General features: G+C 43.5%; 3 protein-coding genes and 1 pseudogene across 7 annotated transcripts; 1 reads left to right on the forward strand and 3 right to left on the reverse strand.

Moving 5' to 3' along the window:
• Nucleotides 1–17,024: 17,024 nt before the first annotated feature.
• PCYT2 (phosphate cytidylyltransferase 2, ethanolamine) lies at nt 17,025–29,820 on the reverse strand. Of its 2 annotated transcripts, XM_072645362.1 has the most exons (14): nt 29,582–29,820; nt 26,087–26,175; nt 25,405–25,566; nt 25,045–25,111; nt 22,952–23,036; nt 22,528–22,572; nt 21,914–21,967; nt 21,055–21,193; nt 20,591–20,673; nt 20,255–20,332; nt 19,176–19,241; nt 18,797–18,862; nt 18,341–18,429; nt 17,025–18,152 (listed from the first exon to the last, which is right to left on the reverse strand). In XM_072645362.1, exons 1-14 carry the CDS (start codon nt 29,668–29,670, stop codon nt 18,026–18,028), a joined length of 1,239 nt encoding a protein of 412 aa, XP_072501463.1. In that variant the 5' UTR covers nt 29,671–29,820; the 3' UTR covers nt 17,025–18,025. The 2 variants fall into 2 exon arrangements, with proteins under 2 accessions (XP_072501463.1, XP_072501464.1); XM_072645363.1 differs by lacking the exon at nt 21,914–21,967.
• A 656-nt stretch (nt 29,821–30,476) lies between these two features.
• On the reverse strand, nt 30,477–39,730 carry SIRT7 (sirtuin 7). The gene is made up of 10 exons (XM_072645361.1): nt 39,579–39,730; nt 39,350–39,487; nt 38,791–38,895; nt 36,597–36,667; nt 36,365–36,437; nt 35,355–35,453; nt 35,036–35,272; nt 34,832–34,912; nt 33,999–34,105; nt 30,477–31,254 (listed from the first exon to the last, which is right to left on the reverse strand). The coding sequence occupies exons 1-10, from the start codon at nt 39,669–39,671 to the stop codon at nt 31,044–31,046; spliced, it is 1,215 nt and encodes a 404-aa protein (XP_072501462.1). The 5' UTR covers nt 39,672–39,730; the 3' UTR covers nt 30,477–31,043.
• Nucleotides 39,731–44,176: 4,446 nt separating this feature from the next.
• Nucleotides 44,177–52,444, reverse strand: MAFG (MAF bZIP transcription factor G). Of its 4 annotated transcripts, XM_072645367.1 has the most exons (4): nt 52,298–52,444; nt 51,772–52,124; nt 45,802–45,863; nt 44,177–45,682 (listed from the first exon to the last, which is right to left on the reverse strand). In XM_072645367.1, exons 3-4 carry the CDS (start codon nt 45,835–45,837, stop codon nt 45,230–45,232), a joined length of 489 nt encoding a protein of 162 aa, XP_072501468.1. In that variant the 5' UTR covers nt 45,838–45,863; nt 51,772–52,124; nt 52,298–52,444; the 3' UTR covers nt 44,177–45,229. The 4 variants fall into 4 exon arrangements, with proteins under 4 accessions (XP_072501468.1, XP_072501465.1, XP_072501467.1 ...); XM_072645364.1 differs by lacking the exons at nt 51,772–52,124; nt 52,298–52,444 and adding an exon at nt 50,965–51,617; XM_072645366.1 differs by lacking the exons at nt 51,772–52,124; nt 52,298–52,444 and adding an exon at nt 51,518–51,536.
• Nucleotides 52,445–52,877: 433 nt separating this feature from the next.
• Nucleotides 52,878–57,534, forward strand: LOC140523026 (ATP synthase subunit ATP5MJ, mitochondrial pseudogene; annotated as a pseudogene).
• The last annotated feature ends 13,153 nt before the right edge of the window (nt 57,535–70,687 follow it).

A 70,687-nucleotide genomic window follows, 5' to 3' on the forward strand; every position in this document is an offset into this window, starting at 1 on the left:
ATCCTTTTTGAGCTCTTCCATGGCCTGAGACCAATTCATATTTTTCTTGGAGGCTTTGGATGGAGGAGCTTTGACTTTGTTGTTTCCTTCTGGTTGTATGTTTTGATCTTCCTTGTCACCAAAGTAAGATTCTATAGTCTGATTCTTTTTCTGGCTTTTGCTCGTTTCCTGGCCATTTACTTGTCTTTTGAGCTCTTTGTCAAGGTAGATCTTTGCTTCTAGTGGGGGTGGGGAGTGTACTATCAGCCACTCAATTCCCATAGTCTATGGGCCTAGAGTTCCAGAAACAGTCACTGTCTCTGCCCCTGCTGCTGCTGTGGCTGCTGCAGGTTCCTCTGCCCCTCCTCCTCCGCCACCCTGGAGCTAGGACCAGACCACTCTACTCTCCTGCACTGCTCCCACAGGCTTTTTCCACTGACCTTCCAATTTGTCCTCAGCATTTTGGGATCCTGAAATCTGGAAACTAGGTGTGAGAGATTCAGTACCCTCTGTACTGGCACTACCCACACTGGATTGTGCTCTGCTCCCAGTGTGGCACAATACATACTTCCCAGCAACCTTCCAGGCTGTCTTGGGCTGGAGATTTTCTTCACTCTGTCATTTTGTGGGTTCTACAGCTCCAGAATTTGTTTAGAGACATTTTTTACAGGTATTTGACTAGGCTTGGGGGCAGTGCTCTAGAAAGTGCATGCTGTTACTCTGCCATCTTGGCTCCACCCCCTCTGGACAGTATTTTTCATCAAGGAATTGTCTTGGATCACTGTATTGATCAGAATGGCTAAGTGCACAGTTGATCATCCTAACAAGGTAGCAGGTAGAAATAAAGTAGAGGAGTCAGGAGGAATAGGAAATAAGAGATACACACAAACATAAAATAAAGATCAGGAGTAGAATTTGTTAGGGAAAAAGGAGCAGGGGTGGTAATCATGATCTTGGGAAAAGTTAAGGCTAAAATATATTTTAAGCAAAAAGGAGAAATAGAGAAACTCCTCTATGTGTCAGCCATATTCATCAATGATGTTTTGGACTATTTAAAATTACTAGACAGTATAAGGTTAGAATATTGCTGTGGTGTAGAAAATGATGAGTTGGTGGACTTGGAAAAATATAGAGAAACTCGAACTTATGAAGGAAGAGGTTATCCACTCTTAGAGAAACAGAAGACAAATAAGCATAGTACAGTCTTGCACAGATGCATATGAATGTATATGTCTTTATAGGGGTTTGAGTATAGATACTGTATTTTACCACGTGATTGTTCCCATTGCATAATTGTCACACCCTGCTTTGTTTTTATTTTCTGTCTAAAAATTGTTTTAGAATCTTTTATCGCATAATCATCACATAGTATAGTTCTGTTCCACCCTTAAAAGGTAAATAGAGCAGTAATGTGTTCACCAGTGCCATATGGATATACATTTATCTCTCACTCATTGCAAGTCTAGAATTCTTAAAACACTCACATTTTCAGTATGTGTCTGAAAACCAACTTTCATGATTTTTTTAGAGCACTGCAGTACTAATGATATTGTCCCTCAACCCAGTGAAGAGCTGTAGGCGCAAGGGGAGTGGGTAAGCAGGGGAAGCTGCCTTTAATAGGTCACTTGATATAGTAAAACTTGCATCTTCCTGCACTAGCTAAACTGTACACTTCATCTGTCAGAGACACACTAACCTGTGAAGCATTTCTTTCTGAGTATGGGTCAATATAAAAACTATTCTGTGGACTTCAAGCTGAAAAGGATCATGTTTGCTGAACAGCATGGAAACAGGTAGGAAAGAGTTTTCAGTGAGTGAAAAGTTGGTGTGAGACTGGCAGAAACTAAAAGATGAGTACTAAAAGCACAATTTTTTTTAAAGCTTCATATAATGGTTGCACCCCACTTTTTTTGCAAAAAATTTGGCCTAAAATCTGTGATGATTATGTGGTGAGATAAAGTATCTGCGTATATGTATGTGTATGTAACTGTATATATGCATGTATATGTATGTGTATATAGTTTTGTGTGTATATATGTATGATTGTACTGTTAACCTGAAAACTTTGTTAAGAAAAGGCAACAGGCTAATGCATACATTTTATGATTTAATTAATTAATTGATCAATTCCCTATTAAAGACAACGGTAACATAATGCATTATGGAGCCAGAAATGTTCTGGCTACCCAGTGCAGAAATCTTCTGGCTTATATACATTTTGCCATGAGAAAGGAACTCTCCTAGTTGAACAAATCATAAATTTAGTAAGACAAGACAATTAACAAAGTAATGTTGGTCAGGCCTTGGGATTCCAGCTGGGTAAACACATGTCTCGGTGATAAAGAAGGAAATCCCACCACTAGTAAGTGGCAGGCTTCCTGCCCTAAGCAGATAACTGACACAGGAAAGGGTAAACAAAGTTCAATAGAAATTACGACCTAAGATGTCTGTGTTTTTCTTTACCATTAACATGCCATAACATAGTACGTGTCTATAGATAACAAGATATAAGGAAAGTCCCATTATTCAAGATAGTGTCTTAGGTTAAAGGTCTCCTAAGGAGCGCAGAGTCAGCCTTGGCTGGCTTTTGCTGACATAGGAAGAGGTATTCTCTGAGTTTGCTTCAGAGAGAACAAAGAGATTATTCCAAAATTTTATATTAAACATTATCAGTACATATACACGTGTGTATGTATATGTGTAATGTCAACTTGAAAGATAGGTTAAAGGAGGCAAACAATCTATGTAAATCTATATTGTTTAGTAAGGAGCCAAAACACAAATTCTAACTATCTGATGGAAGAATGACAAAATTTTTATATGTTTCAGGACAATCCCAGGATGTCTATATCCCTCAGATCTTTGGTTTCCATATGTGTTTAACCATACCATCAAAAGGAAGTTTCTTAATTGAATAAGTTGTAAATACAAATTGACAAGACAATTGACAAAGTAGTGTCAGTTGGAAATTACCATACTAGAATATCTGAGTTTTCCCATGTAGCATATGCCTGTGGGATACCAAGGTAAGACAAGTCCCACTGATGAGGTTCAGACTCTAGGAACTTCCTTGAGCTCCCCTGGAATTTCCTCACTTAACCTAGAAGAATAAAGAAAAAGTGCACAGCAGAGGAGAAAAAGAAAAGGGTAGAAAGGCATTGGAAAGAATCAGTCCCACTTTTTCCCATTGGGGAGTTCCTTCAGGAATCACCATTTTGAGACAAGACCCAGAGGAGCCATTATTCTCCCAACTTCACCACACAATTCATTTTCCCCTCACCCCACTTTTCACCCTGCAATTGTCTTCCTTCATTGAGTGAGGGATTAATTCCCTTCTGGAGGGCAGAAGTCTTTCTACTTGTACTTCCCCTAGTTTAGCACTGGGCCTGGCTGTTGTTTGTTAATTAGCATTTTTTAGCACTGATTATGTGCCAGGTACTGTGCTAAATGCTGGGAATACAAAGAAAGGCCAAAAAAAAAAAAAGAGTCTCTATTCTCAAATAGCTCACAGTTAAATGGGGTAGGGGGAGAGGGAGGACAACATGCAAACAGTTATGTACAAACGAGATCTATGCATGATACATTGAGGGTATTCTCAGAGAGCTTACGAGGTATTGGAAAATGCTTCTGCAAAAGGTAGGACTTTAGCTGAGAGTTGAAGGAAGCCACATGGCCTAGATGAGAAGGGAGAATGTCCCAAATACAGAATAAGAGCTTAATAAATGTTTGTTTTTGTTAAATTTGTATAAAAAACCAAAAGGGATAAAAATTATTTTGTTCAGTTGATCCCGTTTGGGATTTTCTTGGCAAATATACTGGAGTAGTTTGCCATTTCCTTCTCCAGTCCATTTTACAGAAGAGGAAATTGAGGCAAACAGGGTGAAGTGACTTGCCCAGGGTCACACAGTTAGTAAGTGTCTGAAGCCAGATTTGAACTCAGGAAGAGTTAATGTGGAAGTACTGGGACACAGACAAAGAGACCATTCAGAGCACAAAAGGAGTTACATAAAGACTCATTCAGTCACTTAGAGGGAAATCTACAACTGTGCAGATTGAGATTTTTTTTTGTCTTTTCTTTTTTTATTGGATTTGTTATTTGCTCTGGGTAGGGCATTGCTGGTGAAGAAATTCCATCTAATAAGTCACTCTGCCCCATGTCCCTCCTTGTTTAAATACCACAAATGAATTGACAAATCCATGTTCTTCGTTTTATCATTCTTTTGTACATGAACCCTCCATTTTGGACAAATGAACCAATTTTCTGTCCCTAGAAATACTTCTTGACCTCTCCTACTTCTATGTCTTTACTTTTTCCTCCCTTTCCCCCATTTCTACCAATCCTTCTAATCCTTGCTCAATGAAATGACTTCCTGTTCCAATAGTAGTAATATGCTGCCTTTTATTATTGGTTATTTTGCAAAATTTGGACATAATGTTTCTCTGGAGGAAGTGTAGTATAATAGCTAGAAAGCCCACTTCAGAGTCATGAAGAAGTTGGTTCAAGTACACCAGTAATACATTTTGACTGTTAGCATAGTAGGAAAAAAGGATTGGATGGAAATCAGGTTATTAATTAGCAGCGGAAGCAAGATTACTCCCCATAATTCTTTTTGGCTAACGTTGGTGCTGCCATCAATATGTGACATTGGAAACGTCTCTTTCCTTCTCTGGGCTTTAGTAAAAAGAAAGGGTTAGACAAGGAAAGACCTTAGATCCCATCTAACTCTTAATAGTTTATGATTGCTAGGACTCTCCAGTGGACCAGAATGCCCCTGACCTGTAAATATGGGGCAAAATGGATAGAGTGCTGGAGTCAGGAAGACCTGACTTCAAATCTGGTCTCAGTGACCTAGCTCTGTGATCCTGGGCAAGTCACTTAACCCTGTTTGCCTCAGTTTCTTCATTTGTAAATAAGCTGGAGAAGGAAATGGAAAACTATTCCAGTATCTTTGCAAAGAAAATGCCAGATGGGGTCATGGAGACTTGGACACAACTGAACAACATGGGGGAGATGGGAAGACACAGTCCTACTGAATCATCAGTCTTGGGAGATTTCTGAGCCTAATACTGAAAATCTCACACATAAAACATATGTAACCACTCACCAAATAAATACTCAGCACTTATGTGAGAGGGCTTAGTGCTGGAGACTGCAGAGGATGCACAGAGAAATAAGGCATAGTCTTTGCCTTTCAAGAATTTATGATTTATTCATTTTAATATTAAATATTATTATTATTGTTTAGAACTGTGATTTCATTGATGTAAGGCAGAGGTGTCAAACTCCCGAGGGCAGCGCCAACTGAATTAAAATATGATTGGGAAATGTTTAACAAAATAAAAAAAAATACAATGCATCATAAATACTGCCAATTTATGGGGCAGCTAGGTGGTACAGTGGATAGAGTGCCAGGCCTGGAATCATGAAGACTCACCTTCCTGAGTTCAAATCTAGCCTCAGATATTTGCTAGCTGTGTGACCCTGGTCAGGTCACTTAGCCCTGTTTGCCTCAGTTCCCTCATCTGTAAAATGAACTGGAGAAGGAAATGGAAAATCACTCCAAGTATCTTTGCCAAGAAAACCCCAAAAATGGGGTCATGAAGAGTCAGACACAACTGAAAATGACTAACCTATTAACTTATGGTTTTCTAAGCCAACCTGTGGCCCATAGGGATTGGTTTCCATTTGACTTTGACACCACTGGAGAAGGGAAATCCCAGTGAGGAAACTCATTCTATCCATGCAGATCAGAATGTCCCTATTACCCTAATGTCCTGGAGGCTGGACCAGAATCTATGCCCCCTGGTGGCTTTCTCTTTCATAGCAGGATCCTCCACCCTGGGCCCCTCCTTCCCTTCTCCGATTGGTCTACCACTTCAGGCAGACCCCATTCACTTTGTCTCTCTAGGGTTGATCCCTAGAGCAGCACTCCTATCCCCTCACCTCCGGTTCTGGAATCATGATGAAATCAATTCTGCTATTGTTTTGCTCAACCTATCATCTTGAGATCTATAATGTCCAGGAAAGCACCGGCCAGAGCTAGATAACTTACCAATAATTCTGGATAAAGAGATGGAGGGAGAGAATAGGAAGGAGTGGCAAGACTCTGTCCCTGGATCTTCCATAAGGAGACAGAGCAAGGAAAGAGACAGTGGGGAGACCAAGAAGGGGGAGTCAGGGGTTTAAGTCAAGTCAGTAAGCACTTATTAAGTACCTAGTGTGTCTTGGAAGGGTTCTGTTAATCTATTTCCCTACAGCCCCACTACCTATCCTCTATGGCCCTCATGGTGAACTAGATGGTGCAGTGAATAGAGAGCCAGGTCTGAAGTTATCTTTCTGCATTCAAATCCAACCTCAGACACTTATTAGCTGTGTGGCCCTTGGGCAAGTGACTTAACCCTTTTTGCCTCAGTTTCCTCATCTGTAAAATGAGTTGGAGAAGGAAATGGCAAACCACTCCAGTATCTTTGCCAAGAAAACCCCACTGGAACTGAAAAATGACTGAACACACACACACTCACACACACACACACACACACACACACACACACACTCACACAAACTGCCCTCATACTAGAGAACATCAAGACACAGATTAATATTCTCTTAAATCCTATAATCTCCCAGTCATTCATTGCCCACAACTTACTCCTCCACCTCAACACAACACATACAGCCATGGTCATATCCTTGACCTTCCCTACATCCACAAGTGTTCTACTTCTATGATCATGAAATCTGAAATTTCTTTATCTGATCACAATCCATTGACATTCTACCTCTCCCTGTGATTTGTAACCCCAAACAAACCCTCTTCTTCCCTATTCCCTTCTTAAACTCAACACATCCAAAACTTGAACTTATCTTTCCCTCAAACCCTCCTCTCTTCCTAACTTTCCCTATTACTGTTGGGGGGACCACTACCCCCACAATTACCCAGGCTCATAACCTCGGGGTCATCCTTGGGTCCTTACTTTCTCATACCTCTCCCCATCCCTGCCCCCCACATCCATTCTGTTGCTAAGGCCTGTGGTTTCTGCTTTTATAATATCTGTAGTATATGTTCTTTCTCTCCTTGGATACCCTTACAACCTTTGTGCAGGCCCTATCATCTCAACCTAGACTATTACTACAGTCTTCTTGTTGGTCTCAGGTCTCTCTCTCCATTCCATTCTCTGCTTAACTTGCAAAGTGATATTCCTAAAGCACAGGACCAGCCATATCACGTTGACTTGACCTTCCCCACCCATTTTTAAAAAACATATAATTTATTTATTTTCAGTTTACAACATTCATTTCTACAAGATTTTGAATTCCTAATTTTCTCCCCATCAATCCCCACTCCTCACCCAAGGACAGTATATATTCCATCCATTCCTTCCCCCAATCTGTCCTCCCTTCTATCACCCCACCCCCTTCTCCCATCCTTCTCCCCTCTATTTTCCTGTAGGGCAAGATAGATTTCTGTACCCCATTGCCAGTACATCTTATTTCCCAGTTGCATGCAAAAACAATTTTTAGCAATCATTTTTAAAGCTTTGAGTTTTACATTTTCTCCTTTCTTCCCTCCCCACTCACCCTCATTGAGAAAACAAGCAATTCCATGTAGGTTATACATGTGTAGCCATGCAAAATACTTCCATAAAAGTCATATTATGAAAGACTAACCACATTTCCCTCAATCCTATCCTGCCCTCCATTTATTCTATTCACTCCCTTGACCTGTCCCCCCATAATAGTGTTTATGATTACCCCTTCCCCCAGTCTGTGGTCCCTTCTATTACCCTATAGGGTAAGATAGATTTCTATACCCAATTGAGTGTGTGTTATTCCTTCCTTAAGCCAGATCTGATGAGAGTAAGACTCGCTTATACCCTTTCACCTCCCCCCTCTTTCCCTCCACTGTAAAAGCTATTTCTTGCCTCTTTTATGTGAGATGCCTTGCTACATTCTCTCTCTCCCTTTCTCTCTCTCCCAGTACATTCCTCTCAACAGTTAATTTTATTTTTTAGATATTCTCCTTTCATATTCAGCTGACCTTGTGCCCTCTGTCTATATGTGTATGTGTATGTGTAATATATATACACACACATACATACACATAAATATACATACCTACACAAACACATACACATATATAATACACACACACACACACACACACACACACACACATATTCCTTCCAACTACCCTAATACTGGGAAAGGTCTCATGAGTTACAAATAACATCTTTCCATGTAGGAATATAAACAGTTCAACTTTAATGAGTCCCTTATAGCTTCTCTTTCCTGTTTACCTTTTCATATTTCTCTTGATTCTTATATTTAAAAGTAAAATGTTCTATTTAGCTCTGACCTTTTCAACAAGAATTCCTGAAAGTCATCTATTTCGGCGGAGCCAAGATGGCGGAGTAGAAACACACAAATACGCTAGTTCCGAACCCACAGCCCATGAAATATCTGGAGTAAAGAGCTGCCAATAAATTCAGGAGCAGGAGAAGCCACATAACAGCGGAGCAGATAAGATTTCTGTTCCAGAGAGCCTGAAAACCTCTCACAAAAGGTTCTTTGCGCAGCGGACTGGGAGCCAAGCACAGCCCTGCCGTGGCCACCTGGGCCCAAGAGGAGCAGATCCGAGTGGGGAGCAGATCTGAGGAGGCTTCAGGGACAGAATCTCCAGCAGCCACACGGGTCCCTCCACCCACAGGTGACAAGGGTCGGTGAGAGGATCTCTTTGGCGGGTTGAGAGGGGAGTGGGGAGCGGGGAGCCCCCATGACTCAGGCCCCCTCGGGAGGCACCAGCAGAGGTGGGAGCAGACCCGGGCTCCCCAAGCAGGCAGGAGCCCGGATCCATTGTTGAAGGTCTCTGCATAAACCCCCTGAGGGAACTGAGCCCGTGAGGTGGCCCTGCCCCCACCTGGGCAGCTGAACTTGATCTCACACTGAATAGCAGCCCTGCCGCCACCCAAAGCCCTGAGGCTGGGAAGCTGCATTTGAGTCTCAGACCCCAAGTGCTGGCTGGGAGGATCTGGAGGCGAGGTGGGTGTGAGGAGAATATTCAGAGGTCAAGTCAGTGGCTGGGAAAATGCCCAGAAAAGGGAAAAAACCCAAGACTATAGAGGGTTACTTTCTTGGTGAGCAGGTTTCTCCTCCCCTCCTTTCTGATGAGGAAGAGCGGTAGGCACCATCAGGGAAAGACACGGAAGTCAGTGCTTCTACATCCCAGCCCACTCAATGGGATCAGACCTGGGAAAAGCTCATAATGAGCGCAAAAAATTTTCAAAATTATGTTAGAGAGGTGGAGGAAAAACTGGGAAGAGCAATAAAAGACTTGCAAGCAAAGTATGAACAACAGATCAGCACCCTGCTAAAGGAGACCCCAAAAAATGCTGAATACAATAACACCCTGAAAAATAGGCTAACTCAATTGGCAAAGGAGGTTCAAGAAGCCAACGAGGAGAAGAATGCTTTCAAAAGCAGAATTAGCCAAATGGAAAAGGAGATTCAAAAGTTCACTGAAGAAAATAGTTCTTTCAAAATTAGAATGGAACAGATGGAGGCTAATGACTTTATGAGAAACCAAGAAATCACAAAACAAAACCAAAAGAATGAAAAAATGGAAGATAATGTGAAATATCTCATTGGAAAAACAACTGACCTGGAAAATAGATCCAGGAGAGACAATTTAAAAATTATGGGCCTACCTGAAAGCCATGATCAAAAAAAGAGCCTAGACATCATCTTTCATGAAATTATCAAGGAAAACTGCCCTGATATTCTAGAACCAGAGGGCAAAATAAATATTGAAAGAATCCACCAATCACCACCTGAAAAAGATCCAAAAAGAGAAACTCCTAGGAACATTGTGGCCAAATTCCAGAATTCCCAGGTCAAGGAGAAAATATTGCAAGCAGCTAGAAAGAAACAATTCAAGTACTGTGGAAATACAATCAGGATAACACAAGATCTAGCAGCTTCTACATTAAGGGATTGAAGGGCATGGAATAGGATATTCCAGAAGTCAAAGGAACTAGGACTAAAACCAATATTCACCTACCCAGCAAAACTGAGTATAATACTTCAGGGGAAAAATTGGTCTTTCAATGAAATAGAGGACTTTCAAGCATTCTTGATGAAAAGACCAGAGCTGAAAAGAAAATTTGACTTTCAAACACAAGAATGAAGAGAAGCATGAAAAGATAAACAGCAAAGAGAAGTCATAAGGGACTTCTAAAAGCTGAACTGTTTACATCCCTACATGGAAAGACAATATTTGTAACTCTTGAAACTATTCAGTATCTGGGTACTTGGTGGGATTACACACACACACATGCACACGCACACACTCATAGAGACAGAGTGTGCAGAGTGAATTGAATAGGATGGGATCATATCTTAAAAAAAAATGAAATCAAGCAGTGAGAGAGAAATATATGGGAGAGAAAGGGAGAAATGGAATGGGGCAAATTATCTCTCATAAAAGAGGCAAGCAAAAGATTTTTTTAGTTTGGGGAAAAAGAGGGGAGGTGAGAGAAAAACATGAAGTTTACTCTCATCACATTCCACTAAAGAAAGGAATAAAATGCACACTCATTTTGGTATGAAAACCTATCTTACAATACAGGAAGTTGGGGGACAAGGGGATAAACAGGGTTGGGGAGACGATGGAAGGGAGGGCATGGGGAGGAGGGTGCAATTTGAGGTCGACACTCACGGGGAGGGACAGGATCAAAAGAGAGAATAGAAGTAATTGGAGGCAGGATAGGATGGAGAGAAATATAGTTAGTCTTATACAACACGACTATTATGGAAGTCATTTGCAAAACTACACAGATTTGGCCTATATTGAATTGCTTGCCTTCCAAAGGGAGGGAGTGGGGAGGGAGGGAGGAAAAGAAGTTGGAACTCAAAGTTTTAGGAATAACTGTCAAGTACTGTTCTTGCCACTAGGAAATAAGAAATACAGGTAAAGGGGTATAGAAAGTTATTTGGCCCAACAGGACAGAGGAGAGGATGGAGACAAGGGCAGAGAGGAATGATGGAGGAGAGAGTGGAGTGGTGATGGGGGCAATTGGAATGCTCGGTGTTTTGGGGTGGGGGGAGGGGACAAGGGGGGAGAAAATTTGGAGCCCAAAAATTCTGTGAAAATGAATGTTAAAAGTGAAATAAATAAATAAATTTTTTAAAAAAAGAAAGTCATCTATTTCATTGAAATTCAACTTTTTCCCCTGAAGTATTTTATTCACTTTTGCTGGATAAGTGATTCTTGGTTTTAATCCTATCTTCTTTGACCTCTGGAATATCATATTCCAAGCCCTCTGATCCCTTAGTGTAGAAGTTGTTAAATCCCATGTTATCCTGATTGTATTTCCACAATACTTGAATTGTTTCTTTCTGGCTGCTTGTAATATTTCCTCCTTGACCTGGGAACTCTGGAATTTGGCTACAATATTCTTAGGAGTTTTCCTTTTGGCATCTCATTCAGAAGTGATTGGTGGATTCTTTCCAGTTCTATTTTACCCTCTGGTTCTAGAATATTAGGGCAATTTTCCCTGATAATTTCTTGGAAGATGATGTTTAGGCTTTTTTTAATCTTGATTCTCAGATAAACCAATAATTTTTAAATTATCTCTCCTGGATCTGTTTTCAAGGTCAGTTGTTTTTCCAATGACATATTTCACATTGTCTTCTATTTTTTCAAAGTCATTAGCTTCCAACTGCTTCATTCTAATATTTAAAGAACTATTTTCTTCAGTGAGCTTTTGGACCTCCTTTTCCATTTGGCCCATTCTGTTTTTTAAGGTATTCTCCTCGTTGGCTTTTTGGAACTGTTTTGACATTTGAGTTAGTCTCTTTTCAAAGGTCTTGTTTTCTTCAGCATTTTTTTGGATCTCCTTTAGCAAGCTGTTGACTTCTTTTTCATGATTTTCTTGCATTGCTCTCATTTCTCTTCCAAATTTTTCCTCTACTTCTCTTACTTGCTTTTAAAAATCTTTTTTGAGCTCTTCCATGGCCTGAGACCATTTCATATTTTTTTTTGTAGGCTTTGGATGTAGGAACCTTGACCTTGCTATTTTCCTTCGGTTGTATCCTTTGATCGTCCTCTAGTTATATGCTTTGATCTTCTTCGTCTGAAAGGAGGGAATACCTTTTCACCAAGAAAGTAACCTTTTATGGTCTTATTTTTCCCCCCTTTATGGACATTTTCCCAGCCAATTACTTGACTTTTGAGTTCTTTGTTAACTGGAGCGTGTACTACCCTAAGTTTCAGAGGTTTTGTGTAGCTGTTTACAGAGATAACCTGTAAGTTCTCAGTTCTTCCAAAGTGGTATAATCAAGGGAGAGGTATTTACTCCTCTCCTGGTCTGTGCTCTGGTCTGTAAACAACCATAAGCAGTCTTTTCTGCCCTGGAACTGCAAGTAGGATTCCCTCTCCACAGCCACCACCAGCTCTGTCACACCAGTGCTCCTCCTCTCCCCCAGACCACCACTCAGGACTGTGACCCAGATCAGCTGCTAGATTCTCCCACCATCTGTAGGCCAGCCTGTGAGCTGCAGAAGCAACTGCTGTTGAAGGAGTGGCAGCCACCACCCTGGGGCTGGGGATGAGGCTGGGGCTAGACCATACTCCCCTCTCACCCAGGTAAGAGAGCTTACTGACCTTTGTGGGTTGAGAAGTCTCCTTCCCCACCCATTTAATGCACTCCTGTAACTCCCTAGCACCTCCAAGATTAAATAGAAAATCCTCTTTTAGGCATTCAAATGTTTGCAGAAACTGGACCCTTCCTACCTTTTCAGTCTTCTTACATAAGAAGCTGAGCAGAGAGACATGGCCTACCTGTGTCCCTGGGCTAAGTTTGGAATGCAAAAATGTTAAATATAAATTTTTTGAGGTCAGAGATTGTCTTGTTTTTATTTTATACATTCCAGGTACCTTGCATAATTTTTGTTATTGTGTTCAGTTATTTCAGTTGCATCTAACTCTTCATGACTCCCATTTGGGGTTTTCATGGCAAAGGTACTGAAGTGATTTGCCATTTTCTTCTCCAGCTCATTTTACAGATGAGGAAACTGAGGCAAACAGGGTGAAATGACTTGCCCAGGGTCACACAGTTAGTATCTAAGGCTGGTTTTGAACACAGGAAGAGGAGTCTCTCTTACTCCAAACCCAATGCTCTATCTCTATTATACCCTCCTCCAACCACCACAAATTCTGTAAGTTATCTAGTGACACTGGTCTCCTTACAGGTCTTCAAAATAAGTGTCTGTCTTCCAACTTCATGAATTTTCATTGGCCTAGAATTTTCTCCCTCTTCTTCTCCATCTCTTGATCTCCCTGGGATTCCTTCAAGTCCCAGCTGTAGTGGACAGAGTGGAGTTGGGAAGACCTGAGTTCAAACAATGCCTTACAGCATCTGCTTCCTGTGTCACTCAGATATTCCCATAAACCAGGATTGGCTCAGATGTCATCTCCTACAATGGTGACTTCTCTAACAGCTGGGAATGATCTTACCCTCCTTAAATACCTCCCAGAACTTTTATTAGGACTTCCAACACCTGTTATGATCTGCCCTGTGTCATAGCATGGGCATAGATTGTTATGAGAGGCAACAAGGTCTTGCAGTCAGAAAAACCTGGATTCAAATCTGGCTTCTGATGCATTTGGGCTATTTGACCCTGGGCAAGTCATATATTCCCCCAGGCAGCTCTCTAAGATTATAAATTACAGAGGAATTGATAATAATAACCAGAATTTACATACTACTTCAAGGTTTGCAAAGTGCTTTTCACATATTATCTCATCTGCATTGATGGAGGGAGTTTCCTCACTGAGAATACTTTGTACTAATGTTATTGTTAGGTCTAGACCAAAGTGAATGGGAGTGCATAAATAATTCCTATCTTATCTCCTGTAATAATCTGCAAATTCTTTGAGGAAAGGATTGTTTTACTTATCCTTATAATCCTCCCAGTGCCCACTCACTATGTTTGCTGAATGAATAAATGAATGTAAAGCTGGTATACTTGAGGCGGTGGGAGTCCAGTACCCAAGCTCAGCCAGCATACCTGGCTGAGAAAGCCTCATACCCAGCTCTAGAAGATCTATATTCAAGAGTTTTGCCACAACAAAAGTAGATTTTGTCACAGTTCTTGAGTGACTAGTATTCTTGGTTGAAAAGGCAGGCATTAACTGGGATGAAAATGCTAAGGCATGTGATCTTGCTACAGGCACAAGAACAGCCTCGTCGTCAAATCTGATCCTAATCAATTCAGTTATTTCAAATGACTGAGTTTTGCTTCCCTTGAATACATTCAACCAGACCTTGGAATTAAGATCCCCTCTCCAGGTGAACTGGGGGGTTTCATTCATTCTTCTGGTTCTTCCAATAAGCCCAGATCATGTTCCCTTTCTCTGTGGCTTCTGGCCAACTGGGTCTTCAATTCAGGTTTTTCTGCCCCCTCTCTCAGAAGTCTCTCCCATGGTCCATAGATGCCAAGAAAAAGTTGGGAAACACAGCTGGTAAATAGGACTCCAGCTAGAGTTTAGGCTGTGAATTTTTTTTTCTGGGAATGGGACAGGAAGTTGGCCATCATACACTGACAAAGGGATTGAAGAGTGGAGCTTTGGTCTTTGAAAGACCTGGATTCTGGTGTCAACTTTGGTGCATTATATGAACTATGTATGTCGTACTTTGAGCTTAAGTTGCCCCATCTGGTAGAGTACAATAACCCTTGCACTCACTGATACTCCCAGACTAGATGTTGGAGCTGGGATTTCATCATTTCAAGAGATAATTGATGGGTGGAAAGCTTGGAGGCACTTTGGAAAATAGGATATTAGTTTTGTATGTGGGGGAGGGAGTGTTGAGAACACTCTGCCTGTGGCAAGAGCTGTTAAGTCATTTAGCGTGTTTGATTTATGTACAGAAATTTCCATCTCTACCAATTTGCACAGCCCTGGAGTCTCCCACCCGCATCTTTGTTTTATTGCTTCTCTGCCATGGGGCATGAGGGCACAGGATGTCCCTGGTTTACTTAATGAATTGGTCTTGGCTGGATTTCAGGGGGAGAGAGACTTCCAATTCTAAGCTTGTCACTTCTGGGAAATGCAACTCTGAATTCCTTAACTCTTTCCAGACCAGATACAACTTGATAAGCAAATGCACTATATAGACACACATACACTTAAATATATACACCTCTTCCCTGTCCTTTCTTTCCTTCAGCAAACCTTCTTTCCATCATGCCAATAACAGTATATAGAATAGGGGTTCTTAAGCTTTTCAGTGTCCTGGGCCCCTTTGCCAACAATCTGGTGGAGTCTATGGACCCTGCTTTAGAATGTTTTCAAATACATAAAATATAGAACATTATAAGGAAAAAAAATCATAGTGAATTACGTCTAATTTTCCCCAAGTTTACAAACTCTCTGAAATCTATCCATGGATCTCCCCAGGTTAAGAATCCCTGGTATATTGATGCAGCTAGACAGGGGGGATTAGTTTTGGATCATGGGGGTGGTGGTGGCAGGATTAGAGCCTAGGCCTCCCTTTGTAGTTTTGAGTCCAACCTTCTTGGTACTGTGTGGAGGTTGGCTTCTCCCACAGCACTAAGGTCCTAGGTATATCATTGTTTAGGGAGGCAGAGTCAAACTCACAAACTGCCTACATGTCCCTGATTGATCCCTTCTGACTCTCCAACTCAGAGGGGTAGCTCAATACCTCTCCTTACCCACACTGCTAGTCTCTAGGGATACTTGTCTTGAGATCCCTGTTCCTGGGGGAATAGACTTTATAGCTTAAACTTGGTCAAGGATTGGGGTAGGCATACAATTGCTTGAACAATGCCAAGTCCTCATCCAGAGACTGATTAGTCCTGGAAGCTAGGATGAATATCCTAGTGGGACTTGCAAATGGGTGAGAATGGCAACTTTAGAACCAGACGTGCCAGTCTCTTTGGCAACAGCCACAGAAGCCTCTCTGCTAGAGAATATACTTCTGGTTCCCACTTCCTTGTCCCACTGTGCCTTATACAGCATGACAGTTCACTGCACAAGGTCATAGATATACATAAACATTCCACACCCTTGACTCACTACAGCTGGTCTACAGACACCGGAAGACCCTGTGAAAGGTTAAGTAGATGATGGTATACCCCGGGGCCTCCTTCTTTGTGGGAAAATGGGAACAGCTCTGAGATGTAACATAGTCTAAACCCTTAAGACCTGAATCATCAGGATGAAAAAGCTGCAGCAAAATGGAACATAGATATAAGGGCCAATGCTCAGTTTTAGAAAGAGGAAAGAAAATAGCTGCCCATCTGGGAAGTAAATAGGTTCTAAGTCATACGACTGCTGGGATCACAATACTGAAAGTATGGGGGTGTCTGAGGCTTCAGAAGGAGGCACAGAAAACCAAGGGTTGGTCATGGTAGACAAAAGAGAATGGTCTAGTGCTAAAATAGCTGGGATATCCAACAGGCAGGACTAGTTCCTTGCCAAGGAAACCCAAATCCAATCTGATCTCAGGTCCACAAGCCCCAGAGCTTTCTTTCAGGAAGGGGCTAGAGAGCTGGAAACAGTTAAACACAAGAAGAGATATCCTGGGAAGATGAACAGGTGCCTAAAGGGACCCCAGGACTCTGCGTTGATATCTGTGGAGAATGAGGTTTTAATCTTCCATTTAATAGACAGCCAGAGAGATGAGAGGAACTGGTTTTCTCATTCCCCTGGTTCTGTGAAGTGGAGGTGGCAAGTTCAGTGCTTTGAGATGAATCAGGTTTGATGTCTGGAGAGCACACTCTTACTTGCTCTCCCTGCTCCCATTTATTAATCAGATGATGCTGGGGGAGTGACACAGAGTCCTGGAGGAATATTGGTATTTCTGTGTGGTTAATTAGAGAGTTGTCATCAAGGGTACATACATACCTGGCAACCCAGGATAAAGAGCACTAGACCAGCAGATAAACAAGCAAAAAACAAGACCCATCTGTCATCTCCAGCACCATATTTTCCCCTTGTTTCTACTCAAGAGGGACTAATAACTGAGAGGGGATGCTGGGTGGATCACGTATCCCCACCACATTTTATTAGGTTCCACTGACAAAGAAATTTACAACCGTCAGTTCCCATACAAAAATCAGCGTACAAAGTCTGTACAGGGAGCCACAGGACTGGGAGGACGATGGGGCCAGGCAGCAAAGTCACAGGTGACGGAGAAAGGTCCTGGAGCTCGCTGCACACACGAAGTTTTTGGAATAGAACTCATACCATAAGGAGAATGAGGGGGTGAGGCAAGGAGGAAGTTCTGGGAGATGTGATTCCCCCTCCTAAGGAGGTGAGGGGGATCTGGATCATTTCCCTTCCTGGACAGCTGACCCTCTTTCCGCCCCCCAGGCAGCAAGCAAGGTTAGATGGAGGCGAGGCAGAGGCAGCCCAGTCTCTCAGGGGACAGTGAAGGACAGTGCTTCATAAGCCCGCTAGGATTGTGCTTAAGGTCAGGAGAGCCACAAGGAAGCAGTGACTCATCTTCTCTCATTCCACATGTGTTTCATCTAGCTTCACCAGAGGTGGGTGGTGCCAAGGAAAGGGAAGCTGGAATTAAAAGTGGCCAGAACCTGCTTGTGGCTCAGCCACAAACCTGATGCCCCTCCCAGAGGCAGAGTCCATGTGCTCACAGTGTTAGCTGGGTCTTCCTGTTTTCCTATAGAGCCTAGGCAGAAAAGCGTTATTAGGGAATACAAGCTCTTCAAAAACATCAAGGGATACCCAGCACCAAGTGTTCATTTCCACCAACAACAGGCAGCTCCATGCTGGCCTAGCTGTTTGAGGTTCCAGTAGTTACTCCAAAGACAGGGTCAGTTAAAAAGGGGCCTCAGCTTCATTAAATGGTAGGTGTGCCAAATTCTAAAATTGGAGGGGCCAGAGAAGGTGAGGAGAGCCAAAGGAGAGCAGGCCCTTGGGCCGTCCCCCAGCTCAGGATGAAGGCAGGGTGGGGCTGGGGAAGGAGGGGGTGGGCGTGCTCCTTGTGCTGGTATGGTCTATGATTAGGCCTCACAGGGACCCTCCACCTGCATTGCTGCCCCTTCAGGCATTGCCTCTCGCTTTTTTATGGCCTCCAGGACAGCTAGCTCTCGGGCTTCTTTCTTTTGATTTCTTGCTTCATACTCTAATCTGTTTGGGGAAAAAAAAGCAGTATTGAGGTCACAAAGTCCAGCCCTACAACCCAAATTCCCTGGGACAGATTGCCTTACCAAGTTCTCCTTTTGCTAAACTTTCATTCCATCTCTGAGGCCTAAAGTAACTAAGAAGAGAGGTTCCTGTGAACCACTTCCTGAAGCCTTGTCATAGAGGATGCTCACCTATTTTTAATAATTCTCTGTACAATGAGGTCTGTGGTGAGGTCATTGCCACTATTGATTTGACGAAAGATACCCCGTCTCTTGGGTTCCTGTGGGTAGAGAGGGATGCCACCATGGGGTCACAGGCTGCTGAGGCCTAAATTCTTCCCCTCCCTTCTTGCACTAAGAGTATGTTCAAAAGGAGTAAAGAGGTGGGAGGTGAGGGGTGGGAAGGAGGAAGTGAAGGAAATCCAATAATTATTCCCCTTGAGGAAGGAGATAAAGTTTGTCATTCCCCCAGTAAGAGACAGAAATGTGTGCCCATGAAGCCCCACCTATCCAAGCACAGGGGAAGTGATTCATGGGAGTGGTCAAAGGACAAGGAAATGAGCAGAGGAGGAAACATATCTGGGAGGTGGAGGTTGGTGTGGGGAAAAGATAAAGGTGGAGAACTAGCAGGCACTCTGGAGCACTTACCTTATATGGATCTGAACCGTCCTTATCAGGCACCACTTCGGTCTTCCCATGACACACTAGGTCTACCTGAGAAGAGGAGCTGTGGGAGTCAGGAGTACTACTCCTGCCTAGAAACTCCAGGGGCCCTTAGGGTAGAGGGTGGTCCTTGACACAAAGGTGTTCATACCATCCCACTGGGCCTTGGTCAGCCAGTTTGTTATTTGCCCCGAGCTACTGAGGGTGGGCTGCTGCTTTTGTGCAGGCAGAGATGAGGATGACATGATGGATACTCGGAGTGAACTCAGTAATCCTCAGACACTTATCTCCTTCAACTCAAATGAAGACTGGCAACCCTCTACTTTGCAGCACTTGGTGCTCTTGAGTCACCAGGCTAACTCACCTTGAAGTGATCTAGAAGGTTTGCTGTGACAGCATATGGAGCTCCAATCACCACCTCAGCCACATACTGGGGAGACAAGAGAGAGCACTGAGCTAGTTTTCCCCTACCTAACCCAAGCCCAGGCTAAGTGGCCAGGGTGGGAATCTTGAAATTTGGTTCTGAAGACCAGAAAAAAGTCCCACATTAACCACTTTACAGAGCAGAAAAGGAGCTCAGATATTCTGTTCCATTGACAGCTCCTCTCTTCAAGGTTATTAAAGCTAGGAGTCCTAGAGGTCACTGAATACCTCCCCTTCTCCCCTGTCACACTGATGAGGGTCAGAGGAATTAAATGACTTTCCCAAGATTTCAAAGTTAGCAAATGGCAAGACTGGAACCTGAACCCAGATCTTCAGAATCTAAGTCCAAAGTTCTCAGACAGTTTACAAAGAGCTGCTGATAAAGCTGATTAAGGATTGCAGTTGGGACAGCCAACCTAACCTTCCTCTCAAACCCTCTAGAAAAGAACAGAGCTTTGTTTAGGGGCCAGGACAGAAGAAAAAAGATGGTTCATAGGAGGCACCACTGGAGAAAGATGCTGAGAGCTTCTGGGGGCAGCCAAATGTTACCCCCAACTTCCTGAAGGCAGAGGATGCCTTCTTCCTCTGAATTCTTCTCATCACAGCCCCTAAAACAGTCTCTGTAAAACCTAGGGATGCCAATGATTGAGGACCAGCATGAGGAACTAAGGTGGAACAGGTGGGGAAGAATTCTAGATTGCTGGAATTAAGTGTTGGAAGGTACTATAGAAACAGTCTTACACAGTTAACACAGTAGCTAACACCTGCATTTGACAGATGAGAAAACAGGCTGGTGAAGTGAAGAGGCTTTCTGGGCTAGTGAGCAAGTGCCAGAACTGATCCTGGAGTGCAAGTGATTTGTTCTAGAGAGCAGTGGTGACTTTCAGAGATTAAACATTTCTTCCTCACCGAAGAGCCAACACCTCTCAATGGGCCTGAGTTTGGAGGTGACTCAAAAGGCAAGGGAGAGGCCCCTCACTCTACCTCTGGCCCCTGAAGCCCGACTTAGTCCCAGCTCACCCTGCAGGCCAGCACACTTAGCGTTCTCTCATGCACATTCATGATGGGGTAGTTCTTTCCCTTGTAGTGATTCACTTCCTAGAATCAGACAGAGGTGCATTCAGTCAGAGTCACACTGTCCCTCAGAGGGTGGAGTTTAAGTCAACTAGTTCCTCACAGCTACTTCCCTGTGGAAGGCCCACCCCCTCCCAACTCTTGCTGCTTGGCTGAAAAAGGACATTTTTGGTAATAGCATCCTCCTGGAAGAGAACAGCACGCACTGAGATGCAGGTAAAGAAGGGGAAAGAGGACACAGATCTTGCTACTTTTTGTATCCTATCACTTAGTGGTTCATACCTGGTCAAAATGTAAGCCTGCAATGATGTAGGGTCGCTCTGCAAGCTGGTAAACTTTCTCCAGGAAACATACATGCCCAATATCTGCGTCCAGGTTAAGAGAACAACAGGGAGAGAACGGGGTGTCGCTCTCCACAGGTGGGGCCTCAAGCACCCTTTGTGGAAGACTGGGGAAGAGAACTGTGCTAAGTAACCCCATGACCTGCAGGAGAAAGGGGCTCCTTTACTCCTTTTTCCATGGTCCATTCTAACCAACCAGTTCGTTCTAGCCCACTTTTGATACAAACTTTCCCCCATTCTTTCCCACAGCCTGAAAGGATCTTGGCAAGAGTGACAACCTAGTCCCTTGGGCCCTAATGTTTTCTACAACTTTTTCAAGAACTGTGAATAGTGTTTCTAGGACAGACATCCTCCACTCTTCCCCAGCAAGGCAAAGAGCAGGAGTGGCACCAGAAAGAAAGATACGGAACAGGTCAAAGGCCCCTGCCACATAGATGATGGTATCTCCTGGCTCTGGCTCCTTCCCAGAAGCAAACTGGATGATCTTTTGGGATGTCTGCAAAAACTGTGATACTCCAGTCCAGGGGCTGTGGCTCCTTGGGCACTGGGGACCAAGCAGGGAAAACTGGTTAGAAATGTCCAATATTATACACCCAGAGAGCACACCCTTCTACCCAACCCCAGGAGTCCCCAGGGCTGTAGATATTGCCTGTCCCTTCTTCCCAGCCCTTTGGAGTTGCTGGCTTCCTACGGACTCCCTCTTCCACATCCCTCATCTGTGAGCAAGTCCTTGCTTCTTTTGGCATGGGAGATCTACAAGCCAATGCAGGGAATGTTCTGTGATCTGGGCAAGGGTGAAGGGGAAGCTGCCAAATTTATAGCTCTCTTTCTAGCCTGAAGAGACTAGTGGTTACTGATCTTGAGGGCTATTCTCTCAGTCCTTGAGGGAAGGGGACAAAGGGGGAAGGAATGGGTTGGGACAGGGGGAAGTCTGAGAGAAACCAAGAAACAATTAAAACGCTTTCTTTGCACCAGTTTCTAGATGGGCTGGTTGGAACGTTTGGGGAGAAGAGGGGACGGGGGAGCAGTGACACCTGACGGAAGGGGACTATGTGCAAGGAACAAAACCTAGCTTTAGCTCTGGAAAGCTTTAATTTGGTAAGAAAGGATGAGCAGATGACAAAAGTCAGAAGTGTTTTCAACATGGCCACTGAATGAAACACCAGCATCCTGGCTGCCACCAAAGGGCCACAGATGGACAGAGAAGAAGCAGACAGCAAATCCCGACACATTCAATAGGACCCAGAGGCCACTGTCTTGTCACCTGGGAGAAGCCTTCTGGGCAAATACCTGCCCCAGCAGGTACTAGGTGAAGGGGCTACAAAGGGAGAGAGGGGCCAAACCACTGTTAGAAACTTCAAATAGTGATGGTCCCAAATGGAAGTGTCTACTAACGCCCAGGGATCAGCATGATCAGGCCCAAATAGGAAGCATATGCTGGATGAAGGTACCTAGCTCCTGTCTGGCCCTCTCAGCACTTGCTGTGAACACTAAATTGAGTCTGAGAACTCACTGGGGGAAATTCTAGAAATTGTGCCTGATAACATCACGCTCCTATGAGGGCAGGTATTTCCTTTAGCTCAGCCCTGATAGGAGGGCCTGAGGAATGCAAGGAAGCCCCAAACAAGTTGGCAGAGTGAAATCAAATTAGGATAAACGCTGGGGTGGGGGAGAAGTCTGCTGGGGTGCAGAAAACAAAAGGACAGAGCTAACAGGGGCCAGGGACTGCGTCTTTCCCTAACCTCACTCCATCAATGGAAGAAATATCAACTCCTGCACGCTGGTGCTATCATGAAGCCTCTTATACATGTGAGTTCCTAAGTTTTTGTTAGACTGTGTGATTAGGTGCTGCATACGCAGCCCTTCCCAAACGCTCACCTTGCCAAAGCTGTCAGTGTACTCCTGGTACTCTGAAGGCAATTCCTGCACAGAAAAGTGGAGTCAGGCCCCAGGGCCAGCAGGGCACCAGAATTCCAGCCAGCATTCCTTTCCATGGCCACTGAGGGGGCTTTCCTCACTGATTTGGAGATGTCCCTGTTGAGAAGCAGGAAGCCTGCTGCTCCCCACATGCTGACCAGTCTCAGGAAAGGAGAGTGAGAGATTTATTTCTCGTGGCCTACAAATATCCCAACAAATTTCCCAATGGAAAGAAATATTCATTCCCTTTCCAACCAGGACCTGGCTTTCAGGCAGCAGCTGTATCCTAAATCCCAGGTCCTAGTGGCAAGGAAGAGGAAAGGCCAGGAGAGGTACTCATCGAATTCCCAGAAGACTACTGCCTTCTAGGTCACTGTGAACTTACCCGGCTGCTGTGATGAGCCTTGGTCATGAGCAGCATCCGGCCAACTAAGTCGGTGGTAGAGACTCCTTGGGTACGTTTACATTCTCTGTAGGGGACAGGTAGGAACAGGATCAGTGCGTAAATGGCTCAGTTCTTCTGGTGAGCAGTACCACTACTGAAGGCCTCCATCACCCAAGATAAGGTTATTGTGGGAAGGTCTACATAACCACCCCTCCTCTAGTTAGGTAGGAAAACAAAGAGCAGTTTGTTCTGCAGTAGTTTTTTTTCTGATTTCCCCTGAAAGATGGGAGCAGTGAGGTGCCATTTACTCTGCGATAACAACAGACATCTAGCTCTACATTCTGTAAGAATTGTCCAAACTGGAATTTTCCAAGGGCATGACTACCCCAGGTGCAGAGTAGCCTCATCTAAAGCTATCAATGCTGAGGCCTTCAACTTTTCCCTTCCACTCAATACCATTTAAGGCAAGAACATCCAGTTCCTATTATTGGCTGAAAAGTCAACAATTTCAACATCCTGTCTGAAAGGTAGAACGGATAAACAGTTAGTTAGCTAGGATCCTGATTTAGATCCTATTTTGTTGAGTGACCACTAGATGCCTGCTTCCTGCTCTGTATCTCAACTGAACACCAGTTCCTAAGAAAGAGGTTAAGACTTAGGAGATAGAGAAGTAGCTCCTGGTTTCTGAAAGTTGCTGCATATCCTTATGGGGCAACAAGTATTTTGGTTTGGTCTTTATTTTTTTGCTCCAGTGCAATCTATATGTCACTGTTTTTCAAATGCATGTAGATTCTGATGCAGTTAATAAAATACAAAAAAAATCTACTGAAACCACAGTAACTTTTTAATCACTATATGTTTTCTTGGTCAATAACAACAATTTACATTTAAACAGCATTTTAAAGTTTCCAAAGAAATTCACATATTTTATCTCATTTGAGCTTCATAACAACTCAGTGAGGAATTGTTGCCATTTTATAGATGAAGAACTATTACTAATACTAACAGTACAGCACTAATAGTATAGTATTACTGTGCTAATAGTATAAGTACTATCATGTAGAGTCTGCTAAATGTTTAACATTGGAAAGAAGTCCCTCCCAAGCTCAACCATGGAAAAGAGTTGAGAAAATACCCCTCTCTTCCCTCTCTGCTGGTGGAGGTTTATGGGTGTGGAACACTGCACATGCTGCCAGATGAAGGTGATATGTCATTGATTAGTTTTCATGTGTCTTTCCAACTTTTTTAACCTTTGTTACAAGAGATGGCACAACAGGGAGAGAAAAGTGACTAGGGATATGCCTGGAATCGAGGCTACATAAGAACAAAAATAAGACTTAAAAACCAGAAGCTCGCTCTCCAAAAGGCTGAGGATCATTCGGAGAGTGGATCAGACAGCACGGGCTCTGGTCTTGGCTTTGTGTGTCCTTGGGCAAGCTGCCTGACCTCCGTGAGCACTGATTTCCTTGTCTGTAAAATGAGGCAGTTAAACTGAATGGTTAAGTGGAGAAGGCAGGGTGGTGCAGTAGGATAGGTGTTGGACCTGAAGTCAGAAGACCTGGTTGAAAGCCTGGCTTTGTCACTTGCTGCCTATGTGAACTTGGGCAATCTCTCTGGGCCTTAGTTTTTGCATGTGTAAAATGAAGAGGTTGGATGACGTGGCCCATAAAGTCCTTTCCATTTCTAACTCTGTGATCCTCTGTGATTCTTTTCCTACTAAAAAATTCCTCAAATCTGTGTTAACTAGTGTTAGTGTGAAGCCTGCAGCACAACCTAGTGGTCACTCCTAGAAAACCTTTCCCCAGGTTATCCTCTGTAGCTGGGGCAAATTCTAGCCTGTCAGAGAAAAAGGGTCGCAGAACCATGCCCTTATGAGCCCGATTTCAGAAGCCTCTCTCAGTGGCTACCAGGAATCAGAGAACACACCATGAAATCATACATAAAACACCATACACACAGGAAAGCATTACCTATGGAAATGTCTACTCCCTTGATTTAATTCAGCAAACAGGTATTTCAGTATTCACTCTGGGCAAGGCATTTCTCCTTACAACCTACCCCCTTTCTCCCTCCCACCTTAGGAAGGGTCTCACCTGTATCTCCCAGCCTTCTTCACTTCTTCATAGGTGTCCCGTCCATCCACAGTTAAGGTGATATCATCTAGGAAACAGCACACACACACACCAATATTAGAGGATCAGCTCTGCCAAGACACTTCAGGACAGCCTTGGCCAAGAGCCTGAGCCTCAGAGAGTCTAAACCTTTATATCCTAAAACTCCAGGGTCAAGGAAAATGCTTCCAGAGTCCCTAAGACTTCTGGGGTCTGTTTGACACACAATTTTTCTGCATTTCTGTCATCTGTGCAGTCATGTGGGCCCTGCCCCCCCTCCCTCTAGTTGCCACATTGCCACCTTAGGACTTCCAGGATAGGGTGTGCAGCCAGGCCACTTACTGCCATGAACACAGAAATCACAGTTGTATTTGTCCAGGGTCTCCAGGGCAGTGACGTAAGGAGCACCAGCCACAATCTCATCCACCCACTTGATGGCCTGGACCATTTTGTATCTCTCCTCCTGAGTGAAGACAGGAGGGCCCTTGTGCTTGGCAATCTCCTCTAGGGCAAGGCAAAGAGGAAGAAAGAGTAATGATAAACACTACTAATGGTCTCCTGAAGAATCCACAGCAAGGACTCGTTTCCAGCCCTTATCCAACAACCCAATTTGCTAAGGTACTCCAATACTAAACATCTTAGTTCTCTGAGGTCTTGGGTTCAGTTCTTAAGACAACGTCAAATCTCGAAATGGATTTGGTATTTCTCTTGGGGAAGCAGTTGTCATTTAGTAAATTCTACCTATCAGCAGAATAACTCCTCCCGCGTATGTCTTTAGCCTTGCACCCACCTATGCCACTAGATCCAAGTAGGGAAAGGGTCTGGGATACAGCCTTAGTTATCATACTTTGCTTTCCATATCTCCACTGCCTGCCAAGGATTGTAATTTGTGAGGAAAGGCATCATGTCTGTTTGAAACTTCCTTATATCACCTGACTGGCTGAGAACAGCTAGCATTGCAGTCCTGTGCTATGGGATGGGGAGGCAAGAGCTAGGAGAGGATCTGGGGCACATAGCCTCTTACCATCAGTGTGGACCCCTACGACAAGGTAATCTCCCATGGCCCGTGCCTGACGCAGCTGGTTTGAATGCCCATAATGTACCATGTCATAGCTGTGGAAATAAATGGAGGTATCAAGCCTTGTACCTGGTTGACAGGGAGGGACAGATTTGAGTTAGGGAAGCAGAGTTCCCCTTTTGTAGCCTCTTTGGGGTAACCTTCCATGGAGCCTGGAGCTATTAAAAATAACTGAAGATGAGTAGTGAGGGCAGATCAGGGTGAAATGAAAGTTCAGGAAAAAGCCAGGCTGTTCAACATTTAGACATAGATGGTTTTTGGAGTCATGACAAAGTCATGTGAAGCCAGAGAAACTCAAGTGTAACAAAGGGCAGGATCCTTATAGCCAAACCAAATATCAATGTAAGTTTGGGTATGTGACCAAGTCAGGCCTATAAAGAGTTTCAGGATGATCCCCTAAGGAGTAGTACTGTGACTCATAATCTTTCTTAGCTGCTAGATTTCCAAGAGGAACTACATAGCATGTTTATTTCTAGAATTTAAACCTCAATTAATTTTGCAGTACACCTTGAGGAGGCTAGGAATCTCGGGGGGTAGGTGTTTATTATTTTGGAGTCTGATCTTGGCATAATTGGGGTATACCATGCCCTTCCTTTCTTCACCAAGAAAGCTTACCCATGGCCTTGGCTAAGGTTCACAATCAAAGACCTAGCCCCAGGGAAGGCTGCATCAAACCCCAAAGAAAGACAGTTAAAATGTCTCCATGAAAGCAAAGAAGACTGAACAGGAGGAGTGGGAGTGGGAAGAAAGGGGTAGAAAGGTGAGATTAGAAGGAAAGCTGAAGTGGGGTGAGCTTGGGGAGTATTAAATACACCCAGAGGAGCAAAGCCCAGTCCCACTGCAAGCCTGGGAAGTTTGATCAAACAGAGGCCTTTTCATAAGTAAAGTCCACAGGGTCTGTTCCAGAGTCTACTTAATAACAGAGGCAAAATGGTAGCCTATGGAAAGACCCATTTCTTACTTTCCCTAACCCAATATGAACGAATGGAACCACTGGTTTTGCTTAAAAAACTGAATTTAGAGTGTGAGAGGGCATAGTAAAGGAATATGAAGTACTGACTTGGTTTTGTTCCCAGGGTCTCTAAATTTTTATTAGATATAGAATTTTTTTCAGTTCTTTATTACTGCCATCCACTGACCAGAAACCCCAAATTCTCTACTTACTAAAACACTAGAAAGGTAACTATGGGAAACAAAAAAATGTATCAGTTTCCCTATAGGACAGAGCACCTATTATTTGGGTTGTTTTCATACAGCTTAGTTTGGGGCCCTGGCAGCGTTTCCAGAAAATACTGGGAAGAACAGTGTTAGGACATGAATGTGGTTCTGATAATTCAGCCATTCTGGACAAAGGTCAAATACTCACTGTTCACCTCAGAATACGTCGTAGGACGAGAGGCAGCATACCTGGGTGATAACCTAGCTATCCTGTTGTCAACAGTATCTTGTTTCAGCATTTCTCTCTATGTACAAAACACTCACTTCTCTTTAACTGAGACGTGGGTGTACTGAATTACAGAAAGGAAAAATGTAATGCAGGTACATCTCACGTTGAGCAAGCCTAATACATACTAAGTGAAATTTATACAGTTTATTACAATTTATGAAACATTTCATACAATCTCATTTGATCCTCACTAAACCCATGTGAGATGGGTGGTAGCACAAGGGTTATCTCCATTTTGGAAATGAGGAAAGTAAGACAGGTGACTTTTCCAAAGTTACATAGCTGGCAGAGCTGAGATTACAGCCCAGGTCTTGATTCCAAATCCAGGGCTCTTTCTACTACCCCAAAGTTGCCTCTGCCTATGAAAATCCAGATTTGTAAAACTGATAAGGGGTGGATTAATTCTTTAACTGGAGGATGTGATTTCATATAATCTACATACTGGAGCATAGGACCTGAACAGCATTTTAAATGGTTAAAATGACAAGAATTGGACTCACCCAACTTTTCAGAAACATACGCAACTGCACAATATTAAACATACCAACAGATACATAATAATTTTAGCTATTATACTATCTAAGACAAATGTTGTTTTATATTAGAACAAAAGCAAATAGAGATTGGTTGGACCTTTCTGGGGGGAAGAATACAAAAACCTGAATGTCTGAGGGAAACCTTTTGGAATCCTGAAAAGCCCCTGACAATTTTAAATATTCTTAATCTTAATAAATATTAGTATGATGTTTTTTCTTGTGGTCATCTGATAACAGAGTGCTTAGTGTACTCATAATAGACTACCAAGTCTAGGACTAAAAGCCAAGAATTCTCAGCTTCCCCAATCACTTTACCACTATCTCCCTTTGAGAGAATGGAAGTCAATCTCCTTATTTGAAATGATTTTCTGTATTCACCTGAATCTGAGCAAGTGTGAGGAGCAAAAATTTTATGCACCTCTTGGAAATGCTTCAGAAACAGTAAAGTATCCCATTCGTCCATGTCACTAGGGATCTGTGGAACCATAGGGGTCAAATTCCTCAAAAAACCACACGCAAGAAACATTCCTTCCTCCCCCGCCTAAACCTCAAGTTCAAAGGCCTACAACAAGAAACAACCTCCCCCCTCCCCCATTAGAATATCAAAAACCCAGTTTATTTTATTTTTAAGTAAAGAGCTGCTCCCAAAGTGCACCTAATCCTAGGACGATTAGCTCACAAGCGAAGGAAGAAACAGCTAATCTTGAGTTTCTCCACAGAAATCCAGTCCCTTACAACCGCCTCTTTGTAAAAGCCTTTTCTCTTTTCAAAGTCCGGGGTCCTGGCTTACAACCCTGCTTCCTTCTCGCGGTCCAGCTCTCAAGTTCTCCAGGGCAGACGCTGCGGACCTTTTCCTGGCTCTCCCACCCAGCTCCAGCGGCCCAGGGCTCCAGGGCTCCAGGGCTCCGACTGCCCCGGGCCCGGAGGGTCCCTTACTGAGCGGTTATTGCTACGGAGCCGCGAGAGAACGGGCCCAATACGTGCGGTTAGCCCCGACTTCTCTCGCCCAGCTCCGGCGCACGTTTCCAGGAAGGGCAGCCCTAAGGGGCCCGGACGCTCGAACCGAACCTGTCCCGGGCAGCCCGGCACCCCGGCTCCCAAGCGCCCTCGAGTTGGCCGGCCCCTGCCGGCGGAGAGGTCCGGAGTTGGCCGGCTGTCCGCACCAATCGTCCGGGCTCCCCCAGGTCCGGGTCTCGCCGGGGCTGGGGGCTGCGGGTTGCTACGGGTGCCCCGGGCAGCACCTGGGGCACGTCTCCCGGGGGGCCGGTGGCACAGGGCGAGGCGGGGCCGGCCGCGGGCCGCAGGGCCCCGGGGAGACGGTGAGGAAGGACAGGCGGAGGGAGGGGAAGGGAGCGGGCGGGAGGAGGCTAGCACCGGCGGGCAGCCGGCCCGGCCGGGGGGCGGCCAGGGAGGGGACTCGGGCCGCCCCGCTCTGCCCTCGCTGCCCCACGCTCTCACCAGCCGTCGCACCAGACCCGCACGGTGCGCTTGGTCCCCGGGCCGAGCTTCTCGGAGGAGTCCGCGGTACCGTGTCCGTTTCGGATCATGTCCCGGCGGCGGCAACGGCTCCAGCCCTTTAGCGCCCGGCGTTGCGATCGTCCGACAGACTGACCACCGACACAGCGGCCACCGCCGGGGCTGCCACGGCTCTAGAGCCGCTGCCCCCGCCCCCGCGCACGCGCCCACAACCGTCACGTGGGGCTCACCCCGCCGCGCCGGACCAATCGCGAAGCGAGGAGCTCCTGGCCCGACCGCCCCGCCCTCACTCCCCGCAGCAGGCCGCGCCCCTCGGCGGGCTGTCACTCCCTTCCCTTCCACCTATGCCGCAGCCGGTCCCGCCCCGAGGCCCGCCACCAAGTGTACCTGCGGCCCGGGAGCGCCGCCGTGGTCAGGTAGCCAGAGCACCCTAGTCCTGGGCTCTGGTGGCCCCCGCCCGCAGTCCCCCGCAGTGGGAAGCCTCCAGGAGGATGGCCGCTCCAGCGCACTCGTCTCCACCTCTCCGAACTTTGGGGCAAGCGAGGAAGGGAAGGGCTCCCCTGAGCCAAGCAGGCCCGTGGAGGTCACACAGCTAGCGGTCCGGATGGCTAGGCTAGCACGCTGACCATCGGAACATTCCAGGCTCGGGCGTGCAGCTTCTCTTGTGAGCCTTACTAAAAGGAGTATTCCTTTTTTAGGACTTTTACAGGCCTAGTCGAGGTCACAAGGCTTTTTATTCCACCTAGTTGGGGTTTTTCCCCCCATATTATGCTTAGCAAGAGTCTTAAGGTATTGAAAAGGATGCAACACGTACAGGTTAAGGCAGTATCTTTACCTAGCTAATGATGAAAAAATAACCACACACACCCCAAAATAATCAAGGTACTGCAGAGGACTTTAATTGAAAAAATGAAAGGATCTGCTTAGAGATTTTAGAGAGGTCAAAGCCACCCTATTACTGTATACTCAAATACAGAAAAAGATACTTATAGTTAGCAACATTTTTAGTAACAAGTGGTAGAAATACAGTTCAGGGCCCTAGGAGCAGTCTGGTGAATTGAGGTAAAGGCAGCTGTGTATTTCCTCATGGCCAGCCAGATGCGAAATATCACCAAGTATTTTATCTTGCAGAAAATTATTAGTCTGCCACTTCCTCATTCAGGGACTAGATGAGCTAGAGATGTCATCTATAGACCCTAATTCATGATTGGGTGCAGTCTGTAGCACAAAAAGTTGTACAAAGAGCTAGGAGATAGGCTTTCAAGGGGAAAAAAACCCCCAGATAAATTACTAAAAATCCCAGTACAAAAATTTCATCCATTATTCCCCTTACCAGTCAACATGGAGGTTAACTTCACCTTTCATGGTGACTTTTGACCCCTGAATAAGGTTTCCTGAAGTTATTTGAAAAGTGCCAACTGTCTATTTCCCTGTAGGCATGGGGTTACACTTTTTTTCTCTTTGTGCCTTTGGTGCAACCCCTGCCAAACCAGCCACCTGAGAATGGCACTGAGCTGAGTGGAGCCCCTTGCTCCTTACTATCCCTGGACTGAGTCTCTCCTGCACTCTGTGGGGGCACCAATGGCTTTCGGCTGTGGCTGCCTTCTTCATCAGCACGGAGGGGAGTTGCCAGAGAGAATATGGGATCTTGCCACCTACGAAAAGGGATAAAGATATATTAGGTACCACTCAAGGCAACCACTTGAATCTGACTCAGAAACATACTTTATTAAAATGTACGGCTGAAATGGGTTCCTCTTCTGTTACTAAATGATAAACCAGTGTCAGAAGTAGTAATTCACTCTTGCTACTTGGAGACAATCACTTTTTTATCTGCCTCCCTCACCTACCAAAACCAAAACCTCATTAATTTATCATAATGGGAGGGAAAACCAGTCTGGAAAGTACAGCCTGTTAAATATATTCTAAAGAAATTAATTCACTCAAACATTAAGCACCTGATGTTAAAGTGTTGAAGGAGTTACTAAGTTTAGATATGATCCCATGCCTTACAATATAAGAAGGGTATAAAATAACTGTATTATACAACACACAAAAATGCATTAGAGTTGTAAAACAAAATGTCATGTCAAGTTCAAAGATGGAAAGAGCTTCAAAGAGTAAGTTACATTTGAGATCAGCTTTAAAGGATGGTCCCACATTATGTCTGTGTTGTAAACTTAGTTCACACAGAATATCTTTGTGTATGACACTGTGGTGATTGCAACAAGTTCCAGAACATTATGAGAGCTGCAGAGCAAGATACTCCACATGCTGGGTAGATCACCAGATTATAAGATCTGTAATCACCAAAAATGTTTCAGCCTAATGCCTACAGTTAAGGCTATGATATGTAGTTGAATGACCAGTCTATAAAACTCATTTGTACATACTGATTAGTGTGTTACTGAATGGCACAAATTACATAATGTACTAATCAGTATGACTAACGTACAGTATATATGCACAGTATATATGCACTGATTAGTGCATTCTGTAATAACTACCAATCAGTAATGGATTAATCAGTATGTATTGTACTATACACTGTACATATCAATCATACTAGTACATTACCGATTAGCACATACTGCTAATACATGAGTTCTAATGGCCAGTTGCTCACATCTGAATGCATGTCTGAAGTCTTAATAGGCATTCTTCATCCATTTACTTTTTCCTCTGTGGATAGTTAGACTGAACTGTTGAGTGGTTATAATAGATCTTATTTATGAGGCTCTCCTATATCAGCTCTGCTTATGCTCCCTACAATAGGAGCATCTGGAGTTAAGTTTATATATGTTATAAAATATATTTTATAATTCATTTACAGACTAGTCTTCTCTCCCACTACTGTATATTAATAAGGTTTTGCTTTATTCAGTAATTTCTACTTTGTGAGGATATTTATGAGGAAAATGTCAAAAATAACTGCCTTACAGTAATCCAATGGTTTATTACTTCTACTTCTCTGGTAGCAGTTTAGTCTGTCTTTGACTGAGGATTGACACTAAAAGATGAACCATGAACTGGGCTCAGAACTGACAAAAAGAAGGGCTTAGACTGCCTTTGGGAAATAGGACAGTTTTTTAAAAAAGCAATATTCTTTCGTTAATACTATATGTCTTTGAACCATGGGATATCAGTCTCCAAAGTATTAAAGTTACAAGTTACCCAAAAGGCACTGGTGGATGTCAGTGGGCAATAGCACATTAACAAGGCACAACTGCATAATAATAAAGAAGATATTGTCAGAGAATGTACTACTGGAAAAGAAGATGGGTTGGATTACAGGAAGAGGGATAACTAATAAGTAGCTTGTGTACTCCAGTGATGCCTACACTACGTGAAGGGAGCCAGAGGAAGGCTCTCAGCATGCTAGGCAGACCAAGAACAGGACAGTATAGAGAAAAAAGCATAGGATGAATTTGTGATCTGCACCAATGGAGGTCCTGCATCGATGTGATCATATATCCAATGAAGTACTAAAGTTTATAAACTAAGATCTAAATAGATATTAATAAAATACGTTGTTTTTTAAAATGCAATTCATATTACATAATACCTAACATTACATAACACCAACAACAAATGTCCTTTAAACACAAAAATTACCAGGTTCAGAGGTTGAAGAATCATTTATAACTAAAATTTTTTACTTAAAAAAGCTACTGATTTGGAAATGTTCTCCTCTTGATTAAAAGAAAAAAAAATTAACAGAAATAATGTTTTTATAATAAAACGGGGCTATTTGATTAAAGGTGTGCAGAACTACAAACATAATAGCCCTTTTAAACCAACTTTTTTGTTTTTACTTCCCCAAAATAAAACTCTTGTTTCTACTAGCAGAAGACATGGAGAATACTGGTACGTAAAAATTAACCAGAGGACAAATTATCCAAAATTTATCTAAAACTTCAAGCTAAATTTCAGTCAACTGCAACTAGCCTTAGAAACCAGAGGACAAATTATCCAAAATTTATCTAAAACTTCAAGCTAAATTTCAGTCAACTGCAACTAGCCTTAGAAACAATTCCATCAGATGCTCTTATACCTCAGCCACTTCCTTAGGTTTAAACTAGCCTTATCACTTCATTAATAACTAGGCTGCAAGGAGAGAACAGCAGGAGTATTGCAGAGGTACAGAAACAGACAGTTTTTAAACTAACATGATGAATTTATTATATGCAAGTTATTCATAGTAAAGATTTGGTATTTTATATACAATTCTCTTCTTCTGTTCTTTGTATGAGGAAATGCTTATGTTAATTAGTGTTTAAGTATAGAATAAAAAATTCAGTCTGCAAAGGGAGGCAACCACGTCCATCTGGACACATAAAACAGGCAAGGGAACTAGAGGCTGCCTAGCTCAGACCAGAGATCTAATCACACCACTCACCTACTGTAGGGGGGGATCTCAAGACCTAGTTCATCCATTAGCAGTTGCATGACATCATCACATTTCCCATGAAGTTTTAAGGCAGCCAGGTCATCTTTTGGTGTCCACTAGAACAAAGGGGGAATAAAAACACGAATGCATTTTCTAAAAGCATATAGGTATTGATATCTGCTGGCTCAGAGCTGATGAGTGACATCTGTTGATTTCTCACAATGGGCTAAGTTTAGTACTAGGTACTATGTGGGAGAGGTGAGGTGGAACTTGAAGGAGTTACTAAAATTGAGACCCATTAGTGGTTCCAGCTTAGGGTCACACTTTTCCAATGCCTAGAATGCTGGAATCCTCTCTCCCTCCTTTCCTACCACCCCCACCCTAATCTCTGGCTTCTGATAGCTTATTTAGCATTTGAAACCCAACTCAAAAGCTACTTCCTGCATTAAGCCTGATGCTAGCCCCAAACTCTAAGCTGGAAATGATTCCTCTGTCATCTGATCTTATAGTACTTTATCTTTTTCTTGTGCATTTATATTCTAATTTGTATTCTTAGGAACATTTATCTTCCATACCACCATGTAAACTCTAAGAATAGACTATGTTCTTTATCTTTGTATTTCTTCCTGTGCCTGGCACATACTCATAGTGCATTAAACATATTAGATGCTTAGTAAGTGATTTTTTGGAGTAAATGAATGGCTACATCCTTCCTTCTCCCGTATCTACTACTAACCTCACCACCATCACTCCACATTCCTATTTAATTCAGTATTCTCATTCCCCCAAACCTGATATACGAGGTAGATACTTCCAGACACTTTTCAATTTTCTCTAATTACCTGTAAGTTTACAATGTAGAGTTTAGGCCGCCGGCTAGGGGGTTTAGTCATACACCAGAGACGTGGATATTTCTTCAGTACCTATTGGGATCCAAACAAACAACACTATAGAAAGTTGAGATATGATTGAGCCTAAATGCTGGGAAGGAAAGGAATAACAAATTACTGAAATCGAATCTGCTCATTACTTTTCTCATCCAGTACCTTTAAGCTGGATCCCAAACACAGAATTGTGTCTGCTTTGCTTGCTGCCTCAGTTGCTGCTTCCCAGTTCAGAGGCTGCCCCAAAATCCCCCTCTCACCAAAGTGCACAATGGTATCTCGAAGCTGTGCCCCACACTTATGACAGGTCCGGCCTGTCTGGTGTCTGTGCAAGGCTGTTCGCTCTGTCACATCAAATACCCTCAAGTATTCTCGGTTGGGAGTGCAGGAGGTGCAGACCTGAGGAGAGAGGAGGCCCCATGAGCCAGAGTTCAGTGTGCTCTTCCTCAACGCCTCCCAAATCCCAACTATGGCTGCTCACCTCAATGTACATGTTCCCATGAAGTTCCGAAATTGCTGAGCGGGGCAATCCACTCCGTAAATGGAGTCCATCACAGTTCTGGGATACTACATGCTGCACCTTTAGGGGAAAAACATGAGTGGAAAGACACCAGGATGTGCTGAGGAATCTTCCCACCTCGGCTTAAGGTCGGCACAGCAAAGATCTCCCAACACCAGGTCCTAGGGCAATATCAATCTTGCCGAAAGCCTCAGGATGTGAAGGGAAGTGTAGTCAAACTATAAGCAGGATTGAGTCCAAGCAGGAATTGGATAAGATACCTAAGAAAGTCTTCAGTAAGGTTTAGGCGAATTGTTTTAGTAATACTGTTAGGGCTCTGGGAGGTAGCTGGTGTATCTCACCTGCATGGTGAACCAAAACAATGACCAACCTGAAGCTGCCTTCCAGTGTCATAAGCCATTAGAGGTTTCAATGTCCCATCTACTTTCCCTCATAACCAATGAAGATTCTCAAGGTTTTAGGTTAAGAGTTAGGAGTTACCACAGTGCCTTAGGGGGAAAGCTATTTTGAGTTATTACATGTAATTCCCCTAAAGGCTCAGACAGATTCACTCCTGCTTTCTTGCAACTGAAACTGTTGAACAGATACACTTGAGCAAAGTCAAAAGAGCCTCTTCTAGAAATACTGTGGCTCCTGAAATCCACAGAAGCAAGTAAAAAAAAGCCAGAGGGGTGCTGTTAGTGCTTCAAGTCTTAGTGCTAAAGCTGGTCACCTGAAAAACATTTCAGATATCCTAGTAAAAAGGTCTCCTCTGAATAAGTCATTTAGGCCTGGAGATGCCTAGCTCACCCTGCTAGCCAGGCAACAGAGAGGACGACTGAACCAGCACAAACCTGGGCTAAACCCATCCAGGAGGGCTCTTCAAAAGGGTGAATCAAGATGTTTTGGAACAATGGAGAAGAAACAAAAAACGTTAGGTCCTCTCCTTCAGGCCCTGGAAAGTAGAAGTGCTAGAGACCCTGGACTCTTACCAGCTTCTGCTCATGTAAGCGGGCGATGCTCATGTGGGTGAGGGTGGGCTCCGCCTCACTCAGATCGGCAGCACTGCCAGATGGAAGGGAAAAAGGGAAAGGTGAGGAGGAGCTGCCAAGTTCAGGTTCACACTACATCTGACATCCCTCCATCTCACAGGGAAGGCCTCTGTAGCCTGCCTAGGAGGTAGAACAGGGGCAGAGAATTAACTTCTGCATTATACTTGCTTACCTAATGCTCCTCCCTTTCTGAAGCAGTGTCCACACTCCGTTAGGGCCCCGATAATCTGGGATGGAAGCTGCCTGCATGGCCAGGAAATACATGAAAGAAAAGACAAGCATGAGGAAGGGCGTCAACTATAGTTATTGGCAGAACTCCAAGAATACGCAGCAAAAATGATATTGCTGCTACAAAGTCATTATACAATTCTATACACACACTCAACATTTTGAGATTAAGGATTCTTTCATGCTTTCTATTTTCATCTCCTAACACATAGTAGGTGGTTGATAAATGCTTGTTGACTGATGTCTTCAACTACTGAATCACGGTCAATGGTGCTTTATGAATCCCTAAGTGGGGGAAGATTGTGCTGTTCAAATTCTTACTGCCAGATACATTTTGCTTCAAGTAGTTTCTATCCCCAGGGTTGTTTTAAGAATCAAACGAGATAGGGTTTGTAAAGCACTTAGCAAATTTTTAAAGCACTATATAAATATTAGCTGTTTATTATTATTGTACTTCTAAACAGACACTTTAGATCTGCCAAGATAGAATGAAAACTGACTAAATTTTCAGACTTCTAAGCTAACCCAAACCATGTATCTTAGGGTATAGGATACTGGAAGGAAAGGAGAATCATCTGGTTCTTGAGTTAGATTTCATTTGATCTTTGAGGAAGCTATTCATTTCCACACTGCTGCTAAAGTCTGAGATGCTGAGGTAGCACAGCAGATAGAGTCTGGGACCGGAGTTAGGAAGACCTGGGTTCAAATCTGGCTTCAGACACTTACAGGCTGTGGGACCCTGGGCAAGTCATTTATCCCTGTTTACTTCAGTTTCCTCATCTGTAAAATGAACTAGAGAAGGAAATGGCAAACCACTCCAACATCTTTGCCAACAAAATCTCAAATAGGGTCATTAAGAATCATGCACAACTGAAAAACAAGGCTGCAGCCTACGTAATAATTTCTGTTATGGTAGGTAGCTCTGGTTCTCCCAGTGTAGAATTTCTAAACCATTTACACTCAAGACTCCCACTGCATTCAGCCCTCTCATGTGCCACTTAACAGTGCTTCAAGGACTCTTATTACTGTATTAAATATTAATCTGACTACAGGGAACATAAGAGTCAGGGGACTCTTCTGGTTATCTGTGATAACAAAAGTTGTTTGATTCACGGAAGCATCAGTACTAAAAGCAGCTGTAGAGATGTGAACAAGTCAGTAAGCTAATAAACATTTCAAAAGACAGTGTATAGTAAGTCACCATCTGTAACAAGATATGATTTCCAACCTGACTAAAAGTGTCCTCCCTGTATATGTTTGTGTGTGTGTGTGTGTATATATATATATATTTTTTTTTTTTCTTCTCTTTTTTCTCCTTATTCAATGTCTCTTTTTAGCGGAAAAATCTAAGATTCTTTCTCCATCCTCGGGGAAAGAATGCTGAAGAGTAAGCCAGAGCAGATGTTCCCTCTATCGTATCGTACTTTAGAATGTGGAAGAGAGGCAATTCTAGTGACTGGGGATTTGGGAAACTGGGTTCCAGTACCATCCAGCACAGAGGTACAACTCTAACCAAGTCATTTTAACTTCTCTGGGCAGGTTTCCTTACCAATAAAATGAAAGAGATGGGACACTGAACTAGGTGATGGCAGTTCTCAACATTCTACATTGTCACTTTCCTTCCCCTCCTTTTCCCTAAGGGTTTAAATCTTATTACAGGATTTCAGACTGTGTAAGCTCTCTAAAAGCCTTTGTTTTTTGCCTTTTTCTGTATTCCCAATACTTAGCACAGAACTTAAGATCTAGTAGGTGCTTAATAAATGCTAGTTGGGGTATTTGTTTTAATTTACTAAATTCATTTCAAACATTTAAAAATCTATTATGCAAGGTACTGTGCTAAATGCTGAAGCTTTAGATTCTCTTAGTTATGAGCTCAATATTATATATTGTTCTAAAGCAATAACAAGTTGCTTTTTGACTGTAATTTTTAGCTGATTTTATGTGGATCCCCTTAAGTAAAAAAGTTCCTACATCTAGGATAAACTAATGGTCCCCAGGGGGCACCATCCCCAAACCTACCAACCTATCCAAGTTACCCTAAGGAGATTTCCAGGGCCAACAGTCTCAGAGCAGCTCTTCCAGAAAGGATTCTGTCAGGTTAACCCTCAAGAACATAACAATGTCACTCCTTTCCCTACCGTGCTAATTCCGGCTCCTGTGTAGATGACCAAATATTTGGCATTTTGGACAGCTACAGCCAACTCCCTGACTTTCCTCCTTAGTTCCCCTGGGTCATCACACACCTGAGGAGACACAAGAAAGGTGGTCAAAACCCCCCCACCCCTCCCAGAACAAAACACCGAGGACCAAGGAGCCGCAGATGATTTCTAGACCAGAGGGGTCAGAGCCCCTTTTGTCCGCTCCAGAGGGAGATGTTTTCTTTTTTCTTTCTTTTCTGAAGTGGGCGCTGATCTTTCTCCCAGGCCCCCCCCGCCCCCCAACAGAAGCATGTCCTCAACTTAGAGAAAAGAAGGCTCTTCGAGCCCAGCAGCGGCACTTGGCAAGGAGCCGCGGAGTGGCAAGCGAGGTGCCCTGGCTCCGGGGGCCTCGAGGTGGTATCTCAGAGCCCTCGTGCCCAGGCTGGCCGGGAGAGGGCTGTGGAGCCTCGGGGGCCCGGGCAGGGGTCAGAGGTTGGGGTGCGTCGGGGTCAGGGGGCGGGCAAAGGCAAACCGGGCCGGAAGCGGGGCGCGCACTCGCCTCCTGCTGCCGCCTCTTCAGGCCCTCCCGGCGGCGGCTCCGGCCCTGCAGCTCCTTCACTAGCTCGTCGCTCTCGGCCAGCAGCCGGCACTCCTCGGCGCTCCGCTCCGCCGCCGCCTTCTTCAGGATCCGGGACACCTGCGGGGGGAGGGGGCCCCGACGGCCGTGAGGGGGAGCGGGGCTGAGCCGCGCGCTCCCCAGGGGACGTCCCAGACCGTCCCCGGCCTACCTGGCGGAGCCGGTTCCGCTGCTGCTCCTCCCGCAGGATCTTGTCCCTTTCGGCCGCTTTCCGTTCGGAGCGGCTCAGGCCGCCGGCGGCCATCGCTCCCCTAGGCAACCGGCCGCGGCCGCTTCCGCCCCCGAAGTGAGGTGCGCGCTTGCGCGGCTGAGCCTCCTGGCCCCGCCCCTCGCTCCTCCCCGTTCCAGCGGGCGCTGCCCCTCCCTCCCTCCCCGGCACTCCACCAAAGAGGTAGGCAGGCGGTGGTCTCTTTAAAAGGTTTTTATTGATCATATACAAAATAAAGAAAACCTTATATATCACAAACATACACTATATACAGCAATAAATACCCGGGGGGCCCGGCCCCGTGCCGCCCCGCCTGGACAATAATTTAGCAATAAATACTGAGCGGGGTTGGGGGAAGAGGCACCCGGGGGTCGACCCTGGCTGCCCCGGACTCCCCGACCCGTACCCAGACCCCAGCCTTCCTCGCTTCAGATCTGTAAAAAACCCCAAAGCATATTCCAAGGTGGCTCGCCTATCTATACCCGCTCCTAGGGGCTTCAGCCCCAGGCAGAAGCCCTTGCTCAAGGCTGCCTCCTCTACCCCCAACCCCAACCCACTCAAGGCCAAACGCAGGGAAGCAGCAGAGCCTGGCATACCCGGGGCAGCCTTTGTCTGGCCGCTGGAAGTGCTCAGGACGCCGCTCTGCCCCCATTCCCATTTGGTAAAGGCTTAAGAGCAGGGCCCACTGAGGGGACCAGAGGAAGGGGTGAGGCTGTGGGGCAAAGTCCCCTCTAACGTGCCAAATAGGGATCACAGCACCCAGGATGGGAATCGCCCACCTTGGGAAAGGCTTCATTGAGGACTCACAGACCCCTCCCTCCCCTCTTCCACCGTTCCCAGCCAACCCAACTTGGTCTCCTAGAGTTTTGGGTGGCTGTGGCTGCTGCAAAGATGGGATGGGGATTTAGATACTTGGCAAACACAAATGAGCACACACCCAGACACACAGGCAGACAAGCAAGGGACAAGTGGAAAGCTGTCTAGTGCACAACCCGGCCCCACCTTTCCCACCATGGGCTTTCCTCTGGACCCATCTCTTCGGGGTCTTAGCTGCGCCCTTAGTAATCTCCATCTACTTACTCCCAAACCACTGGAAACTGACAGGAAAGGAAGAAAGAGCCATAAACTATTATTCGGTGGCTTCTGGGGAGAAAAATCGTTAATGTGTCAGTTCCTTCCAACAAACCACAGTCTAAAAAAGTAAATCAAAAAGTCCCAGTGCGGAAACAGTGCTGCAGGCTGAGGCCTCCTGCTCCCCAGCCTGTGGAAAGGGAGCTTTGGCCATCCCTGACTGCCACTGAGGAGCTTTCCAACATGATCTTACCTCCCATAGCAGTCTGTGGGCAAAGAAAGCCATAGAGCCACGTATTAGGAAAACTCAAGCAAACTACTAACAGACATTTCTGAATCATGAATAATAACAGTAATAATAGCTAAATTGAAAAACAGACTGTCAAGACAATACATTTGGAGGCGGGTACTGGGAAGAATCTAAGACTCCAAGAAGCATCATGCACCACACACCACACATATAGGTCACATTTCTACATTTTGACAACACATCCCCTGGAATAGCAGCAGCCAGTGGCCCTTGGAGTGTATCTCTTCTGGAGCTGGGGTCCCCTCATTCAAGAATGAACCTGTTCTTCCCACAGATTAATTTAGAGGCTTGCTGTGAGCCCCCTAAAGTGGGCTGAGAGGGTTTTAGAGCAGGATTAGGAGAAATACACATCATGGTATTACTTTGCAGGTGAGTTTGGAAGAATTGGCCCCACATGAAGCCCTTAATTCCTTGTCAAAGAAGTCAAAGGAGAAAGAAAAGGAACACAACACCCTCACAGCAGGAAACTTGAACAAATGAGGACCAGGAAACACAAAATACCCACACGTGGAAACATTATCTACTCTAGAGAAACCGAGGTGACGGACAAGGAGCACCCATGAAAACAGGGAGATCCCTCAAGTCTAGCTGGGATGGGAGTGGACAAACTCCCTTCAATCTGGGGAAACCATTTCCCCAAATGTGTCAAAAGAAAGGAAGCATGAATATCTTGATATGTCACAACTCCAGAAACAGTAGCACTAGACAGGAGACTAGGATTCTGGTTTGGGCTTGAACATGCAGAAGAAGCCTCTTATCCCCTCAATGGGGATTAAAAATCCGCAGTCTTACAGAACTCACTCCCTGGTTCTGCACACATTTTTCTCCCTGCCTCATAAGGTCCTTCTTCAGTGCCCAAGCTGAGAGGTCCAGAGAGCTATTCAGATACAGCCCTACAGCTAAGGATAAAACTGGCAACTGCATTTAAAAAAAAAAAGTCAGTCCCTGCCCCCACCTGGCATAATGTAGTGGAAGGAATGCTGGACCTAGAGTCAGGAAGACATGGGTTTAAATCCTGCCTCAGGCACTTACTAGTTGTGTGACCATGGGCAAGTTATTTAACTTCTCTGGGCCTCAGTTTCCTCATCTGCAAAATGAGAGGGTTGGATAGGATGACCCCTGAGGTCCTAGTCAACTCTAAATCTGTAAGCCTATTCAATTTTCCTCCTTTGTCCCTCTAAGTCAGGTCTACACTAGACCAAAAACTCTCTTTTGGGTACCCTAAGTCATTCTTTGATCCTGCTGACAGCCAATGTGAGCTGTTCAATAGTGTGGAAGAAAGCAGACCAACACAGGTTCACTTAGAAGTTACTTGGATCAAAGCTGGTGAATTTTGCCCTGGTCCAGCTTACAATGTGCAAGTTTCTGAGTAAACATAGCCAGGAGGGGTAATTCAACCCTTCCCTCCCTGCAAGGGGTATCTTCCCCCTCCCCCAATCCTACCTCCATCTCAAGGAACAGTCTAGCCATGCTGTTATATAGATATGATGCCTTCAATAAGAACCACCTTTCATCCTGAAACTAGTTTAAATAGTCAGTAAGGTGGGAGGCTTTGCACTTTCTTTTACTGGTTCTTCCTTTACCCCATACATTCCAGAAGGAACCTGGGGGTCTAGCTTAGTTTGGGGTACTCAAACAACCCAATGGGAAGAGGTGGACAATGCCAGTATTGCCAGAGTTAGGGCTAACTGCCCTCCTTCAAGGTGGGTATTTATATAACTGAGCAATCCAGTTACTGCTCAGTTGCCCTATCCAGACTTGTCCCTTTTGGACATATCATTAACAACAGTTTGCAGAGCCAGGATAGGGGAACCAGCTAGCTCTGTTGGTGAGGCCAAGACAGGGTATTTGGCTCAATTCCAAGAGGGAGAATTCTCTGAAAGCTGAGTGGCCAATCTCTGGAAGACAAAAAGACCAAAAAAGGAGAAGAAGGATTCAGGTCAAAAAGCTGCCAAGATGTTTGAAGGTGGTAGCATGGACTGGGGAGAGTAGATGGAAGAAGGAACTAGACAGAGCACGAAAGATTGTATGGCATCAGGTGAGAGGTCTCACTAGGTCACCCAAAGAAGGGAGAGGTGAGGAAATGTGTTGTTTTACATACCTCCATACCACAGAACTGGAGGGAATATATATACAAATACTGCTGATGCAACCTCACCAACATTGATGCCATTCTGGGATAAATATGGGATAACTTCCTGCCCCAGATTCAAGTTCTGACATGTATGGCCACAGGGCTTCAGCCCAAAGCTTCATGTTTAGCCCCTTCATATGAAGTCTAGGAATAAAGTAAGTGGCCATATTGGATACCAATTACAGCTTTCATCATGTCAGGGAAATAATGAGGAAGACAGCCAGGAAGGACAGTTAACCTATGCCCAAATTTATACCTATGGCAACTCCTTGGTCCCTGAAAGTCTACCACCCCAGGATACTGGGAGGAAAATGTGGAAGCTGCAAGGATGACTGCCTGTGCAGACAGCCTCTGAAGCCACCTCTTCTGCCATGGGCCATCACGGACCAAAGCATAAAGGAAAAAAGCCAAGGTGTCTATTCATGAGTGATGAGAATGGTCCAGCCCTACATCTCATCAACATAATACATCCCATCCAAAGTCAAAGCCAAATCCTTGCCAGCCCTAGAGAGTGTTTATTCTGGCCTTTGGTGTTCTGCCAATGGGGGACTCAGGATGGGAGGGAAGGGAAGGGGGCAGAAAAAGGGGAGATTGGGTAAGCACAGATCCTGCATCCTCCATATAAGTGCTGCACTAGAAGCTCTGGACAGCCTGTGCTGGGAATCCAGAAAAAAGCCAAAGCAAAAACAATCCAAAAAACAAACACGGAAAGAAGAGACACAAGAGTGACACCCACATGTCAAAGGTCACCAGAAGCACCAGCACGCTACCGCCGCACAAGACCTCACCAGGCACGGACGACACCACGGCCACCGGCAAAGAGACGGAAGCAGAAAGGGCAAAAGAGTAAGTCACTTTTGGTACAATTGCAAAAGAGATATCAAAGGACGTTAGGACTCGCCTTCTGGTCGGTTTTGTGATTAGGCTTTTTTTTTCTTTTTCTTTTTTTTTTAAACTAAGTTTTATAAATAATGTCTGATAACTCTGTGTTTATAAAAACTAAACTCCAACAGCCACAGAGAATTGTCCAAAGAAAGGATTTACAACAAAGGATTTTTTCCCCAAGTTCCTCTCTCTTTTTTAAATTAACAAAGTTTCTAGGATACCTTTTTTTTTAACCTTTTCCATTTCTATGGTCAAATACTCCTCCTATTCTGTGTTTTTAAAAAGACAGTTTTATAAATACTCTGCAGCTTTTTCTTCTTTAGTCTTTAAACTTATATAATTTAATAGCTTCTTCAAAGGAACTTTTCTCTTTTAAATAAAGGACCATTTAACCACACAAATAGGTTGTGTAAACAGTGACACAGGACCCATTGCTAAGACACACTGTACACACCCTTCAAATACGCTCACAACTAGTGATTTTGGTCTTGTTCAGTGCAACGTGTCAGGCACAAAAGCCATGGCTATCAGCTCACAGCCACCATATGACACCCCGTCCTCCCCCCAGGACCTCCTAGCACCTCCCCCACCAACCAGGGAAGCACCACTTCATGCTCCCAGTCTCACTAGGACATTCTGCACTTTTCCCATTAGAACAAGGCCTGTCTGTCCCCACCACGCGGAGCTATTCACCTTGGTTTTGTCTATAACAAACCACTCTAGACGGAACAGTTCCCAAGGTGGAAGTTCCCTAGCTCCTGACACTAGGGGTAGTGAGGACAGCAATCTGAGGTCTGGGAGGCAACCTGGGGCTCAAGAAGGGACAGGTCCCATCCTCCCAAACCAGAACCTCCCCTCCCCAAAGACAAAGGCGTCCTAGCACACACTCTCTCTATGCCAACAGGGCACATTGGGACTCCATGTCCACATGGCCTTGGTACCCAGAGGAAGAAAGGGGGCCACCCCATATCACCGCCGCACCGACCAATCCCAACGCACAAGACACATGACGATAATGATGAAATCAAAGGGGGTTCAGCCCGACACCCCCGGGGTGGGAGGTTGTGCTTTGCAGGGAAGAGGTGGGAGAAGAGAAGAAGGAAGAGAGGTGGGGACAGGGCCGTTGAAACTGCCTTGTGCCTAACCACCCCACATATACCCGCCGCTGCCGGGGGAGCATACACACACGTGTCACTACGACCGGGCGTCCGTTTTCGACTTCACTATTGTGATGACACTGGTGGCAGCCACTTTGCCAGGGACAAGGGGCCCCATGCTGGCAGTGATAGGGCCCCGGGCTGGGGTCACGGGGCTTCGAGCCACCGTCCTCGCAAAGTTCTGCAGTGCCTCGTACTTGGATCGGAGGGCGTCCAGCTCCAGCTTCATGCTGGCATTCTCGGAGGCCAGCTTCTCCACCTCCTGCTGCAGCTCTGCCTTCTGCTTCTCCAGCTCTTCCTTCTGGGTGACCCTCTTCACTCGGCAGCTAGCAGCATAGCCTCGGTTTTTAAGTGTGCGCCGACGCTGCTTCAGCTGAATGATCTCCTCCTTTGAAAGGCCCCGAAGGTGCTGGTTCAGCTCTCGTACAGACATTGTTACCAGCTCCTCATCTGTCAGGCTGGTGCCATTTTCACCTGGCTCCCTCTTCACCTAGTGGGGTAATTAAAAAAGGTACAAGTCATTAGCCTCAGGGACTCATTCCCCACCATAAGACACAAACCACATGCTGTTCATCCTCATATCCTGCTCCTTACTCTTCCACCACTCACCTTCAAGGCCTTATTTCCTTTACTGGGGGTCGTCATAACCTGGGAGCCACGACAGTTACTCTCTGTAAGGAAGAATAGTTGCAGAGTTAAGGGCTAATTCTAAGACCCTTCCTTCCAGCAAAGACAGAACAACTTAACTCTCTCTGTTCAGCTGACCCCAGTCAAACCACAGTTGTTCCCCTTTTCCCTGACCCATTTAGATAGGTTTATATAGCTATGATTTCTAAGATCTCTTCTACATCTACAAATTCTTACGCCCACACCACAGTTTCCTATTCCTCAAACTCGGGTTACTTCCTTACTACCATTATTAGTTCAGTTCCCAAAACACCTGAGCCTGAGATAAAGTCCACACACCAGAGCAGATCTCTGTTTTGCTCCGCTAAAATGGTGCTGGCCCTCTGCTCTTCCCCTTTGGGCATTGGGGCTGGGGCCAGGAAGGTTAGATGGGTATAGAAGGAGTGAGAGAGAAGACAGATCAAAGAGAAAACAAGAGAAGTGGAGGTAGAGATTAGGAGGAAAGAGATCGGGGAGGGGCTAGCCTAGAAGGAAGCCAGGAGCTTTAAAAATAACTTGGCAGCCTCAGAGAGCGGCTGTTCTTAGCAAGTCATGCTGACTCAGCACATCACTTTGCTCTCCCTCACCCACTTTGGCAATCCCAAAGTCCAATCAGCCAGCAAGGCCCAAGGGACCTAGACAGCCTGAGTCCATAAGTTAGGGAATGGAACATCGGTCGGCAAAAGGCATCCTTCCTGACAGCTGAATGAAGGAATACACACCTGAGTTCACCCCCTAAACACCTCTCCTACTCCACTGAAGGTTGGTTCCTGAAGGTGAGAAGGGATATGGGAAGAAAGCCCTGTCTTTGAGATCCTTTGTTTTAGCATTGAATAACCACATCAGTTGCCCATACCAAATTCTATTTGTTTTTCAGGGAAGTGGAAATTGGAAGGTTTTTTTACTATAGTCTTTGAAGAAAGTAAACTTTGGACACAGTTTAGTATAAAGATGATCCCTGACTCCACTGGTCTCACAAGACCATAGATTCAGAGCTGGGAGGGGCCTCACAAGTCATCTAGTCCTTACTTAAACATGAAGAAATTGAGGCCCAGAGAACTTAAAAGGTGCTTTTGCCTAAGGTATCATAGATAGTATAAATTTTTTTTTGTATCAACTTTTGTACTGTGCCACACTGCCTGCCAATTTTCGGCTACCTTCCAGCAGATGCCTCTTTGCCCATCTGCCAGGCCCTATTTGTTCATGGGGTAATAGTCCTGGTTTCTGTGGCTTTGGGTTGCAGAATCTTGAGTTCCCACTTCCCACACACAGTTTCACTGCAACCAGGCTATTTCACAAGGCCCACCTAGCACTAACCACTCAGGGGCCCCGCTTGGATGCAGGCAAGCCAAAGGCTGGGCCATTTGAGTTACTAATTACTCTCTGAATAGAATCTGCTGCACATTCATGCCTGACTCCTGCTGGGAATAAATTTCCCACAGTGCCAAAGAACACAGCAAATAGATCACAGGCAAAAGAACTAATACCAAATAGTCTGTCATTTGACAGCCTTTTTCAATACTAAGCCTTTTTTTCTTTTAAGAGAGAACCTAGGCATTTTTATTTTTTACTACCATGCCTCAGCATGCCTTGACTCCTCCCCACCATAATAGTAGAAACATCTTGCACCTCGATCAAAATTTATACTTTTTAAAGCGTTTTCACATTTATTATCACCCTCTAGCACACAGAACACCTTGGACATGTCTGAAAGTCTTTAGGTACTCCAAAACTCAAGTCTTTACCCACTCTCCTCTTCCCAACCTTCATACCAATCCCCAACCCCAAGCTCTACTCAGGGCTGATGAATAGTTCAGACTTAACAAGGGCAAGAAGGTAATATAAGAGATATTAATTTCCATGAAGGTTTCTTAATTTTAAGGGATAATAGTCCACATGTTCAGGTCAGGGAAGCTCTTAGTCTAAGGAGGGAGTTTCAGTGGGAAGAGATTGGGTTACAGAAAGGGATGTGTGTAGGGAAACAAAAAGAAACTTTAGGAAGAGACTGGAAGCCCAGGTGAGCGAAAGGCATACCAGGACTGATTAGGCATTCATTCTACACTGAAACTACTTTGGGGTCACAGGTCAGGTGGTCAGGTAGAAAAGCTTCTTGGAGAAAGACACCTGTTTAAGGACACATTGTGTCAATCGGACAAAGCTCCTGAATTCACAGCTAGAATCAGGTCGGCCTCAGAACTGATAGTAGTTGCAGAACAAGGTCAAAGGACAGAGAGATGCAGAATTAGGATTCCTAGGCCCATATTGGTGAATTATTTCTTTGATGGAAACATGAAATACCTTAAGGCTGTAAGGGAACCTTGATCCTATAGTCAACACTGGTCCTTTCTGGAAATGCTGGCCCATGAAAGGTGATCCAGGACCCACATAACTGGATGAGAATAAGGCCTCCTAAGATTTCCCCTGCACACAATGAAGCCACATTCCTAACTTTATCTGGGATTTGAAAGACAGTACAGATTGGACTCCCTGAGAAGTAAAAAAGACCAGTTTTGGAAGCTGTCCCTGGTACTTCCCACAAAGGGGGCCAAAGTCAGGTACCCTTAGACAGCCTTAGTAGCAAAACCCTCTCTCCATGACCTGCTGACTGCTCAGCACAATGATGACTCCTTGAAGAAAGATCACACTGAAAAAATGCCGAGTGTGACGGCTGGGAGCAGAAAAGTGCCTCCTCAACAGATTTCACCGTAGCACAGAAGGCCTGAACTCAGCACAAGTACAGCCAATCCTCTTCTAATCAAAGGTGTGTGTGTGTGTGTGTGTGTGTGTGTGAGTGTGTGTGTGTGTGTGTGTGTGTGTGCGCGTGCGTGTGTGTGCGCGCGTGCATGTGCGTGCAAAGTGTACTCAAACGGGAGGTATGTGCTCAGGGTACAGGGAAAGATTCAACCTGCCAGCCTTGGCCTTTAGCCCACTCAGGATGGATGGGGACACAGACAGATAGACAGACACACACACACACACACACACGTCACTCCTAACTTCTTGACAAGGAGACTGTTCTCTCAGGGAAAGAGCTGTATCTTTACGCAGGTTGGTCTGGGACAGAGGCAAAGAGGCTTGGTCTCTGAGAAGCTCTCCAAGGTCCCATTGGCATTTATGCAAGGCAAATGATTCCATACACAACTGGAGGAGATTTGAGAAATAGTGATGCATTAGTCCCAAGAAACTAGGTAGTTCCTGGACCCAGATGGTCAGTAAATGAAACAGTCAGCATTAGAGAAGAAGTTGAACTATTCCTACTCCTTGTCCTTCCTTGTCCTTCAAGCAAATTAGGCATCACTTTCCCCATCATCTTTTTTCCTTGCTGGAGTCCTGACCAGAGCTAGATACTGGACCAGACTTACCCTCTTATACACGAGTAAGATCAAAAACTTCCTTCCTGAAAGGTCAGGGAGGAACGTCCTATATTCATCAAGATCTTTCAAGAGGGTTCATTTGGGGATCCTGCCCCATCCCTTTCCATCACTTAGGTAGGAAGTTTAACTATTAGCTAAATAAGGTTCATTTCACAAAGACCACGATTCCAAAGAGTATCAAACCCCCAACTCTGAGTCTCCTGACTTTCACTTATTTAACAAATTCAAGCAAAAAAACAACACTTACCTTGTTTAAGGTACTGTTCAAAGCAAAGGAAAGGTCCAAAAGCCAATCTAGTCCCTATCAACATCAACTGTCCCTCCCACCCAGTGGGACCCCAGCTGAAATTAGGTCAGGCAACTGTCAGCCCTTTGTTCACCACTTAAAGGGTCAAAGCCTCAGTCAAGATCTAATTCCTCTTTAATTTCCAAAACCATGTGACCAGTACAACCAACAAGTTTTCGAAAACTTCAGCACCACCAGCTCCTTTTGTACATCTTCACTCTGTCTCTCTCTCTCTCTCACACACACACACACACTCCTGCCACTCTTATCTTCTTTTCTGTGTTACTCCCCACTGGGTTCCCAGCATCCCCAAGGGGCTTTCTTCTGGTCAAAATCTAAGCCCAGGGAGGTATATAATAAACTAACTTACACTAAAATAGAAATGATTGATTAAATTTAAAGTGTTATCCCTCCTAAGGATATATGTATTTTAACAGACGGAAAATGCCTTGAGTCAAAGTATTAAATCTCTGGTGGCAGAATTTCACACACCAATGTCAGTGGGTTAGTAGTCTTTGCTTGGGGTGGGGTCAGAGGACCTGGTGACCTCTGGCCAGACAACCTAGGTCAGAGTGTACATGTGTGTTCCTACTATCAACCCATTGATGTGCAGGAAATAACCTCCTGAGTCTATTATAAACAATGCTAATCCTTTAAGATACTCAATCCTCCAAATAACTGAACACTTGGCTCTAAAGAAGTCAGCACCTTTTTCTCACCCATATACCACCATTCTACAAATATTAGCCTCATAAACCCTAGTCAGGAAGTACTCCCTTACAGAGTTAAGCTGAAGGTTCATGGGCTCCTTCCTGCCCCTGGCCACATAGCTCTTTGCTCTAGCATAAGCCTCTATGCTCCAGACCACCCACTTTCCTCAATCCAGGTCTCAAGTCAGAGACTATAGACTGAAAACTTGTGCACCTTAGGCACACCCAGCCTTGCCAGAAAGTCCTGCTTCCTTCATTTGCCATTTCCCAGAATATTTGAAGTGTCCTTGGAAACCAGCTTTCTCCCGCCTTTGTCATCTTTGCCCCCCATATACTCTACACATACATCCTCTTCTCCCCACAACTCCTTCCTTCACAGCTACCCAGTCTGATCTGCTGCACTAGTCATGTGGACAAGGTCCTCTGCCTTCCAGATGTGTCCCTGAACTACTGAACAGTTTCAGGAAGTGTCCTTGACCTGGGACTAGTTCTGGTAACTAAAAAAGGAAGAGTAAAGTGCTGTCCCCCACAAGCTGTTGGGGTGGGAGAGTATGTACTCAAGGCTCTAGAATCCGGTCTTTTACTCCCTGAGGGAACTTTTAACATGACACATTTCAGCCTTCCTCACACCAGCAAAATTTAGGGGTTGGACCAGATGATCTCTAAGATTCTTTCCAGCTTTAGCATTCTGGGATGCCAATTAAAACTTAAGTAGCCCGGTCCTCAATAACAATACCTTTAGGCTGTCCTTACACCCGTTTCACTTTTTTCCCTCCAAATTTACTCAGTGAGGGCTGTCACCCGCTCCTTCATATCCCCTCGGGCACGAGGATGAGCCTCCAGTGACCTCATGCTGATGAGTCAGCAAGTCTTTGCCAAGGGCTCCGGCATCAGCTGCGGGAAGGGGGGCACAGCCGGGTGGTCTCTACCTCCCCTTCCTCCCTTCCCACCCGCCCAGTCGTCTTTCCTCCGGTTTCTTCGAAAGGCCCCAGCACACGGGAAGATGCTGACACAGACACCTGATGAATCAGCAGCTTTGTTCGGTCAGAGCTCTCCGCAACCACACCGTGCTGTGGCCTTCCCCACCAACAAGCGTGGGACTCACCGCTCCCGGCCCAGCAGGGTCGGGGGAGGTCATCCCGGTCGAACCGCACCTCCGGGCATTTACTCACGTACATTAACACCCCCAGACAGGGCTTAGGTGGGTCTGCACACCCCGGTCCCCCCAAAGACTGTGCAAATCGGACTCCTCCCGCCCCCCATCATCGAGAACCACCGAGACACCCAACTGGGCTCCAAGGGGAAACCAAGGCACGGGGACTGGGCTCCGTAGGCGGGCGCGACGCGGCTGGACTTGACGCCCGCGGGTACAGCTTTGCCCCCACCCCCGGGGCCCCGAGGGCGGCTCCCGGGTCGCCCCGCCCGACTCCACCCCGGCGGCAGGGCCGGCCAGACGGCCAGGGTGCCCCGGCCACTTCCCCGCCCGCCCCGCCCGCCCGCAGCCCCGGGCCCGGGCCCGCCCTCCAGCCCGCGCGGTACTCACCACACAGCGGGGCCGAGGCCCGGACCGGGCGGGCGGGGGGCAGGGGAGGAGGGAGGGAGGGAGGCCGAGCCCGGGCGGGCGGAGACTCAGGACCCGGGACGGGACGGCGGGCTGGGCGGCGACGCCGGGCCGGGGCTGCGCGGAGGCCGGGCGGGGCGGGGTGGGGCGGCGCCGCACGGCGCTGCGCGGGTCCGGACCGCGGCGGACCGGACCGGACCGGACAAGGCTTGAGGCCGGGACGGGACCAGGCTCGCGGATCTACAGCCGCCACAGCCGCCGCCGTTCCACAGACGTCACATGATGTTTGGTCACGTGGGCTCCATTCATGAAGCGGCGACGCGACCAGCCGGGAGCTTAAAGGGGAAGGAGAGAACGAGATGGGGATGGAGGGGGGCGGGGGCGCGGAGAGCGGAAAAGAAAGAGGGCGGGGGAGGGGAGGGGAAGAAACCCCGGCTGAGGCCACTGCGCCTGCGCACTCCGAAAGGGCCCCCCCCTCCCCCCCGCTTCTTTCACAGCCGTGACTTACCGTCCTCCTCCGCCCCGAGTTTTCCTCCCTCCTTGCAACCCAACGCGGTTCTTCCTTTCACCAGACGCTTCCTCCTTTCCCGCCCCGCCAGGCCTCGAAGGCCTTCCTGCCCCATGTGTTGGGTGAAGGGGGCCTCCCCCAAGGCACCCTGAGCTCTCCGGGCGCAGCAGAGTCGGGTCTCACTTGGGGTTCTTGGGCCGGCGCTGGCGCAGGGGGAGGGTTCAGTGCTTGCCGGCGCACTGGCAGGACGTCGGGCTGGGCCCGGTGCAGACTCCCAGACCCGCCGCGAGTCTTCCGGCCTGGCGCACCCGCACGGCGTCTTTGGGGGCTTAAAAGCTGCCCCAAGACTTTTGGGACACCCTGTGTATAGTTTAACAGGGCGTAGAGACTGCGCTTCCTCGTGTAGCTCAGGACCTGAACAAACATCAAACCTGTCTCTCAGCCCTGTGTTTCATTATCGTCCTCTCGTCCCAAATCCTAAGGTAATCAAGGTTTGGCCTCATACGTGAATAGAAGAAGACATGATTTCTTAACTAGTTATCTGTGGGTTATAAGAATCAGAGAAACCTTGCCGGTCTCGATGGCCGCCCCGGAACACTCATGCGTCCCGTGGCTGCTCCCAAGCTTTCCCTCCACCACCCTCACCCTCACTGGTAATCTCTTTTCTGGTAAGGGCCACTTCATCCTCATCCAGCTTTATGGCCATCGGTATCACCATGAGTTCGGTACCTGGCGCAGTGTTTTCTCTCCCCTTCTCTTCCCCTCTCTTCTCCTGCCCTGTTTGCACTAGGGGACTTCGGATACTCTCACTGCCCAGTTCTGCACCCCGCTCACCTCCCACGACTTACTTCTGCACACACATGTGGTTGTAAGCTAGATCTTGCCATCACCCGCCAGTGTTCTTACCTCCGTGTTTAGGAATGCTGAAATTATCCGGTCATTATCTTTGTCCTCCCTCTTTGCGCTCTGCCTTAGGACCCGCTTACTGCAACTTCTAGTTCCTTCCCATGCTGACTACCGTCTCCTCCGCTTTCACACCTTGGTGAACCAGCTCAATTCCGAATTATCTCTTCTTGAAGATCTTGCCCTGCCAAGCCTTGGATTGCTCCCACTGTTGTATTCCTGTGCAGCTCAGTTAAACTGGAGAAAATCATAAACTGTGCTGCCTGGACGCCGACTCTACATTTGTTGTGTAATCACAACTGGGCTCTCCCTACACCAAGGCAATGCTCGTATACCTCCCTAAACTGATTCACTAGCCCGCTCACCACAGTGGCTTTTCTAAAACTTGGTATCCCTCCTCAAGCTTCCCATGGCTCTCCCTAACCCCCAACAATCAGCTGAGAACCTTGTCTCATATTTCACTGGAAAAAAGTTGAGGTTACTCACTGAGAACTCCCTCTTCTTACCTCTTCCTCATATCACATCAGTCACTTTCTACTATCTCTTCTCGCCATCTGTCATGAAGAGGTTCCTCTTCTCCTTGCCAAGGACCTCTGCATGCGCAAGTGAATCTCCAGTCCATCCCATCTTCTCCAGTTGATTGCCCTATCATCCCTATCTTCTCACCAGTCTTTAATCTCTCCCTGTCTACTGACTACTTCCATATTGCCCACAACAGAGCCTTGGTCAAAAAACCCTCATTTGATCAGTCCATTTCCACTAGCTATCATCCTATGTCTCTTTTCTCTTTTGTGGCTAAACTCCTTAAGAAATCCATTTACATATAACTGGTACCTCTACTTTCCTTTCCTTTCACTTTCTTCTTAACTCTCTGAAGTCTGGCTTCTAACCTCAATCAATTGAAATTGCTCTCTCCAAGGCTACCAATGACCTTTTAATTGCCAAATTTAATGGCCTTTTCAAAATCCTTTTCCTTCTTGGTCTCTCTGCAAGCTTTGAGGCTGTTAATCACCCTCTTTTCCTAGGGCCTCTCTTCTATACAGGTTTCTGTGACCCTCTTCTTTCCTGGTTATTCTTCTACTGGTGTGACTTCTTAGTTCGTCTTTCAGGATCTTCATCCAGGTCACTACCACTAACCTTGGGTGTCCTCTAAGGATCTCAGCCACGTTCTCTTCTCCCCCTCCCCCCATACGATTTCACTTGTTGATCTCATAAATTCATCAGAACTGGATTGGATTTTCATATCTATGTAGATGATTCTCAGATTTATCTGACCCTGACCTCTATCCAGACTTCTAGTATCACCCCCTGGACTGCCTGTTAGGAATAAGGAACTAGACATCTTATAATCTTAACTCAATATGTCCAAAACTAAATTTGTTATCTTTTCCCTTTAATCTTCCCTACTTTCTAACCTGACAATTCCTATCAAAGGGACCATCATTTTCATAGTAATCCAGGCTCATAATTCTTCATTCTGTTTTACTCCACTCCCTACCAAAATCCAATCTGTTGTCAAGGTCTTTTGATTTTATCTTAATAATTTCTCTTTGTTTCTTCTGACACTGCCATGACCCTGGTCAGGCCCTCATTATCTCAAGCCTGGACAATTGCTATTGCTTGCTGGTTGATCTCCCTGCCTCAAGTCTCTCCCCACTCTAGTCCATCCTCTTCTCAGCTACCAAAATGATCTTTCTAAAGCATATCTGACGATGCCACCTCCCTTCCAATAAACTCCAGGGATTCCTGATCACTTCTGGGATCAAATATAAAATACTCTGATTTTTAAAGCCCTCTATAATCTGGCCCCTTCCTACCTTTTCAGTCTTATTGCACTTTATTTCACCCCATGTTCCAGTGGTCTCGTTGCTATTCCTTGTACAAGACATGCCATCTCCCAACTTTGTGCACTTTCACTGGCTGTCGCCTATGCTTGGAATCCTATGCTTTCTCATCTCTGCTTTCTGGCTTCCCTGACTTCTTTCAAGTCTCAGCTAAAATAGAACCTTCTTCAAGAAACCCCTCTTAATGTTAGTTAGTAACTTCCTTCTAAGATTCTCTCCAATTTATTCTGTATATATAAATTGATATTTATAATGATATTTTGATATAATTCATATATTATAGAAGATGTAGAAGATATTTCCATAATATTACATATAATACATGATATGTAATATACTATTATGCATAATATTTATAATAATTTAAATTGATATTATATCATATATTTATAAGTTGAAATAGACATTATGCATAGTTATTTGCAGGTTATCTCTCTCATTAAACTGTGAACTCCTTCATATTGGGGTCTGTTTTTTCCCTCTGTGTACCCAGCATGGAACATAGTAAGTACTTTAAAATGTACCTTTCCTTGACTTGACTTGTTTCTTTACCTATAAAAGCATTATCTCCTCGCTCTCAAACTCCCTAGTTTCGTAGGCTTGAAGACATTAAATAAAAATCAGTATTACTGTCTTAACAGTTATTAGAAGTGTAGCAATAGGGTCCAATCTCCTGGTTGATGACTACCTCTCCTAGACCACTCTTTCAGGAAAGCCCCAGCCATGCTTCACCTCCCTCCCTTCTCTCTGACCACTTCCTTCATAGCCCCCTCTGACAGTTTTCTTGCTAACCTGACCAGAGAGCATGCCCTGGAGGAACTTCTGCCTTGAGCCCTGTTTACCTGACTGGTAATTGGCTCACTGGGACCATTATTTCAGGAAAGTCCCAGCCGTGATTCACTTCACTCCTCCTCCACTTTCTTCTTCTTGTCAAGCTGAATGCACAGGTAGCATTTCCTTCTCATCTCTCACTCTCCAATTCTGGAACTATGAAATATGATAAATGTTCCTGGATGGGGTGTGTCAGTCCATTACTCTATGGGGAATTTTCTGTCCCTGTAATTTTCTGTAATAAAGTGTCTTTCATTCCTCTATGTGTATTGTCTTTCCCACTATAATGTCATCTTCTTAAAAGTAAGGACTGTCTTTGCTTCTGTATCTTAGCATAATATCTGATGCCTCTCCCAAGAGATTGTCTGTCTATTCTTAGTGGGCCTGAAGAGGCATAAAAACTTAATATGTACCCTAGAGAGCTGAACATGCTATTCAGTGAGAGTAGTTTTCCTTACCATGTTGATAAATCTCTGTTTTCAGTTTGATCTATCTTTGACCCACAGCCATTGGACCCCTGTTGCAGAGTATATCTTTCCTATGGTGTCCCATTCTTCTCTGTTGAGGAAATTCCTCAACATGGGTACACAGTAAGCATTTAATAAATATATTTTTAGGCATCTACTCATTCATTTCATTCATTAATATTATAACAATGAGAAAGATCACAGCCATAGTCACCTCTAATTATCAGTTATAGCTTGTGACTTAGTCCTAGAAATACTGGCTCACCATTCTGTTCTCTCAGGATGGCAATTAAAGTCTCTTATTAAAGATTTTCTTTGTAATGTTTCTTTAAGAAAGTTGAAACACACCATTAACCTCCTGCCAGAGAGGCAATGAGCTCAAGATGCAGAGAGACATACATTTTTGGGCGTTGCCAATGGATGCATTTGTTTTATTGGACTATGCATATCTTAGATAAGGGTTTTATTTTTTTGTTGTTGTTATTATTGTGAGAGGGCAGTGGAAGAGACAAGTTAAACATTTTAAAATGGTGTTTCTTTTTAAAAATAAGAGTTATCTCAAGTTCTCAGAAAGAAAATCCTTAGTTCTTTTTTTACTTCACAACATTTCCCTCAGGAAAGAAGTCCACTTAGTCCTTTATTTCTATGCACTTCCAGCCATGACAGTTAATAGTATCTTCAGAATGTCAGTTAAATTGCCACTCTCTTCAGTGTTCTATTTTTCTTTAAAGATACAGTAATGGGGGTGACCTTTCGAAGCCTTTGGCTTTCCGCTGTTCTCTATTGCCTGCCCATGCTCCCTTGTGCAATCCTTCTTTGCAAAAACCAGCCATGATGTATCCAAACTTTATTAAAAAATGTTTGGATTCCCCTGAAACCTTACTGTTCCTAGGTTTACCAGAAGATCGGGATAGGAATGGGTGTGATGGAGTACATTGTTTACAAAATAAGAAATGCTGATTAAAAAAAGCAAAGCTTTGAAAAGTTAAGATTCAGGTGCTCCTGCTTATGGACATCATTAATGTGATTTACCTTGGGATTACGCATAATATGAAGCATCATATGCTGCAAATTTGGACATTTGATAATAGGAGAATACAATTAAATATTAGATATTTGTTCATAACATGAAATAAAGTCATTTGTTTAAAGAGATTATTGTGTTCCAATTCAATTAAAATATGTCTTCTTTTTGTTTATCTGGTTTTCACAACTTTGATATATGTATATGTTGAAAACTCAGCATTTGTTCTGTAATTTATCTGGTGGATTAATTGTAATTATTTCTAAAATAAAATGACTTAGATTTTTGGAAAAAAAAGATGCAGTAACAGTATTTATTGTCTATGTAAGCAGTTCATTGAAGTTGGTGTTACATGCCTCCTCATGGCCAAAAATTTTTGATTCCCTGAAAAATTATTTGGGGTATATCAAATGCATATAAATATATGTTCATTTGTATGTATGCATATTAAGCATATAATGGGCAGCATCACATAGGCCAAATGTCTAAATTATATATAGAATATAATATATACACATTAATGTGCACAAAAATGTATACACAACAGTATATGTAAAGAGAAAATAGTAATAGCTAAATATAATAATACATGCATGTATTGTAAACACATCAAAAAGTACAAAGCAGAATCATATATAATTAATCAGAAATTACGCCTAATTGTATGAATGACAATTCTTATTTCTATTCCACTGGAAGTATCACCATCACTTCAGGTAGTCTAGTTGTTAGATTGTCTCTTCTCTTCAAAGTCCAATTAACTAATTGCTTATCATTACTTTCCTCTTACTCAGCAGGGAATATAACTCTCTTATTTTATGGAAATTTCTATAAATTGTTTTTATAGAGCCCTGATCACTCTTTGGAGTATTCTATACACTATCCAATTGCCCAGTCTCTCAACATTTGCCTCTCTCATTTGCTAATGAGTAAATCTCTGTCTTCTAATTTGTGGTTTCCTTGAACCCTAAGGTTTTTTAGTAAAATTCTATTACCTTGCTGTAGTGTTTAATAATGAACTCAGATGTCATACTTTTTTTTTTTTACTATCAGCATTCTCTTGAGCTGACATCATAGCTAAGTGTAAAACTTTTTTTTCAGTTTCTCTTTCGATGATTGTGATTAACTACATCTTTTTCATCCCTGAAGAGATTCCAAAACATAAATCAATAGGAAAGCATAGTTCTTATGGTTCTTGCCCAAACATTAGTAAATATGGTGTAAAACCTGTGGCATCACATCTGTTAAAATTGTACACATAAACTAAAAATGCCACAGAGAGTTTCGTTTAGCTTTTAGTGTTCTCTAATGTTCATCAAAGTTTAATTGAAGTGCTCAGGTTGTAGGTCTCTTTGCAGGTGGTAATATGTTTTTGATTCCTTAATGTTTGCCAAAGTTAACATTCCTTGTAGCTAGTCTGTTTTTCAAGACTCTGATTTGGCCAGAATAGATCCTAGCAGGGAATTCATATGTGGAAAAATACTCCTCCTATAGTACTTCAACAACTGTGAGTTTTTTTGTTCCTGACTGGATTTATGTATATATGGCGAAATCATATATTATAGATTTAGGGGCAGCTAGGTGGCACCGTGAATAGAGTACCAGCCTTGCAGTCAGAAGGACCTGAGCTCAGAGGCCTGAGTCACTTACTAGCTATGTGACCCTGAGTATGCCTCTAAAAAAAATTGCCAAACAGATTATAGATTTAGAGCTGGAAGAGACTTTTAACGATATCTAGTCCAACCCTGTAATTTTACATTTAAGGAAATGGAGCCCTAAAGAAGTGAGGAATCTTCTCCAAGATCATGAGACTAGTAAGTGATGGAGGCAGGACACAGATTTCCAGAAAGGATGTTACTTGACCAAGGTCTCATAGGTAGCAAATGGAAGAAGTAGGATTTGAACATATCCTTTGACTCAAAACTAAGTTTTCCCCACATTGTATTCACTACCTAATCACTATTAAAATTCTGGCTTATATTCTCACAGTCTTCTAACAGGAATTAAAAGTAATCAATGCATACAAGTTCTAAACAAAAGGTTTAATATTTTAAATGTTATTTTGCTGTTGTTGTTTAGCCATTTTTCAGACACGTCTGATTTTCTGTGGTCCCATTTGGTGTTTTCTTGGCAAAGATCCTGGAGTGGTTCGCCATTTTCTTTCTCCAGATCATTTGACAGATGAGGAAACTGGGGCAAATATGGTTAAGTGACTTGTCCAGGGTCACAAAGCTAGTGTCTAAGGCCAGATTTGAACTCAGAAAGATAACTCTTCTGACTCCAGGCCCAGCACTCCGCTATGCTAAATAATTGCCTCGAGTGTTATTTTAAATATATTTGAATATTTTTCAAATTAAAAAGAATTAACAAGTATTTGTTAGCCAACTATTATTGATCAGCCAACTGTGTTAAACATTTTAAAAATGTTATCCCATTTGATTCTCACTAGATCCCTGGGCCCTAAGTGCTATTATTATCTTCTTTTAACCGATGAGGAAACTGAGGCAGATAGCTGTTTGACTTATCCAGGGTCACAAAGTTACTAAGTGTCTGAATCCAGATTTGAACTTAGAACTTCTGACTCCACATCCACTGGAATCCACTTTGCCACCTAACTGCCTCATTAGCATGAGTTGATAATGCTTCTTTTTATTCATTTTGTTTTTTATTGTTTATTTATTTTTAGTTTTCAACATTTACTTCCATAAGTTTTAAATCCCTACCCGCCCCTCCCCCCCATGGTCTGCAATCTGATATAGGCTTTACATATACATTCCTATTAAACATATTTTTACATTACTCATGTTATATAGAAGAATTATTATGAATAGGAGAAACCATGAGAAAGAAAAAAACAAAACAAAATAAAAACAAAACAAAAAGCAAAGAAAATAGTCTGCTTTGCTCTACATTCAGACACCATAGTTCTTTCTTTGGATGTGGATGGCATTTTCCATCATGAGTCCTTTGGAATTGTCTTAGATCTTTGCATTGCTGAGAAGAGCTAAGTCTATCAAAATCAGTCATCACAGACTGTGGCTGTGACTGAACAATGTTCTCCTGGTTCTGCTCATTTCACTCAGTATCTGTTCATATAAGTCTTTCTTTCCAGGTTTTTCTGAAGTCCACCTGCTCATCGTTTCTTATAGCACAATAGTATTCCATTACATTCATGTTTCACAACTTGTTCAGTCATCCCGCATTTGATGGGCATCCCCTCAATGTCCAGTTCTTGACCACCACAAAGAGAGCTGCTATAAATATTTTTGTACATGTGGGGCCTTTTCCCATTTTTATGATCTCTTTAGGATACAACCCTAGAAGTGGCTTTACTGGGTCAAAGGGTATACCTATTTTTATAGACCTTTGAGCATAGCTCCAAATTGCTCTCCAGAATGGTTGGATCAACACACAGCACCACCAACAAAGAATTAGTACTAGTTCCAACTTTCCCACATCTTCTCCAACATTTATTATTTTCCTGTTTTGTCATGTTAGCCAATCTGATAGGTGTGATGTGGTATCTCAGAATTGTTTTGATTTGCATCTCTCTAATCAATAGTGATTTAGAGCATTTTTTCATGTAACTATAGATAGCTTTAATTTCTTCCTCTGAAAACTGCCTGTTCATATCCTTTGACCATTTATCTACTGGGGGAGCTGATGATACTTCTTTAAGCATCTCAAATGCAATTCTTATGCTCTATGATACCTGCTGCCATTATAAGCCAATAAATGAGTTCTTGCTGTATTAAAATAGCTCTGGGGTTGTTTCTTGTTCTATTTATAGAAAGTTATCACATAGTGATTTCATGGTCATAGATGGACATGCACTGGGTAGCACTAATAGTTTTCTAGTACTTTGTAAGGGATCAGTTACATAGCTCTAATTTCTGCAATTTTCTTGCCGATTAGGTACTTTCCAGGGAATAACATTTGACTTGTTTAGCTTCATTTCCTTGTTTCTTGATTTGTGTTATTCTTACAGTCCTTTATCAACTATCTGCTCCCTCCTCTAGACAACTGAGGCAAAATTTGTTGGTTTGATTAAACAACGTTCACATATGCTGTTGAAATGCTGGTTGGTAGAAGTCTCCAACCCTTAGCTACACTGGCATTTGATTTTGACCAGCTCCTTGGGTATCACCTATAGCCTTGCTTCCATCCTTAGGTGTTACTATAGTTTTAGGGCCACGTGGTTTTTTGAGACAGAACACCAGTATCCACATTAGTTTTTTCTTATACTTGTAGTCTATGAATTTTTTGGTGACAGCTCATACTTAAAATCTTTGAATTTTTTGATGACAACTCACTTCAAAGCTAAGAGCTTGAATTTATATGTGGGATTGTGAGTCTCTTAGTTCTCTGTCACTAAGTCTTCTACTGTCAAAAGCAATCAGTTTCTGATGGCCATCATTCTCTTAGTATAAGACAAGAACTTTGGTACAAGACTTAGGACCCTAAGCCTTCTAAGCTAGAATCTGTATATAGGACAAAAGTCTTGCTTAGATCTACATAGGCCAAAAATGTTACATGTGTAAGGCAATTCATCACATCTCTAAAAACTTCTTCACAGTTACCTGTAATATGTTGACCTTTGCAAGAAATATAACCTCATCTTTAACATGCTTCCCATGAAGAGCATAGGTACTATTATTGTATCTTAATCCAAGGATCTCCAAATGATAGAGTTAAGACTTTATGCGCCTCTCATGACCTTCTATTTTTGGTTCTCTCTAATCATATATCCACAGGTAAGATCATTCAGTTTATCATTAGCAACATGATTCTTTACAAATTGGTGAGAATAACCCCTAGATCCTAGAATGATTTTTGAATTTTGTAGGTTCCTTGGACATGAACAATTAAGGAGTGCTTCCATTTTCTCTGCGTCGGTGTATACTCCTTGCTAGGATACTGCACAATCCATACATTTAATAGAGGTTTGACAAAATTGACAATTGTCAATGAATAGCTTGAGATCAGTCTAGTGGTCTCCAAAATAGATGGCTGGGCATAATCCCAGAAGGGCTATGGTCTTATCCCAAAGGGTAGTATGACCTCCTCTTTCTTTTTCTTTCTTTCTTTCTTTCTTTCCTTCTTTCTTTCTTTCTTTCTTTCTTTCTTTCTTTCTTTCTTTCTTTCTTTCTTTCTTTCTTCCTTCCTTCCTTCCTTCCTTCCTTCCTTCCTTCCTTCCTTCCTTTCTTTCTTCCTTCCTTCCTTTCTTTTTCTTTCTTTTCTTCTCTCTCTCTCTCTTTCTTCTTTTCCTTTCCTTCCCTCTGTCAAAATAGGGTATCCTCTATGTGAGGGTGCTCTGCCCAAAAGAATGTAAATTTTGATTGCTGAGACCTTGCAAGCTATTCGGAGGTTTAGGGGCTAGATTTCTTTCCTAAGGACCACGCCTTAAACTCAAATCACTCTGGTTCTCATTGTTTGGCCAACAATAAGTGCCAGGCCAAGCCCTATTTGGTCATTGTGTTCAGCTCCAATTGTCTCAGAGAGAATGGAAATAGCAATTGTTTCTGTTTTGGCCAGAAACCCTGAGGGTATTTCCCTGTAATATATACATATTTTTTTGACTAGGTAAAAGAGGCCATTCTCTATCTCATTTCTTACCTAGCCTTAATCTCTGAATGGGCATTCAAACTGGAACCTGTTAAAGACCTTAGCTTAAAAAGGCCAAGTCTCCCATTGTATCTGGGGCCATCTCCAGCCATCCTGATCTATATCTTGCCGCAGGACCCAAAGGACTCCAAAGGAGAGATTGAGGCTGGTGATTTTGCGCAGCCTTCCCTCACTTAAATCCAATTCATTCAGCTACAACAATGATTAATCAAATGGGGGGTGGGAAGGCAGATCACATTCCACTCTCACTGAAATAGTCAATTTGGGACCTTGTTTTCAATACCTACCTTTCTCCCCCAATACTTCCCATCATGTTCCTATTGTGCAAACTCTGACCTCCTATCCCTGAGCCAAGTGTTGGCTCTTCCCGGCAGTTAAAAAATAAACTAACTGTACCCATAGCAGTTGCTCATGTATCATAGGGAAAATTCTGCATCCTTTCCTTGTCCCAGATCGTCTGGTAGGCAGGGCAGGCACCCTTCACAGAGGCTCAGAGGTAAGTTCTGTGTTTATGAGGCAGTGACTAGTGAGTGAAAACCCCATCTTTCTCCTCCCTTTTTGGGGTGGGATAGTGAGTCACACAGGATGAGCAGGTATGGATGGATTGTGATCTGAATCACAGGTCACATTACAATATCTTTACCCCCAAAATCCACCCATCTTCCAAACTTCCCTCTTACTGTCAAGGTCATCACCATCCCATCTGTCATTCAGGATATCACAAGTTCAGGATAAACTAAATCAATATTTATAAAGTGTTTTGAAAACCTTAAAGCACTATATAAAGGGTAGCTAGCTAATACCTCAGTCTCACCTTTGAGTCCTCATTTCCCCTAATATAGCAATAGCAAGTATTTATTAATTTCTTTGATCCTCAAAACAACTCTGTGGGCAGATGTTATTATTATCCCTACTTTACAGATGAGGGAACTGAGGCTAAGAGAGGCTAAGCAACTTACCCAAGGTCACACACACCAGTAAGTAATTTGAGGCAGGATTTGAGTTCGTTTTCCTGACTAAGTCTAGTGCTCAATTCACTATACCCCTTAGCTGCCTTTACAAATCAAGTCAATTACTAAATCTGCCTCCATATCTTTCACATCTTCTCTTCATTCTCACATCCACCATCCCAGTCCAAGCCCTCATTAGTTCTTGCCTGAACTATTACAATAGCCCCCTAATTGTTTTTCCTCTCACAAGTTTCTCCTTACTCTAATTTATCCTTTATACAGCTGTCAACATTTTTTTTCAGTTTTCAACATTCACTTTTATAAGATTTTGAGTTCCAAATATTTTTCTCCTTCCCTCCCCTCTCCTTTCCCCAAGATGGCAAGCAATCTGATATAGGCTGTACATGCAGAGTCATATTAAACGTATTTCCACATTAGTCATGTTGTGAAAATAGAATCAGAACAGAAGAAAAAATCGTGAGAAAGAACAAAAAAGAGAAAATAGGATGCTTTGATCTGCATTCAGGCTCCACAGTTCTTTCTCTGGATGTGGGTAGCATTTTCCATCATGAGTCTTTTGGAATTGTCTTAGATCATTGTACTGCTGAGAAGAGTCAAGTCTATCAAAGTTGATCATTGCACAACATTGCTTTTACTGTGTATAATGTTCTCCTGGTTCTGTTCTCTTCACTAAGCATCAGTTCATGTAAGTCTTTTCAGGTGTTTCTGAAATCCACCTGCTCATCTTTTCTTATAGCACAATAGTATTCCATTACATTCATGTATTACAACTTGTTCAGCCATTTCTCAATTGATGGGCATTCCCATAAATTCCAACTCTTTGCCACCACAAAAAGAGCTGCTATGAATATTTTTGTATGTCAACATGATTTTTAATAAAGCACGGATCTTACCATGCCAATTCCCTTCTCAATAAACTCTACTAGCTTCCTATTGAACAAATCGGAGCAAATATTATTTCATCTTTCTGTTACCCTTTAGAAATTTTTATTTTTGTATAGATTTTATAATGTACATGCTTATTAATAAAGCTGTGCATTTAAGTAATTTATAAATTAGTAAATTCATACATATTGAGAATGCTAAAAGTTTATTTCTTATTTGTAAGGATGTATAATCAAACAAGTTTGGAGACCACTGCCATAATTGATCTAATACTTTTTATCAATCTCTCCTCATATTTTTCTAGTATCTTTCCAAAACATTAAGGAAAAGGCAGAGTTAAGATGGCAAAATAAAATGTCATGACTACCAAACCTTCCTCAAAACTTCTCCTATAACATGACTATGGAAAACATTAGACAGAATTCTGGTGAGAAAGATAAGAAAAAGTCACAGTGAGTCATTTTCCAGCCTGGGGCAGACAGAGAGGTCTGTAGACAATGGACTGATGGCTATGTGAGAGCATGGCAAGGTAGAAGTGACACCAGGTAGTAGTTGAAGCAGGTGAAAGTACTGGGGAGCAACAGTGGAGACATCAGTGGCACCAGTGCCCAGGGATGGGAAGGGAACTGAACACCCTGTCAGAGAGAGATTGGGGTGACCATTTTGCAATTCTTTTTCTCATCCCAGTTTTGTGTCACAGTTCTAGGGGGAAAGGAGTAGTTGCAGCCATTAGGGAGCAGAGACCCTGCCTCAGGAGCAGGACACAGACCAAGAAGGCAGTGACAAGACCTCTTTTAGGATTATACCACTTTAGAGGCACCCAAAACCTTCAGACTTCCAGACTGAGCTGTGAAAGCAGAAGGACATACTAGACAGAAGCTGAGACCAGTTACTCACTCACCTCCCCCTCAAGATGAGCAGAGCCTGAATTTAACAAAGTTCAAAGTAAAGAAATAGGCTGGAAAATGAGCAAGCTAAAAGAGAACCTAACTACAGAAAGTTACTATGGTGACAGGAAAATGCAAGACACAAACTCACGAGATGACAATGACTTGAAAACATCCACAAACAAAGCCTCAAAGAAAAGTGCAGATTGGTCATAAGCCCAATAGGAATTTGTAGAAGAGCTACAAGGTTAAAGAAAAAGCAAAAAAAAGATCTTTTAAAAAATCAAATAGCTAGAGAGGAAAAATTGGGAAAAGAAACAAGTACTATGAAAGAAAATTATTAAAAGAGAATTAACATCTTGGTAAAAGAGGTGCAAAAAAGACTGAAGAAAATCACTGCTTAAAAACTAGAATTGACAGGTGAAAGTTAATGATTCCATAAGACATCAAGAAACAATAAAACCAAGTCAAAAGACTGAAAAAAATATAAGAAAATGTGAAATATCTCAAGAAAAACAACTGACCTGGAAATAAGATTGGGGAGAGATAATTTAAGATTATTTGGACTGCCTGAAAGCCATGACCAAAAAAAGAGCCTAGACGTCATATAATTTCAAGAAATTATTAGGAAAAACTACCCAACTATCTTAGAATCCAAGGAAGGGTAAAGTAGAAATTGAAAGAATCCACCAATTATCTCATGAAAGAAATCCCTAAATGAAAAATGCTAGTAATATTTTAGCCAAAATCCAGAGTTCCCAGGTCAAGGAGAAAATGTTGAAAATAGCTAGAAAAGAAATACTTAAAATGATGTGGAGCCACAGTCAGAGTCACACAACATTTAGTGGCTGTAATTATAAAAGAGCAGAAGACTTGGAATATGATTTTTGGAAGGCAAAGAAACTAGGCTTATAGCCAATAGTAACATTCCAGAAAAACTGAGTATTGTCCTATAGGGGGAAAATGGAAATTTAGTAAAATAGAGGAATTTTGAGCATTACCAGTGAAAAGACAAGTATTGTATAGAAAATCTGACATTCAAACACAAGATTCAAGAGAAGCACAGAAAGATAAACAAGGCTGAGAGATCATAATAATTTACCAAGGTTAAACTATGTATATTTCCACATGGGAAGATGTTACATGTAACCTGTAAGGTCATTATCATCAGTAGGGCAATTAGAAGAAGCTTATTTAGACAGGGAGATTGAATGTGGGGGTACTTATATTGGGATGATGTCAAAAAAAGAATGGAAGGGTAAGAAAGAAGGATGTGCTAGGAGAAGAGAAAAGGGAGAGGAAGAATGGGGAAAATTATCTCACATAAAAGATGTGTGCAAGGAAGAGCTTTTACAATGGAAGGGAAATTGGTGGGGGAGAGCAGGAAACACTTGAACCTCACTATCATCTGAAGTGTTTCAAGAAAGGAAGAGTACACACACACACACACACACACACACACACACACACACACACACACAGAGTTGGGTTTAAAAATTAATCTTACCCAACAGGGAAATAGGGTAGAATAGGGAGAGGGTGATAAATGGGAGGGTAGACTAAAGGAAACAGTGGTCAGAAGCAAAATAGTCTTTAGAGGAAGGGACAAGGTAAAGAAGAGAAGGATAAATAAAAGAAAATAGGATGGAGAAAAATACACAGTTAGCAATCATAACCATGAATGTGAAATGGATGCACTCACCTATAAAATGGAAGAGGATAGCAGAATGGAATTCAGTAATATGTTGGTTACAAAAGACAAACTTAAAACAGAAAGACAGAGTTAAAACAAAAGGCTGGAGAAAAATCTATTATGCTTCAGTTGAAGTAAAAAAGACAGGAATAACAATTATAACCTCTGAAAAAGCATAAGCAAAAATAGACCTAATTAAGAGATATTCAGGAAAACTACATTTTGCTAAAACATACCATAGATGATGACTTAATATCAATACTGAACATATTGAAACATATTACACATATGTACCAAATGGCCTAGCAAATTTTTGAAGGGAAAGGTAAATGAGTTACAGGAGAAAATAGGGGTACACAGTGTATTCAAGGGGGACTAGCACCTCTGGTGTGAAGGCTTGCTGAGCCCTTTTCAGGGTTGCTCATTCACCTTTGGTGTCTACCTGGCATTCAGCTCTTACCTGTGACTCCAAGAAGCTGTAGTACGCATAGAGGCTACACCCTAGTGAACTGTGTCAGCAGATGAGCCAAATCAGGTTGAGGGTAACCAATGGGCCTTAATCCTGTTGGTAAATTGAAGGGTGTCTATGATGCAGTTTAAGGGGTTTGGAGACCCCTCAAAGACTGAAGTACAGGAGAGCATCATCTGGAATGAATTCATGGACTCAAGCATTCTTTAAGTCAAGGTGGCAAAGGTTTATTGTAATGTCAATATGGTGGGCAGAGCTCCTTAAGAAACTTGCAGCTTAATAGGAATGATGTTAAAGCTTACATAGGAAAAATGTGGATTATCTGGCAGATGTGCTAATTAGGTGATAACTTATAACCTTGATCACTGGCATCCTTCATTACTGGAAACCAAGGGAAGAAGTTTCTAAGGGGTGTGGTTTTGGTCTGTTAAATCTGTAACAAGATAGCTTCAGGAGTTGACATCTATAGCTTGTCCTCTGGATTGTATGCAGTAACTGTGAGAATCAGTACATGATAGTTCTGCTGATACAAGATAGTCTTGTTCACACAAGGGAAATTCTACAGAGGTCAGTTTATTCTTGTGATAGGGAAAGATAATTTGTTTTACTGGGGTCCACTCATGAGTTATTGCTAGCCATAGTTTCCTTAGGCTGGGAAGAAAACTGTCAGGGATAGTGTTTTCAAACAAGGGAGAAATGTGATTTTGGAACTGGGGTCCAAGCACAAGCACACAAGCACCTCATCATCTCCTCCAAGCATGTGAAGACTTCTCTTGGTGGCAAGGATGGATGAGGAGAATTTATTTCAATGGGTAGGAAGATTGTTGACACAGGTGCTGTGGAGTGCTTAGAGCTTGATCAAATATCAAAGACACAAAGATCATCTACTCCATTCTGGGCCATCACCAGTTGTCTTGACTTTTATCTTGCCACTGGACTTTAATAACTCTGGAAGAGAGTGAGGTTGATGACTGTGCAACTCTGCCTCACTTAAATCCATTCATGCATGAGTCAAAACATTATTATCCTTTGAGGTCATTGGCCCTCTTTGAAAATGAAAGACAAACAACAACAGTGAAACTATTCTATTGGAGGACTAAAGTTTACCTCTCTTAGACCTAGATATATCTTTAAAATAAACGAGTGAAAAATTAAGGAGATGAATAGAATTTTAGAAAAATTAGATATGACAGACTTCTGGAGAAAATTGAAAAGAATACCTTTTTCTCAGCTGTGCATAACACCTTCACAAAAACTGAACATGTATTAGGGCATAAAAACTTCATAAACAAATGCAGCAAAACAGAAATATTAAATGTACTCTCTTTGGATCATAATGCAATAAGAATTACATTAAATAAAATTACATTACAATAGATTAAAATATAATTGGAAACTTAATAATATAACACTAAAGAAGGAATGGGTCAGAGAACAAATCATAGAAACAAATGATAATTTCATCAAAGATGATGACAACAATGAGACAATATATCAAAATTTGTAGGATGCAGCCAAAGCAGTACTTAAGAAAAATTTTTATCTCTAAATGCTTGCATCAATAAAAGACAGAAAGAACAGATCAATCAATTGGGCATGTAAGTACCCTCCCCCAAATAACAAATTTAAAATCCCTATTTAAATACCAGAATAGAACCCCTAAAAATCAAATGAGAAATGAACAAAACTGAAAGTAAAAAGCCAAAAATTATTGAATTAACACATAAAACCAGGAGCTGGTTTTATTGGGGAAAAAATAGAGCACTAACGAATAAAATAAAAAAAAGAACAAAGAAAATCAAATTACCAGTATCAAAAATCTATCACAAGCATATATCACAGTTTGTTCAAATATTCCCCAATTGATGGGCATCTTCTCAGTTTCCAGTTTATTGCCGGAGCTGCTATAAGTATTTTTGTACAAATGGGTCCTTTTCCATTTTCCTTTGATCTCTTTGGGCTACAGATCTGGAAGCAGTATTGCTGGGTTAAAGGACATGCAGTTTATAACCCTTTGGGCATAGTTCCATATTGTTCTCCAGAATGGTTAGATCAGTTCACAACCTGACCAACGTTGCATTAATGTCTTAATTTTTCCACATCCCTTCCAACATTTGTCATCGTATTTTTCTGTTATCTTAGCTGATCTGACAGCTGTGGTGTGGTACTTCAAAGTTTTGATATCTTCCTCTGATGGTAAGCTTTGTTCTTCCTCATTCAAAAGAATGGAAAAAAATACCTTTTCACCAAGAAAGTAACTTTCTATAGTCTTTTTTTCCCCCATTTTTGGGCATTTTCCCAATTACTTGACTTTTGAGTCCTTTGTCAAGTGGAAGGTATACTCTAGGGACCTGTAAATTCTTAGTTCCTGCAAGGTGGCACAATCAAGGGAGAGGAGTTTACTCTTTTCCTGGCCTGCAGTCTGGTGGGGGAGCAACCACAAGCACTCTTTTCTGGCCAGGATCTGTGAATAGTATTCCCTCTCTTGAGCCTCTACCAGTTCCACCACACCAGTGCTTCTCCTTACCCCAGGACCCCTACTCAAGACTGAGAACCAGATTGGCTGCTCAATTACCCCAAGGTCTGTCAAAAACTTTCTGTAATATCTTTCCCCTACTTTCCTTCAAATTTTGACTTCATTGGTTTTGTTTGTGCAAACCCTATTAGATTTAGTAATCAAAATTATCCATTTTACTCCCCATAAACCTCCCTATCTCTTGTTTGGTCATGAACTCTTGTCTTATCCATAGATCTGACAGACAATTTTTTCCATACTCTCCTAATTCATTTA

Source organism: Notamacropus eugenii, chromosome 2, assembly GCF_028372415.1.
Source record: "Notamacropus eugenii isolate mMacEug1 chromosome 2, mMacEug1.pri_v2, whole genome shotgun sequence".
NCBI lineage: Eukaryota > Metazoa > Chordata > Mammalia > Diprotodontia > Macropodidae > Notamacropus > Notamacropus eugenii.

Coding starts and splice junctions, on each gene's coding strand:
- PCYT2 (XM_072645362.1), bottom strand. CDS start 29,670: ATGATCCGAAACGGACACGGTACCGCGGACTCCTCCGAGAAGCTCGGC. Junction 25,112..25,404: donor TGATTTCTGTGTTCATGGCA/GTAAGTGGCCTG, acceptor GCTGTTTCCTAG/ATGATATCACCTTAACTGTG. Junction 18,430..18,796: donor ACGGTTCAGATCCATATAAG/GTAAGTGCTCCA, acceptor CTCTACCCACAG/GAACCCAAGAGACGGGGTAT.
- SIRT7 (XM_072645361.1), bottom strand. CDS start 39,671: ATGGCCGCCGGCGGCCTGAGCCGCTCCGAACGGAAAGCGGCCGAAAGG. Junction 36,668..38,790: donor CAGGAGCCGGAATTAGCACG/GTAGGGAAAGGA, acceptor CTGGCCATGCAG/GCAGCTTCCATCCCAGATTA. Junction 36,438..36,596: donor CAGAAAGGGAGGAGCATTAG/GTAAGCAAGTAT, acceptor TCCATCTGGCAG/TGCTGCCGATCTGAGTGAGG.
- MAFG (XM_072645367.1), bottom strand. CDS start 45,837: ATGACGACCCCCAGTAAAGGAAATAAGGCCTTGAAG. Junction 45,683..45,801: donor AAGGAAATAAGGCCTTGAAG/GTGAGTGGTGGA, acceptor TTACCCCACTAG/GTGAAGAGGGAGCCAGGTGA.